This window comes from Balaenoptera musculus, chromosome 14 (genome assembly GCF_009873245.2).
Source record: "Balaenoptera musculus isolate JJ_BM4_2016_0621 chromosome 14, mBalMus1.pri.v3, whole genome shotgun sequence".
In the NCBI taxonomy this organism is placed as follows: domain Eukaryota; kingdom Metazoa; phylum Chordata; class Mammalia; order Artiodactyla; family Balaenopteridae; genus Balaenoptera; species Balaenoptera musculus.
Window position 1 is genome coordinate 80,574,275 of NC_045798.1, and position 72,089 is coordinate 80,646,363.

General features: G+C 34.0%; 1 long non-coding RNA gene across 1 annotated transcript; it reads left to right on the plus strand.

Annotated features, from left to right (window-relative positions):
• Positions 1-27,314: 27,314 nt before the first annotated feature.
• Positions 27,315-49,066, plus strand: LOC118906932. The gene is made up of 3 exons (XR_005022625.1): positions 27,315-27,378; positions 31,504-31,508; positions 49,056-49,066. It is a non-coding gene; the product is annotated as an uncharacterized LOC118906932 (long non-coding RNA).
• Positions 49,067-72,089: the final 23,023 nt, after the last annotated feature.

The window sequence follows — 72,089 nt, forward strand, 5'->3', positions numbered from 1 at the left end:
GAGATTTGTTTGAAGAGACAGGACACTTGAAATCACAGTGGATGAACAGAGGATACATAAAGTTGAAAGACACAAAATAGAGAACATTCTGTTGGTACTCAGAATTTACTTCATCACTCCCTGTCTGCAGATGCAATACTAATTTGAATTAACTTAGCACTCCCAAGTTAAGCTTTATTTATTTTGGATTATTTTGTTTTTTTAATACCGCAAAGATAATCACAACATGTATATTTAGAAGATCTAAGTTGGATAAAGAATCAAACTCTATCACTAACTAAAACAACCTTCCAGGCAACCCAGTGAGAGGAAATAATGTGGCATAGTACACATAGCGTAGTACACATGGTGGTGATTCTGGAATCCCCTTTTCTTTCCCTACATCTGCTCGGCTTATCAATCATTTAATCACAACAGACTCTGTCTCTTATGCTGGGAGCTTAGTTACAGAATCATTCAATGCAATCTGGGAGTTTAGCTACAGAATCATTCAGTGCTATCTGCAAATACTTAACTGAATCCTTGTTATGAGCTAGATACCATGCTAGGCACGCAAGAATCAAAGATGTGAAGCTGAGAACACGCAGCCTCAGAAAAGAGACGAGCTCCTAGAGGGGACAAGTATGCAAGCCGACAAAGCAACACGCTGTGAGAAGTAAAACAACAAAGTACGAACAAAGTGGCCACAGATTTGGGTTGCAGTCATTTCATCTGCTTGGAGGCACTATGGATTAACTACAAGCAGAAATATATTCATTGTTTTTTTTCCAGCTTTATTGAGGATATAACTGATGTATAACACTTTGTAAGTCTAAGGTATACAACATGTTGATTTGATACATGTATATATTGTGAAATGACTATCACAATAAGATTAGTTAACACGTGCATAGTTACATAATCACATAATTATAATTCTTTTTGTGGTGAGAACATTTAAGATTCATCTCTTAGGAACTTTCAAGTATATAATACAGTATTGTTTACTATCATCACCATGCTGAATATTAGATCCCAAGAATTTATTCATTTTATAACTGGAAGTTTATACCCTTTGACTGACATTTCCTCATTTCCCCGACCCTAGCCTCTGGTAACCACCAAGCTACTCTATGTTTCTCTGGGTTTTGGTTTTCTTTAGATTCCACTAAGTGAGATTAGTATTTGTCTTTCTCTGTCTGACTTATTTCACTTAGCATAATGCCCTCAAAGTCTAGCCGCATTATCGAAAATGGCAGAATTTCCTTCTTTTTTTATGGCTAAGTATATATTTATTTTTCATTGTTTATGTATATATATAAACATCTTCATTTATATATATATATATATATAACATCTTCTTTATATATTCATTTGTTAATGAACACTTACATTGTCTTCATATCTTGGCTACTGTAAAAAATGCTGCAATGAACATGGGAGTGTAGATATCTCTTTGAGATAGTGATTTCATCCCCATTGTATATATACCCAAAAGTGGTTTGCTGGATCATATGGTAGTTATAGTCTTAATTCTTTGAGGAATCTCCGTACTATTTCCATACTGGCTGCATCAATTTATATTCCCACCAATAGTGTGCAAGGGTTTCCTTTACTCCACAGGCCTCTCCAATACTTGTCTCTTTGACTTTTTGTGCTAGCCATTCTAACAGGTGTGAGAAGATATCTCATTGTGGTTTTGATTTGCGTTTCCCTGATGATTAGTGACGTTGAGCTTCTTTTAATGTACTAATTGGCTATTTCCCTGTCTTCTTTGGGAAAATGTTTATTTCACGTCCTTTGTCCATTTTTAAATTGGATCGTTTGTAGGTTATTTTGTTTTGCTTTGTTTTGCTTTGTTTTAGCTATTGAGTTGTATGAGTTTCTTACATATTTTGGCGATTAACTTCCAAACTGATATATGGTTTGCAAATGTTTTCTCCCATTCTATAGGTGCCTTTTAGTTCTGTTGATTATTTCTTTTGCTCTGCAGAAGTTTTTAGTTTGATGATGTAGTTCCACTTTTTTTTTTTTTCTTTGCTTTTGTGCTTGTACTTTTGGTGTCGTATCCAAAATATCATTGCCAAGGCCAACGTCAAGTAGTTTTTACCTATATTTTCCTGCAGGAATTTTACCTTTCTACACATTACATTTAAGTCCTTTAATCCATTTCAATTTTTGTGAGTGGTGTAAGATAGGGGTCCAATTTTGTTCTTTTTGTGTGAATATCCAGTTTTCCCAGCATAATTTATTGAAAAACTTTCTTTTACCCATTGAATATTTTTGGGTTCCTTGTCAAATATTAGTTGACCATGGGTTTACTTCCAGATTCTTGATTTTATTCCATTGTTCTTTGTGTCTATTTTTAGGCCAGTGCTATACTGTTTTGATTATTATAGCTTTGTAATATAGTTTGAAATCAGAATGTGCAATGCCTTTAGATTTGTTCTTCTTGCTTTGGCTATTTGGGGTCTTTTGTGGATCTATACAAATTTTAGGTTTCTTCTATTTCTATGAAAAAATATCATAAAAATTTTGATAGGAATTACATTGACCCTATAGATAGTTTTGAGTACTTTGGACATTTTAACAATATTAATCCTTCTGATCCACAGACACAGGATATCTTTCAATTTATTTGTGTCTTCTTCAGTTTATTTCATTTACATGTTATAGTTTTCAGTGTACAAATCTTTCATATTCTCGGTTAAACTTATTCCTAAATATTTTATTGTTTTTTTTATTCTATTGTAAATGTAATTGTTTTCTTTATTTTGCTTTCAGATATGTTGTTGTTAGTTTATAGAAATGCAATTGATTTTTGTATGTTGATTTTTTTTTACGCTGAAACTTTCCTGACTTCATTGATTAGTTCTACCAGTTTTTTTGTTTTGTTTTGTTTTTGTTTTTTTGGTGCAATTTAAGGTTTTCTATATATTAGATAGTGTAATCTGCAAATAGAGACCATTTTACTTCTTTCCATTCCTTCTGGATTTTTTTTTCCTAGCCTAATAGCTGTGGTCAGGACTTCAAGTACTATGTTGAATAAAAGTGGAGAGGAAGCAAACTTGTCTTGTTCCTGACTTTAGAGAAAAAGATTTTAGCTTTTCAACATCGAGTATGATGTTAGCTGTGGGTTTGTTATATATGGCATTTATTATGTTAAAGTGTGTTCCTTCTATCTCTAATTTGTTGAGAGCTTTTATTATGCAACATGGTTTTAGAAAGATAAATCTGAGCTGAGTTGCTGGGTTGAGGAGAAGGGTATTCCAGACATAGAGATGTAACAGTCGTGTTTAGAATATTGTTTTATAATGATAAAGATGAAAGAATCCTAAGAAATAATTTTTTTAAGGTCTGTTATTTTACTGATGAGAAAATCAAGGCCCATTCAAATCTATTGACTTGTCCAAGTCAGTTAGCTAGTTATTGGTAGAAGCAACTTTAGAAGATATACTCTAATCACCAGACAATTCTCTGTGTGATGTCCTATACCCTGTTGTCCTTTACCCTTTTTTTTAATCATTTGGCCTTATGCTACTATACATTTCAAGTCTTGTCTCTTTCCTCAGAATTCTCTTGCTTTTTATGCTTTTGCTATTGTTTCATATTCTGTTATTTTCCTGACTTTACCTCTTCTTTCTCCATCTTCTTGGATCTTGCTTGATACTCCAAGGATATTGAAGGCTAGCACTTTGTCAGTGGTTTCTATATGGACCTTATCATATTTTAGTTAAAATACATTTTGCACTTCCAAAACAGGATACACAATAAACATACAGAAGTAGGTAAAAAAAATTAAGAAAATAACTCATAGCCTCACCATCCAAAGATTATCACTGTTAACACATCTGTGTAGATCCTTCCAAATATTTTCCTGTTCTACATTTTTATCCTATGTATTTGAGTTAGTAATTTTGACCTTTCCATTGCTATACATTTAATTTTTAATACTCATTCCATATTCAAATTCCCCATTGTCCCTAAAATTTTCTTCATGGCTGGTTTGTTCCAGTCTAGATCAACTGACAACCTCTCATTTCAATGGAGTCTTATTGTTACAGCCCCTTTAATCTAGAACAGTTTTATTATTTTTTCCTATCTCTGACTTATGGAAAAGATCAGGCTGTTTATTCCCCAGATTATTCCAACTCCTCAACATTTCTAACTACTTTTTTGAGATATTATCTTCCTCCTCAATATTCAATATTTTCTGTAAAATAGAAATTAATTCTTAAAATGTAGATTCAGGTTTTTGGCTAAAATACATCTTAATGGTTATTTACTTTGTAGTGCTTCACATCCCATAATACTAATCATCCTGTATGTCCAACCATACTGTTGCTAGGATTCATTAATAATTTAGGCATTGATATTAGTTACTTTTCCTCTTCTAAGTAGCAAGTAATATGCATAGTATTTCTTTGGCATCGTACAAATATCTTATTCCCATCAACCATTCCCTTAACAGTCTTGAAAGCAGTTATTGGCACCTGAAATAATATCTCTCTCTCTCACTATCTATCTATCTATCTATCTACCTGTCTATCTAATATAGGGTTATAAAATTATGATTTTCAAAATAGTTCATTCCCTTATTGACTGATGCCCTTTGGTTATCCTGACATAGAGTTTCTACTGAGAATGTTGGATCAATGTTTAATTTTCTCTATTTAATTACCTTATTTTCAAGGAAGAAACAGGTTTAATAACTATCTCTAAGGATAACATATGGGTGTTATCCAGCTTTCCCTATTGTGAGCAAAATGAGGAGTTAATGGATTTTTAATAATTCAATTAATATTTATCCAATAAAATAATTATTATTTTAGCAAACATTAATAGTGGAATTATCTTCAAACAGATGTCTATATCCTGTTTATATAGCTCCCTAAATTACTATGTTTCCTTTTCTTCCACCACAATATATTATAATATCCCAAGTTCATCTTGTGTCCTTCTTGCTTTACTCCTGGAATCAGCTGTTTTTCAAGGAATCCTAATTCTGTTTAATGTAAATTGGCATTAGAAATCTCTACTTTATCTACGTGATGTTAGGGTTACTCATTTTACTGAGATAAAATTGCTTCCAAGAAATTTCAATTGACAGAGCCAAAAAAAAAATAGTACACATACATGCATACATGTATTTAAACATTTTAACTATAAATAAACATATAATATAAACATTAAAATACATGTATTTACTTTATATGTATATATTTATATATTACATATTACATGTATTATAAAATTACATTTCATGAACTAAAAACTTATATATGCATATATCTTAAGTCCATGAATTTGTATTGAAAGTTCTAATTTAATATTTTAGTTCTTTTGTTATGCTTTATAATTGTACATATTTTCTCCGAATCCAAAGATCTTGATTTGTAACACAGTTTACATAGTAATTACTTAATCTGGCAATATATAACAGTAGTTTCAAAACAAAATATCAACTTTGTTAGTAAAAATAACACATAGTGTGAAATTTTAAACGTCCTTGTACTTATTTTTTCATTCATGCATCACATAAAGTACAATCTTACAGTACAGTCAACACCTTTCCCTTCAATTACTTGACATAAGTTATTTCTTCCTGTGTTAATACTATGAAATTGATCCAAGATTAGGTTGATTTGTTTCAGTTTGTATTCATTTATAGAACTTTTTTATAATTTAGATTTTTATACTTATTTTTTGGAATTAGGAGTGTATTTATTTGATCAAAGACAAAGATTATGTAGAAATTTGTCTTACCATCCCTCTTAAGCTTGTGACCATATAACCTCTAACCAACTAAAGGTAACTAATGGTATTGGTTTCTTGGTTATACAGTAGGGTCATTGCGTTTTCCATATGAGTATAAAAAATACATACTCATGTGGATTTAAATATGTATTCTGACTACATCTACCACCTCCTTTTTCTTTCCTTCTTCTTAAAAGTGCAAATGTTCATGTATTAAGTACATTGTTCTGAACTCTGCTTATCAAAATAAACAGGAACCCTCTACTGTTTTTTTTATTTTAACATCTTTATTGGAGTATAATTGCTTTACAATGGTGTGTTAGTTTCTGCTTTATAACAAAGTGAATCAGTTATACATATATATATATCTAAATGTCGCTTCCCTCTTGCATCTCCCTCCCTCCCACCCTCCCTATCCCACCTCTCTAGGTGGTCACAAAGCACTGAGCTGATCTCCGTGTGCTGTGTGGCTGCTTCCCACTAGCTATCTATTTTACATTTGGTAGTGTATATATGTCCATGCCACTCTCTCACTTTGTCCCAGCTTACCCTTGCCCCTCCCCATATCCTCAATTCCATTCTCTAGTAGATCTGCGTCTTTATTCCTGTCTTGCCCCTAGGTTTTTCATGACCTTTTTTTTTTTTTTTTAAGATTCCATATATATGTGTTAGCATACGGTATTTGTTTTTCTCTTTCTGACTTACTTCACTCTGTATGACAGACTCTATGTCCATCCATCTCACTACAAATAACTCAATTTCGTTTCTTTTTATGGCTGAGTAATATTCCGTTGTATATATGTGCCACATCTTCTTTATCCATTCATCTGCTGATGGACACTTAGGTTGCTTCCATGTCCTGGCTATTGTAAATAGAGCTGCAGTGAACATTGTGGTACATGGCTCTTTTTGAATTATGGTTTTCTCGGGGTATATGCCCAGTAGTGGGATTGCTGGGTCATATGGTAGTTCTATTTTTAGTTTTCTAAGGAACCTCCATACTATTCTCCATAGTGGCTGTATCAGTTTACATTCCCACCAACAGTGCAAGAGGGTTCCCTTTTCTCCACATCCTCTCCAGCATTTATTGTTTGTAGATTTTTTGATAATGGCCATTCTGACCGGTGTGAGGTGATATCTCATTGTAGTTTTGATTTGCATTTCTCTAATGATTAATGATGTTGAGCATTCTTTCATGTGTTTGTTGGCAATCTGTATATCTTCTTTGGAGAAAAGTCTAGGTCTTCTGCCCATTTTTTGATTGGGTTGTTTGTTTTTTTGATATTGAGCTGCATGAGCTGCTTGTAAATTTTGGAGATTAATCCTTTGTCAGTTGCTTCATTTGCAAATATTTTCTCCCATTCTGAGGGTTGTCTTTTCGTCTTGTTTATGGTTTCCTTTGCTGTGCAAAAGCTTTGAAGTTTCATTAGGTCCCATTTGTTTATTTTTGTTTTTATTTCCATTTCTCTAAGAGGTGGGTCAAAAAGGATCTTGCTGTGATTTATGTCATAGAGTGTTCTGCCTGTGTTTTCCTCTAAGAGTTTGTTAGAATCTGGCCTTACATTTAGGTCTTTAATCCATTTTGAATTTATTTTTGTGTTTGGTGTTAGGGAGTGTTCTAATTTCATTCTTTTACATGTAGCTGTCCAGTTTTCCCAGCACCACTTATTGAAGAGGCTGTCTTTTCTCCACTGTATATTCTTGCCTTCTTTATTGAAGATAAGGTGACCATAGGTGCGTGTGTTTATCTCTGGGCTTTCTATCCTGTTCCCTTGATCTATATTTCTGTTTTTGTGCCAGTACCATACTGTCTTGATTACTGTAGCTTTGTAGTATAGTCTGAAGTCAGGGAGCCTGATTCCTCCAGCTCCGTTTTCCTTTCTCAAGATTGCTTTGGCTATTTGGGTTCTTTTGTGTTTCCATACAAATTGTGAAATTTTTTGTTCTAGTTCTGTGAAAAATGCCAGTGGTAGTTTGATAGGGATTGCATTGAATCTGTAGATTGCTTTGGGTAGTACAGTCATTTTCACAATGTTGATTCTTCCAATCCAAGAACATGATATATCTCTCCATCTATTTGTATCATCTTTAATTTCTTTCATCCGTGTCTTATAATTTTCTGCATACAGGTCTTTTTTCTCCTTAGGTAGGTTTACTCCTAGATATTTTATTCTTTTTGTTGCAGTGGTAAATGGGAGTGTTTTCTTAATTTCACTTTCAGATTTTTCATCATTAGTATATAGGAATGCAAGAGATTTCTGTGCATTAATTTTGTATCCTGCTACTTTACCAAATTCATTGATTAACTCTAGTAGTTTTCTGGTAGCATCTTTAGGATTCTCTATGTATAGTATCATGTTGTCTGCAAACAGTGACATCTTTACTTCTTCTTTTCCAGTTTGGATTCCTTTTATTTCTTTTTCTTCTCTGATTGCTGTGGCTAAAACTTCCAAAACTATGTTGAATAATAGTGGTGAGAGTGGGCAACCTTGTCTTGTTCCTGATCTTAGTGGAAATGATTTCAATTTTTCACCATTGAGGATGATGTTGGCTGTGGGTTTGTCATATATGGCCTTTATCATGTTTAGGTAAGTTACCTCTATGCCTACTTTCTGGAGAGTTTTTATCATAAATGGGTGTTGAATTTTGTTGAAAGCTTTCTCTGCATCTATTGAGATGATCATATTTTTTTTCTCATCCAATTTGTTAATATGGTATATCACATTGATTGATTTATCAAGTCCAGAAAGCACAGAGTGTCCCATACAGGATAAATCCAAGGAGAAACACGCCAAGACACATATTAATCAAACTATCAAAAATTAAATACAAAGAAAAAATATTAAAAGCAGCAAGGGAAAAACAGCAAATAACATACAAGGGAATCCCCATAAGGTTAATAGCTGATATTTCAGCAGAAACTCTGCAAGCCAGAAGGGAGTGGGAGGACATATTTAAAGTGATGAAGGGGAAAAGACTACAACCAAGATTACTCTACCCAGCAAGGATATCATTCAGATTTGATGGAGAAATTAAAACCTTTACAGACAAGCAAAAGCTAAGAGAATTCAGCACCACCAAACCAGCTTTACAACAAATGCTAAAGGAACTTCTCTAGGCAGGAAACATAAGAGAAGGAAAAGATCTACAATAATAAACCCAAAATAATTAAGAAAGTGGTAATAGGAACATACATATTGATAATTACCTTAAATGTATATGGATTAAATGCTCCAACCAAAAGACATAGACTGGCTGAATGGATACAAAAACAAGACCCATATATATATGCTGTCTACAAGAGACCCACTTCAGCCCTAGGGACACATACAGACTGAAAGTGAGGGGATGGAAAAAGTTTTTCCATGCAAATGGAAATCAAAAGAAAGCTGGAGAAGCAATTCTCATATCAGGCAAAATAGACCCCCTACTGTTTTTAGGCTCTTTCTTTATACTTCTATGATAGTTTAAATAATTTTCCAGTGTTCTTTGAGTTACAGTCATTAATATTTGTTTGTTCCTCCATTGGATTATGAGTCCCTGGATATAGAAATCATGTTCTATCAGAATTTTACAATGTAAAAAAATTTTCATTTATTAATTAATCATTTATCTGTTTCTTTTATTTTTGACCCATAATATGTGCTTACTGATTCCTTCTTAAGCAAGATTGTAAATAAAATTTTTTTCCCAAGAGTCCAAACCATTCTTCAAGGATTCAGTATTGTTGTATTCTTTTTTCCAATTCTACAGAAAGTAAAATTTAATTTCTTCACACCAGACTTGCTCCACAGCACCCATAGCAGCAATGTCCCTCCTGCTCCATCTGCTTGTCTTATCCAACTTCAGCTTGCTCTTTTGGGAAGTGAGTCTTTCACTTTAAAGTGTTAGTCTTTAACTTTGAAGGGTTTCATCAGAAAGGGACAGAGGCGTCTTACAGATGTTCATGACCCATTTAGAGAATTCTTGGGTTCTTGATGAATTCCAGCTTTCCTGTTTACCTTGAACGGCTTATAAATTCCGAAAAGCACAGATCATTTTTCTTCCTCTCCTCAGGAGTCATCTGTATTTTTATAGATCAGAAAAGAATTCTTTTTAACATATCTTACAAATGGTTTGTAGTAACCATGATATCTGTAATCTAGAGATTATTACAATTCTTCCAGCAATTGTTTTATATGTATTATTTCTTTCCCTTAATCTTCCTAATAGCCCTACAAAGACATCAATATCTTTTTCTTTTTATCATGAAACTATATCTTAAATTTTAGGTATTTTCTCAAGAGTTTCCAGTTAACACTAATTTTTAAAAGGGCCACAATTATGAATTAAATCTGTATGACTTCAATATCTGAGCTCTGACCACTGCAATTCATGTCCTAACAGTATAAAAGTATTTAAAAATTGAATTCACCTAGATGTTCCATAGGATTGCTGGTGTCATTCTGTCATTTCAGCTTTGTGTTTACAGTTACCAATAGATTAAAAGAATGATGAAAAGACCCCATATATGTAATTTTTTCTCACCTTATAAATAAGCATTGTCGTACTGAGTGATACTAGGGCCCGAGACATAAGGTAAAATTAGTAATACTGATCCTGTATTTATTTAAAATTATATGTTTTGTTCATTATGAATTTTTGCATTAATTGTAATTTTTAAAATATATTACATTCATTATTTATCTTGCTGCATGAGAGGTTTTTTTGGTGCTCCCCTTAGTTTTGCACTCAAAGTGAGTACCACATTTACTTCCTCCGAGTCCCAGCCCTGTAAATAAGAAAGGTGTTTGTTATTAGGGAACCATGTAAAACTCAGTCATTATCTACAGGACCAAAATAGGATGGGCATCTTGGGGAATAATAAGAATCAGAGTCAGGGTCTTGGGCTTGAGAAGTTTTCGGTGAGGTTGTGTCCATAAACTATTAGTATGCAAATGCACTATAGGGATGAGCATATGGCAAGTTCAAAATAAAAATAATTTGCTTTCTAGTTCTGACAATAGCAGGATCTGAATGTGTCAGAGGAGCTAGAGAAGGTGTTATTGTGTAGATGGACCTTGATTTGGAGCTTTCAGAATTTGTAATAATCAAACTGAGGAGACCAGGAGGACACTGCATTTCAGGGAAATATCATGAGCCATTAAAGGTTAGAATTTGGAGGGTTTGGGAGGAGGGACTAATATAAATGGATCAGAAAGTTCATGCAGTGAATTAGTATAAGTGAATTTGTAAGATTTGATTGTGAAAACTTTGTAAGATTACCAAATCCAGGACAAACCTTAAAAAAAAAGGGGAGGGAATCATATTTCATAGGAAGTTTCTGGACAAGCTTATTTTGGCAAACAGGAAGAGTTGCAAGGATAGAAAATTATCCCTGCATATTGAAATCTGAAATGAAGTAATAGGGACCTAATAACATGAAGTGGAACATTTTAATGTCCATCATTTAATAAAAAATAACTATATTCCATCAAAAATAATAGTTGCAGAGCTAACAATTATTGAACATATACCACGTGGTAGGCTCTGCTTCTAAGGCTGCAAAATAGTTGATAGAAACAGAGAGATTTATTAAAGAACTTAGAAGAAAAATTCTTAATTTATTTGCCATTTGAATGATGTTACTTGTATTTATTTTAGACACTTTATCATATTAAGAAAGTTTGTTTTATAGCAAATGATTTTTTCAGCATCCATTGAATTGTTCATATGTTTTTTCTACTTCTTTCTACTAATGTGAAAAATCACATTGTTAATAAATTTAAGTGCTAAATCACCTTTCAATTCTAAACATAATCATTACATGGTTATGATACAGCATCCTTTGTTATATTTTGGTAGGTTTGATTTGTTGACATTTTTATTGAATTTTACATCTGTAGTTCCCCCACCTTGGTATCTTTTTCAGATTTTAGTACAGTCGTTATACTGAATCCATAAAATGATTTGAGAACTTCTACCTCCTCTTCCTTTTTCTGGAAGTTTAAGATGGAGATCATATTTTCCTTAAGTATATGGAAGAATACACAAGCAAATCTGTTCTGGATCTGGAGTACAGTTGTGGTTCATTACTTTTTTGCTGATCGTGGATATTTTTGAAGAGGTTTAATTACATATTTAATTTTTTTACAATATCTAGGTGCATTTTCCCCAAGTTAGATATTTAAAAGTACTCACAAGAGTCTACAGAGATTTAGAGTGAGGGATATGATGCAGTAAGAGAAAGAGAACACGAGTTCCAAGTCTGAGGGACACCCCTGTGCATGCACTGTCCTTGGACAGCTGTTCGTGTGTATCACGCTGTGTCCCCAGCCTGAACCTCCATATCTGTTTGAGGACCCTTGGCTTGGGAGAGCTCTTAGCATCCCTGTATATAACTAGAAACTTTATTAAACTCCTCATGACTTTTTCTACCTAATCATATTACGTCAGAGAAAAGTTCTGCGTCTGACATTCCCTATTGTATATCCTTTCTTGAATTGTATTATCTTTGACTTAGTCTCATTAACGCTGCTGAAATATTAAGGTCAAACTTTTATTTATAAATGATATTTGAAAAGTCAGCGCAATTGGCAACATCATGAAGTGAATCACAGAGGGAACTTTGCCTGTAATAATTCAACATTAGTGGGAGAAAAATCTTTCATCAAGCAAACTTCCATCTTCGATATTAGGTCATGTGTCTGTATTATTATCTCCTAATCGGTCATCAGTCTGTCTTGTCACTCTGACATAGGATCCTAAATGGTAAAATATGATTCCCTATGACAGGTTATTTTTTCCCTTTCAATTTTTTCCCAACACTTTCCCTATATGTCACTGTTCAGTTGAGGATAAGGAAGTAATTTTCTACTTGGAAGTCAGAACACTCAACTGCCAAAATGGCACAAAATAATCCCATTTGACAATGGCTGGCACTGCATCAATAATGCTTCAAGTCACAAAATACTTTTCCAGAACATTGTTCTTCTCTTCCTTCTTCTTTTTCACTCTCTCCTCTTGCTCTATTATCACTCCAGTTAAGCTGCACTTTTTTTTTTCATTAAATAGAAGGTACAAAGCATGCCAACTTTTAACAGGCCCAACTGTAAGTCACACTGTAAGTGGAGATTTCTTGACTTTTCCTTAGCATAACTGAAGCTGCCCTTTACTCTGAGAAATTTTTAAACTCTAGCTCTACTGTTTGAACTATGTTTCATTAAAAAAGTGTTCTAAATCAAATAATTAATAATATATTAGGCACTATAGTATATGCCCTCTTAAAGGCAGAATAAGAATAAAAATTTCTAAAATAGTGGAGCAAAAGGTAATTGACTGTATGTCTACGGGGGGAGGTTACAGAGGTCGGCAAAGGCCAGAGTATATTGTAATAGGCACGGTGTGAGTCAAGCTACTTCCTACTATAAAGGATTAAATTACCACACACACACACCCCACCCTGTTGAGAAGTCTGACAGAAAAAGAGGGGTGCCCTTTGCTAGGTATAAATATCATTTACCTTAGTCTCTACTGTTCTTCTGCTCTCTACTCTTCCTTTACTTGGGTTTGAAAATGAGCTTTACTGCTCTCTGGCTGCAGGAGAATGTGAAAATTGCTTAATACTTTGTTTGAAAATTGCACAGTGTATGAAAAATTGTAGAGGTTCAGTCTAATGTTATCTTCTTCCTGTAAGAATAAATTTGCTCCTAGAAACTTGTAAATCTAGGGTCAAATCACCTTTATCTAATCAGTGTTTGAGATGATTTGAGCCTGGTTACAGTATTTATGTTTGCCCCTACTATTATGTTTTAGCCTCAAGGGGTCTCCTTTGAAAGTGTGGGCTGTTAACCAGGCCACCTCTCCCTTTGTAGATCCTGGGTTTACACTGCTTCCCTTCTCAGCACTGAGATGGCTGAAAGTCCTGCCTAGCTCTTTGGCCTTTTAAGTTGATGCTGTCTTATTGGCCTCTTGCTCTACACAACTTAGGTGCCCCAGATGCTTTGAGACAACGTGTGAAACAGAATATCAGGCTGACTTCACTGTGGTTCCCAATCTCTACGTTTTTGGCTGCTCAAATTCAGACCATGCTTAGGAACTCTCAGCAGCATTCTTCCATTTTTGTAAGACTGCAGAAAGTGTGACACTGGGCCCCTTATTGCCTGTGGGTTGTCAATCCTCTCAAACGGAGAATTAGTGGAGAGTGATGGACTTGCCTGAATTCATGTCCCTTCTCCAAGGATCTTGGCTATTTCATCCTGGCTAACTCAGTTGCTCTATAGTTCATTCAAAGAACTGTTCTATTTTTTTCCCCTGGTTTGTTTTATTTTATGTCATTAGAGGAGTTTGATTAAAAACTACCCATTGCCTTCAAAAGCAGATATATAGCAATAGAGCAGATGGTGAAATTTAGTTTGTTTATTTTCTGAGAAACATAGGGACCCAGGACCATACAAGCTTTTAGCTGCACAGTCAGAAGTGGGATTCTGTTCCTTGAGAGAGGGGGAGAAAAAAAAAAGAAAGAGAGAAGGAAAGAAGGAAAAGAATGCCTAGTTTCCTGACTTCCTACATTGCTATATCAGTTTCCACTGTGTGAATTCAGTTACTATTATACTGGGAATGAGATGTGATATGATTCATCAGACCATTGAAGGACTCACTATTTCAGTTAGACCAAAAAGGTATCTACCATTTTCACTTGTGGAACACTCTATATAAAACTACTCTTTGTTTTGAGTCAGAGAACAATTGTGTCTTATTAAAAGCCTTTTTGTAGAACTAATTTTGTCTGAATATATTAATTGAACTTCTTATTTTTGATACTAGTATTGAACTTCAAGAAATTAGTTACATTTCTCTGTATCAATATGTTATAAATGTATAATAATAGCTACTAAATATTTTCAAAATTGAATCACACATGTTAACCAACATTTATATTGTCTCCACTGTTCTTCCTCAATTGCAAAGATATTTGTATTTTCTTAGTTCCCATACTCATTCTTAAACCTACATCCAATCCCTATGTTTAACTATACTAAGCTATGTGTTAAGTCACTTTGCGGATAATTAACAGAAATATTTTTATAAATAATAAAAATAGAAACAAAGTTGAAAATTGTAGTGGTCTAAAGTCCTATATTTTATCTAATACTATAATTTATTCAATAATTTCACCATACTATTTAGTTTATACTTGCATGCTTCTAGGTTTGTAACTAATACTATACAAATTTTATGTTACTCAAATTTGTTCTGGTAATGAAAATAAAATGTATTTCTTTTAGAAAATGTAGAAAAGCAAATATATAGATATATCCATATCAATACTAAGATCATCCATAAATAAACTAAAATATAAGAAGTATTTATTTGAAAATTTCAATAATACTTTTAAAGAATGAAAAGATAGTATAATGAACACCTATTTATGTGTGTTTATCCATACAAACATGGTCAGATTTTGTATAATTCTTTTTCTTTAGAGCTGTGTAAGGGTCACAGCAAAAATGAGGGAAAAATACAATGATATCCTGTATCTCTCCTGCCCTACACAAGCATAGCCTCCACCATATTCAACATCCCCTATCAGAGTGGTACATTTGTTACAGTTGACGAACCTAATTAGACACATTGTAATCACCCAAAGACCATAGTTTACACTACATTCCACTCTTGGTGTGCACATTATGTGGATTTGGACAAATGTATATTGACATGTATCCATCATTATGGTATCATACAGAGTATTTTGCCCTAAAAATGCTCTGTTCCCTGCCTATTCATTCCTCCCACACCCTTAATCCCTAGCAAACACTGATCTTTTTACTGTCTTCATAGTTTTGCCTTTTTCAAAATGTCATGCAGTTGAATCATACACTATGTAGCCTTTTCAGATTCTTTCACTTAGTATCAATAATATGCATTTAAGTTTCCTCTATGTCTTTTCTTGGATTGATAACTCATTGCTTCTAGTGCTGAATAATACCATACAGTTTTTTATATGTAATTTAATTTCACTGTAGTCAGAGATCCTACTGTGTATGAACTGACTCCTTTTAGATTTATTTTGACTCAGTGAGTGGGCCAGAATGTGACCCATTTTGATAAATACTCCATATGCTCTTGGAAAGAATGTGCGTTCGTTCTACTGATGTTGTTTAGAGGGTTCTATCCAAATCACCTTGGTCAAGTTGTTTGACAGCACTGCTGAAGTTTTCTATTTTCTCACTGATTTTCTGTCTACCTGCTCTTTCAGTTATTGAGAAAGAGAGGTGTTAAAATTTCTGACTATATATGTATATTTCTCTGTTTAAAAAAATGCTATCAGTCTTTGTTTCATATAAATTGAAGCTTTGTTTTTAGATACATAAAATGCTTATATTCTTTATGTACTCCTCATTAATAAATGCCTTTATCATCAGGAAATATCCACTTTACCCTTGGTAATATTCTTTGTTCTGAAACCTACTTTGTCTGATATTAATAGCCACTCTAGTTTTCTTCTGATTATTATTAGTACATTATACCTTAGTCTGTCCATTATCTTTTAATATTTTGTGTCTTTATATATGAAGTAAGCTTCCAATAGGCAACATATAGTTAAGTCTTATTTGTGTGTGCGTGTGTGTGTGTGCATGTGTGTGTTTGTGCATGCGCATTTTCAATCAACGACCTTCAGTGTGCTAGTCCATATGCTTTATGTTGTAACAAAAATATAAATCAGACTGTGTACTCAGGAGTTCTGCATTCAGTTAAATAAGCTCATATATACCCAGTTAACTATATGTAACAAAAAAGGGCAGAGCAGGTGATCTAAACATAATATTGTGAGTTCTCAGAAGATGCAACAATATTAAGCCAATCTAAATTATAACTTTATTCTGATCATTTAAGTGATTATCCAGGTTGTTAATCAAACCTTCTATTAAAAATATTTGAATTGTGCTAAATAAGTTAAGGTATAATAGTATATCATATAAAACATGGCACAAGTTAATATTTTGCCATTCATCATTTCTTAGTCCAACAGATCAGGGCCAGAAGAACCAAACAACAAACAAAGTGAAAAACACTTTCACCAGAGAAAATAGCTGAACCTGCAAATCAGCAGCAGTCTCTCATGCTGAGACATTCTCGGGTTCGATTGGGGGAAAATGAAAAGCTACAGGGAACAAGATATGAAAAGCTATTGAAAATCCAGGTGAACTGGATAAGGAAAAATAACATCCTACCATATTTCAAATGTGCATCAGTGAAAAGCAGTAGTTACAGGCAAAAAATGTTTCCAAATGTTATCAAAAACACTGAAATAATTGATTTAAAAGGTGTGTCATATTTATCCCATTATGTCTCTGGGGAAAATAATTTTAATTATGATGTGGTTTCAAACTTTAACCAATAGAATTTGTGATATGATTTTAATCATTATTTTCTATGTTATTTTCTGCACTGTAGGTCAATTTCTCAAACAGAAGATGCTTACTCTCTGATTTAGTTCATATTTGTTAGAAATAGCTAACTTTACGATATGTTGGCTATTAGTAATAAGCCCAGATATTTTAAGTAATTACCCCCGTAAGTTCAGTATTCTTAGCAAAATTCTGCCGCTGATCAAAAAAGAGATACACCATGGCAGTTGCCAGAGTCAGGGTGGCCTTGTTTTTTATACCCATGAAAGTTCTATTATGGGATCCCCAAAGCAGGCTAGATTTGTCCTATAACTTCTACCATAATCTAAAGCTGAAATATCTAATCATCTCAGGCATGGAGATTCTTTACACACTTCAGATAACTTTATGGAACCCCACGACATGTATGATAGTTGAATTTTTGGTATCAAAAGCAAATAGCAAAAGAATAATGACAAAGGTTTCCATAAATTCAGTAATGTTTTAAAATAAACTTTTCTATATAATTGTGAGACAACAGGTATTAAGTACATAAACAATGCTCATTTTCCATGGAGATTGTGAATACTTTCTAATAAGCATTACTTTCTAATAAAAAGCTTCCTAATAACAAGACATGTAAAAATGTTGGTATGTATTTTCATCTATTGTTCTTTTCTGAAAGTTCAGAATATGGTAAATAAAAGTTTCTCATCAATAGTGAAATAAGGCAGCACTTAGCTAATTTGAAACTGTTTTTATATATATGGGTCGTAACCATAAAGCATTTAAATCCAATAATGATTCAGTCATTTAGTAACTGCTATTTCAATCTTGGTCAAAAGCATTTTAATAGATTCACTTATAATTAATTTCAATGTCTGATATAGTGCACACAATTATTTGAAAGTCCAGTTAAACAAAATACCTTAATAAAATGCTTTACATGTGTTACAACAGAGTCAAGCTAATAAAATCACACAGATTGTTGATGTACCCCATCTCCTAAGATAATAGGTCAACCTGTGGAATTTTTGTAGCAGCAGCAGTCTTATCTTTTATCAGGAAGACTGATGCTCAAACTAACAAAAGGATAAGAAGAAGAGATGACAGAACCAACAGTTTCTGGACCAAAGTATACTTACGTATTTTATACACTCAAGAATTCTCGATCCATTGACAAAACATATATATGTTTAAAAAAATCATTGACAAAAATATACATACAAAATGACGTTTAATGTGTATTTAAAGCAGGTTTAATTTGCAACAAATTAAATCATTTTATTAGTCTTTTTATGCAACTTCATAACGTTTATATGACAAACTCATTTCTAGGGATAAGAGTAAGAATTACAATGAGTAATCAAAGGCTTTTTATTGTGTCAAGTGCTTTGCATTGACTATCACATATACTCCTTATGATGACTCTGTGAGCTAGGTGCTTTTTCAACATCTATGTAATAAATGAGGAAATTGAAGCTTAGATGGTTAAATAATTTACAGAAGCTGAAAAGGTTTAATAAGTCTCACAGCATTGTAACATATATTCATGCTACTCCTATGGTGTTACTATTTTTTGAAGGTTGTAGACCTAAAAGAAACAAAATATTAAAATAGTCTGTATAACTACACTAATGCAAACAATATATACTTCTTCACATTGATAATACAAACTAATATTTTTTTGGCACTTACTAAGTATCAAATAAAGTTGCACATGCTTTACACATAATAACTAAACAGTAATCTCAGAAAACATTTAGGAAAATATTAACCTTGTCTCTAATTTGTAGACAGAAAATACAGGCACCGAGGTATTAATTAGATTGCTTAAGGCTCAGGCAAAATGGAGCAACAAAGAAGAGCTTTAAATTCTACTTGAAACAACCAAAAATTTTTGACAAAATATTTTTTGAAATAATGAACCTTAAGACATTAGTATCAAGCAGCAATGAATAATGATTCCTGAGAGATGGGAAACAAATGAGGTGAGTCCTATAACTGCTCAAGGCTACTTCCTTAAGAGTATCTTCAGGTAGTAGTTCAGGAGGGGGAACCCAGACTGCAGCTCAGTGGACTCCATGAACAAAATTGGTAGAAGTCACAGGAGGCTATATCACAGAGGAGAAAGAACCCTCAAGATCTGGAGAGGCGAGAAACAAACTTTCATAAAGAATGTAGGGAACAGGGCCAAGGATCCACATAGGGCCAGTAGTAGAGCTTACTTCCACCAGCCAAACAGGAAAATCTCATAATTTATAGGGCAACAGGTAGAGCACTTAGAAAGATATTGCCTCACTAACTAGTCCTGCATAACTAGTCCTATATTAAACATAGTTCTGACCCCCCCTCATAAATCTTTAAAGCCAAGCACTGAAAGCATCAAACTATTTCCAAGTAACTTAACTTCATCCCAGAACTGTGCTCAAGAATATAGGAATACAAAAATATCAGACACCAATAAGTTAAAATTTATAATGACTAGCATCCAGTCAAAGATCACCAGGTATGAAAAGCAGCAGAAAAAGCAACCCATAATGATAAAAAAAAAAATCATAATAGACCCATGATCAACACTGATATGATAATTAGGAGACAAGAAAATTAAAAGTTATTCCTACCACATTCCACATGTTCGAAAGTTAAGTAGAGCCATGGAAGTTAAAAAAAAAAAAGATCCAGAAAATTGGTATGATGACACAACTTTTCAAATTGTACATTTTAAATGTGTATAGTTTATTGTATGCTATTTATGCCTTAGTAAAACTGTAAAAAAGAAAAAAAAAAGATGGTATGGAAATAAATGAAGAAATATTGACTCAGGCACACAACTAAACCTCAAACCAGAATGTAAACCCAAACCTTTTGACTCTAGTTCCCTTACCCACTCTGCTGGAATAGCTCTAATAGAATCTGTTACACAGAGAAGTCAACATAAAGTACCACTGTGAGAGGCACCTGCTGTGTAGTTTCTTAAACATGAAGCAGTTTTTTTTGCTTTTAATATATGACCAAGATATGCCTGATTTCTTTAGCATGGCCAGCCAAGAAAGATTTGGCATTAAGCCTCCTATTTTTCTTCACTAACTTAACTGAAGATTACGGATTGATTGATATTGAAACAATAATAATTAATTATCCCCTTCTCATTTCCCCACTATGATATCAATACTGCATTTCAAATCTTTTAAATGTTCATAATCTTAAAATGATAAATTGAATACAATATCACACTGATGTCTTAAGATAATTTTACAAAAAAATAAACAACAAAAACCAAGAAGCATACATTATTAAGGAAGCATGGTTTCACTGGAAGTTTACACTGTACCTAGAATCAGGACAACTTTTCTCCTTTATCCAGAGAACTTTTTTTTTTTCCTGAAAGTTAAGTCCAAGCTTCATTCAAGCTGAAACTCCTTGTCTCCTGACATAATCCAATGACCAGAATCTTCTCTCCTCTGTTTCTTTTGACTTTCACATGTTCCTCGATATGTCCCCTATGTAAGTTAGAAAACTCAACCAACAAAAACCAATGCCCACAGCCCTGGTCCCATCTGCATCAAGCTTTTGCTGACATGATTATGCATACCATGTCCTTACCATATAGGACAGAGGCCCTCACCCCAAGGTTTCCTGGTCACAAATGTGTTTTTCTTGGAAATGAGCCTCCATGATACCCCAAGCTCGTTAGCTCAATTACACCAACCCTAAAATTCTGCAGCTTCACCCTGCACCCAGTGAATACTATTGCATATAAATCATCAGGGTGGGTATACCTCATAACATCTTCTGAAGTCCTGAGTATTCAACAAGCATCAATCACTTCCTCTTACCTCTGGTGTATCTTCCTTGGAAGCTATTTCCTGGAACTCAGGGTTCAGTCCACCCCAAGTTCTCAAAGTCCCTCCTGAGTTCCCTGTGTTTCCCTTGCATTCACTCTTTTCTTTCAAGCTCGTTTCTTAACTCTGATTTTTTTTTATAAACTAGTGATTGCTTACATAAAACTTCAGTTATTACAGAAATCTTGTGAAAATATCTTATCCCTCATACTGGAACACATGATTGACACAATATTCTGTGAGATTTCTTTCCATTTCCAACAACATGTCCTCATTCCTTTATACTATGTATGTGTTTCCCCACTCTCACAACTTAAAAAAATGATGTTTCAATCACTATTTTTATACAACATGGGTTGGGAAATAATCCTCATAACATATAAACCTATTTCAATTTAATTAATTTAAATAAAAATTTTAAAACTATACTGACTTAAAATTCATTACTTAAGAATATAATTATTTGAAGTAAAAAGCAATTACATCATATATAATGTTGAATATGATTGTATAACAAAATACTGGTTTCTAAAGTTTTGTATAAAATTTTGCATTTCTTCACAACTTAGATAATTCTTGGGAAATGATGGGAGAGGAACAATTAACAACAATACAAAGGAATCCATCTTTTAAGATTAAAATATCCATTAGATGTAAGAATATTCCAGTAATCATTACACAAAACATTTAAAAGTCATGCCATTTTGTACAACAGTGAAGATACACACACACACACACACACACACACACACACCCCACAATTATCCTTAAAGTAACATCTGAATTATAGGAGACTTCGTTTTAAATACATATGACCCCCGTAAATTGCTTTTTAAATTACTATAAATTGCCCAAATCACAATGCAAACATGCAGACCAATAAATCTAAAAAAAAGTGTAGTTATAGTCGAATATAATCACCTATGAAATATCTATCTATAAATATATTTATATATTATTTATGTATACCTATCTGCATTTTCTAGTTTGGTGAATTATTTTAAATGTTTTTAGTCAAATTAAAAATCATTTTGTTGATTGAAACAACTTCTAATCCCAACAGATGATATAATGCAGATCCAAAAATTTCTAAAGTGCTAGGGGTTTATCCTGCTTGAATGGAAGCCTCACTAAACCTCAGTTGCATCCAGACATTGGGTTCTACCTCAATGGTAATGAGTAACAGAAGAAAAAAATCCATTCCTTCAGTTAACTCATGGCAGCATTAAGTTAATATTCTATACTAAGGTGACAGCAAATGATTTATTCACATCCCTATTGCTGGAGTGATGTACAACTGCATAAGATGATAGGCTGGTGAAAACCACTGTCGACGTAATACCGCTGTAGTGCCATGATGCTGATGACTTGAGGGAAGACATTATTAAGGAAATACCATGCTGATTACTTGCCTCTGTAATCTATCATTAATCTGATGACATTACTAAGATGTATAAGTGTAATCTATAATCTGCAAAGTGGAAGGTGAGAGCAAGACTTTCATCTAAGTAATCGATTAAAGGATTTATTTTTGAAAACTTTATTTTAAGTACTTAGGAGAAGGTTTGGTGAGTTAAGATTAATTAAAGATGAAGGTCATATATTGAAGTCATAGAACAGGTATAATGGAAAGATTTGGTTGAATCACTGTCAGTTTTCATTGTGAGGCAGGCCAAGCAATGGCCCTGCCCAGAATTTTTGGTTTAATCAAGAATTCCATCTCAATAATGGCAGGCTAATTTAAGACCTGTGACAAGTGCCCTAGTTTAAAAAGCATTTTGGCATGTTTTAACTTCCATTTTGACGATGTTTCTTAATAAGATCGTTGAGGAAGGAATTCTGAGGCTTTTTAAATAATTAAACAGTCAGATATTAAAATCTACTTATCTCATGTAACTGCAGTAGCACAGTGGAGGAATAGGATGTAAGGTGGGTATTCAAGATTCTCATCTCGCATGCCAATAATAATCCGTGATTATAATCAACTTGGCCTTCTTGACATTAGTTTTCTTCATCTATAAAATAGCTTAATTTAAATAAGGTAATCTTCACGATTATAGTTGAATTTGATTCCAAGTACTTTCTTTAGAGCAAAAAAGCAATTATTCAACACAGTCTTTCAAAAATAATAATAGGAAAAAAAACCCAATGTACTTGATGTTTCACAAGAAATAATTTCCTAACCCTGTGGAAATATGAAGCCACTTTCTGTGTTCTTAAATTTGAGGATACATAAGCAGATTGTTTAATAATACATTTCAAACAATATGTTTAGTTTATCATAGGATTAAAAGTTAACACCAAAACGACCCTTAGAAACACATTTCTTCATGAATATACCTTCCAGTGCATTTGCCCACCAACTGTCCAGAAAAACCTAGACAGCTCTGTGCTCATAGAGGATAAAGAACTCTCCTCATTCTGAGAGCCTCAAATATAAAACATTACTGAACATTTTCACAAATAAAACCATTATGAAAGTCCTAATTCTAAGATCTTTAATTCCCTCTTTAGAAATAGAAATAAAAACTATGTCCAGAATTATTCTAAAATTCAGTCAACGCCATAGCCAAACACCTTTATGTATACGAATCTCCCAATCAGGACATTTTTCATGCAACTCTGTTTTCCAAAAAATTACTCTTTTCCCAGGGTGTTCTGCAATAGGCTCACTTCAGTTGTGAATCTGGCTAAAAGTAACAACTCTTTTATAGAATTCACTAAGGCTTTGCTTATTTAAATAACATTCATAACTGAAGAAAGAGGAGACATAGGGAAAATACAGTGTAATTAGAGTGAGTAGGAAGACAAGGAAGAATGCTCATATGTGGTTTTCTAATATGCAGATTTTTTTGTTTTGCTTTCTGTCCGCAGGTTTAGTGAGGTATAATTGACATACAAATAACTGAACATATCTAATGCACGCAGTTTAGTGAGTTTGGACATATGAACATACCAGTGATGCCATCACCACAAACAAGGAAATAGATATATACAACACCTTCCCACCTCCCAGCAGTGTTTTTGTTTTTGTTTTTGTTTTTTGGAGTTGTTTTCTTTTGTTGTAAAACACTTCTCATGAAATCTGCCCTCTTAACACACTGTGAAGTGCACAATACGATACTGTTATCTATAGGTACTATGCTGCACAGCACAGCTCTATAACTTATTCATCTGTCCTAACAGAAATGGTACACCCAATTGAACAACTCCCCATTTACCCCCAACATCCAGACCCTGGAAACCACACTTGTATTCTCTGTTTCTATGAGTTTGACTATTTCAGATTCTTCATATAAGTGGAATCATGTAGTACTTGTCTTTCTGTAACCGGCTTATTTCACTTAACATAATGTCCTCCAGGTTCATCCACATTGCAGCAAGTGACAGAACTTTCTTCCTTTATGAGGCTGAATAATATTCCATTGTATGTATACACCATTTTCTTTACCCATTAATCTGGATGAATATTTAGGTTGTTTCCATATCTTGGCCATTGTGAATAATGTTGCAATAAACATAGGAGTGCAAATATCTCTTTAAGATCCTGATTTCAGTTCTTTTGTATATATACCCAGAATTGGGATTGTGATTCATATGGGAGTGTACTTTTAATTTTTTGAGGAACTTCCATACTGTTTTTCCATAGTTGCCTCACTATTTTACATTCCCACCAACAGTGTACAATTGTTCCATTTTCTTCACATCCTCACCAACACTTAACTTTGGATTTTTTTTTTTTTTTTTTTTTTGGATAATAGCCATCCTGACAGATATGAAGTGATATCTCATTGTAGTTTTTATTTTCATATCACTGATAATTATTGATGTTGAGCATCTTTTAATATACCTTTTGGCCATTTGTATGTCTTTGCAGAAATGTCTGTTCAAGTTCTTTGCCCATTTTTTTTAAATTGGGCTATTTTGTTTTGTTTTATTTTGCTATTGAGTTGTATGAGTTCCTTATACATTTTGGATATTAACCTCTTGTCAGATGTGTGGCTTACAAATATTTACTCCAACTCTGGAGGTTGCCTTATTATACAGAATGTAAAGGCAAAACTTGTTATTAAGGCATGATACTGACAAAACTTTTTGCCCTTTGGAGATGGTGTGGTGTGTACCGATGTGTGACATAGATAGTGGGTCCTTGCCACAGTTATTTGGCAACACACATACTCCAAATACTCTGTAAATTTGGTTTACCTTAAGATTTAAGTGTTTACCAAGAGTCTTGGAAACACTGAAGAAAATTTCTGCCATTATCAGGTTGCTGAGTGTGTGTCTTAAACAATTCTGTGCATGTTTCCTAAAAAACAAAAATAATTTGGCTCGCTCCAGAGAAAGTAAGTGAACTGCCATAGAGAATCCCTGCTGTGCACCTCACTACAAATAACTCAATTTCGTTTCTTTTTATGGCTGAGTAATATTCCATTGTATATATGTGCCACATCTTCTTTATCCATTCATCTGTCGATGGACACTAAGGTTGCTTCCATGTCCTGGCTATTGTAAATAGTGTTGCAAAGAGGGGTGGGACAGGGAGGGTAGGAGGGAGATGCAAGAGGGAGGGGATATGGGGATATATGTATACGTATAGCTGATTCACTTTGTTATACAGCAGAAACTAACTAACACAACAATGTAAAGCAATTATACTCCAATAAAGATGTTAAAAAAAAAAAAAAAAGAAAGAAAATCCCTGCTGTGGCTAGCTCTAGGGAATGTATTGAATCTTTTGATAAAATGAGCTTTTTGTCTCTTGAAAATGTGTCTGAGTTGGCCATTTTAGGTTTGTGTTTATATTTTAGAATTGACTCAATATGCTGTTGGTATTAAATAATTAGCAGAGAAATGGCTGTTGGGGGGGGATCCTTATACCCAGGTTATATCTGTTAGGAAAGCATAGCATTTTAAATGCAACTTATTAAATTGAATGGAGTGAGCCAATATCAATAGAAAAAACTACAGTAAATCAAAGTATAGTACAAAGTGAAAATAACTCAATTTATCTTCTTTAACTGCTTTTCTAATGGCTACACACTCTTAAGGCTAGTTTAAATCCCTGTACCTAATACCTTCATTCCATGAACCCTAGGACTCTCTGTAGCTTCTGTAATGCTTATTGTCACTTTAAAAATGTAGACTTCAAATTCAGTACTCATGGGTTCGAACTCTAAGCAAACTCTCTATTTCTTTGTATTTTTATCTTGCAAGAAATAGAGAACTGAGGTTCACAAAATCTCAATTCACTCTTATCCTTCATGCCCTCTCTGCCCCTGTAAATTCATGATTCTATGATCATATAATTAATATATATTAAAAGAATTAAATAAAACTTGTTATTTTCCACATGATGTTAATGAAAAGAAATTGCTTTAATAAGGACCCCAAGCTACAAAAATGTCAATTTTAAATGTTTCAGTAAATTAAAAAAAAAAAAATCTTCTATTATTACAATCACTTTTATATTGGAATCTCTAATTCTAATATGCTTCTTACTAAGATGAGAGGAGTTAATAATCTTCACTTGCTTACCTGTGTTGTCACCAGTCCCCTAACTTGTTTTCAAGTAGCTACTACCTAAAAGCATCTAAAAATAATCCTTGTAAAAATATATATAGAAAAAAAATACTTGAAAACATCAAAAAGCCAAAATGTGCCAGAAACTGAGAGAAAATAACCGTCAGTGCAACTGAGTTGGAAATCACAATAGTTATCCAGCAAAAAAGTTAATGCTGAAAGAGACAAATATTCTTTTTCCCTCACCCCAGGTCCTGAGCAGGGCTCTGAGACTGTCAGAAAAATAAGTAGCTTCTCTAGGACTGTGGTTCCTGGTATTTGAAGCAGCCACACAATGAAAATTCCTGCCCCTTAACCTAAAATTTCTTCCACTTAAGTGTTTACTCAGACATTGCCACTCTTGACAATTTTACATCTTCCTTTCTAATTTGGATGCCTTTTATTCCTTTTATTGATTCATTATTTTGAGCAAAGCTGCCAGTATAATATTGAATAGCAGTGATGAAAGTGAGCTTTCTTGTCTACTTTCTGATCCTAGGGAAAGCTTTCAGTTTTTCACCATTGCGTAAAATGTTTGCTGTGGATTTTTTGTGAATGCCCTTTATCATGTTGAGGAAGCTACTTTATGCTCCTAGTTTCCTGGGCAATTTTATCATGAAGGGGTTTTGGATTTTGAGAAATGTCTTTTCCTGTGTCAGTTGGGATGGTTATGTATTTCATTCCTTCATTCCTCTAATGTAGTGTATTATTTAATTGACTTTCTTATGAAACACCTTGCATTCTTGAGATAAATCCCATGCAATCATGGGGTATTATCCTTTTAATATGCTGTTGTGTTCACTTTGCTAGTATTTTGTTGACATTTTGCATCAGTGTTCATAAGGGGGATAGTCTGTAGTTTTCTTGTGGTGTCTTCATCTGGTTCTGGTAACAGAGTAATACTGGTAACATAGAATTAATTAGGAAATGTTCCCTCCTTTTCTGTTTTTGGAAGTTTGACAAGGCTGTAGTAGAAGTGGAGCTTTCATACAATCCTGGTGGAATGTAAAATGGTGTAGTCACATGAGGAAGGAGTTTGACAGCTTATCAAAAAGTTATATTAGTCAGGGTTCTCCCAAGAAACAAGCAATAGTATCTACGTAGAGAGAAACTATTATAAGGTATTGGCTGATGTGATTGTGGAGGCTGAGAGTCCCAGGACTGGCAGTCTGCACTGGAGATGCAGGAAAGCCCAAGGTGAAGTTTGAAGGCCCGAGAGCCGGAGAGCTGACGGTCTAGGTTCCAGCTTGAGTCCAAAGGCCTGAGCACCAGGAGTGCTGAGGGCAGGAGAAGATCAATGTTCCAGCTCAGCAATTAGGTAGAGAGCAAATCCCATATGATCCGGCCATTCCACTCCCAAGAATTTACCCCAAGAGGAAAGAAGTCATAGGTTCATACAAGTTTTGTACATGTTTATAGCAGTACAAATGGGACACCTTCCAAATAGAACCCCTTCCAAATATCACATGAATTTATTGCGTTGGCAAATCGTAACCTGGAGCACAGAGGGAAGAGGATTCTGAGAAGTGAAGTCCTTAGCTTATTCTCTGAAATGCAGAGAAAAACTTAGAAGGCTTTGGGGATGATTCCAAGTTGGTAATAGATAATCCAGTACAGATAAATAATATCATATTCAAATGTTCAATCGTCCTTTATTATATATGCATATTCTATATATGCATCTCATATTCTCATATTCATCTCAAATTCAAATTAATTATGAAATTTTAAGGGTTTAAATGTCAAGTCTGATTAAGCTTTGCAAGTCAAACTGTTTATTAATAGTGACAAATATAATAATTTAAAGTTTTTCTCTTTCCAAATAAAAAGAGAGGACAGTCTCAGCTATCATTAAAAATCTGTGGGTATTTCTCCATACCAGTATTTGTGTGTAGCATGCTGATTTTACCAGATTAGAAAAATAAAAGACTCACACAAAAGAAGGAGTGGCTGACTTAGATAGCTTGAGACCGGTGTGAAAACAGAGAATCTCTCAGGATTCAGGTCCAAGAATGTGCACATTAAAGAAAAAGAAATATTTCAACTGAAGCTTAAAAGGGAAGAAGAGACGTCTGCCTAGGGAGACAGAAAAATGTGTGTCTTCTGTAATCGTTCTGTTATTTATTACATAATACCGCCTTAGCTGTTATTCGAAAGGGAAATATTTTTCAGCAGAGCCTGAAAGTAGGAGGTTGAGATTTTTCAAGGTTTCTCCTCAATCAGATGAACAGAACAGCAGTTCTGTCACCAGCCAGGTGCAGTGAGTATACATCCAGTTTCACATCCTTTTTTCTGAGAACTTCCTCCAGGAATTCAATAGAAACAGATTGCAGGTGACAAAGCCACTAGATTTTAAAAACACATTCATTGAAGCCAAGTTTGCTGTTTAATAAAAAGTAAAGAAGAAATCAAAATTACTTCACCTAGGACACTTCGTTGTAGGCTACATATTAAAGATACAAAGAGACTGAAAGTAGTTATTTTTCAGGTTTATAAATAACACACATCTTTCTACTTTCTAATAAATTGTATAGCTCATAAGTCAGCTGATGTAACATGGTTAGTGAAGGAAGACATGGTAGATAGTCTAGATGTGTCCAGGGAGATAGCCAAACCTTTTTATGAATCTAAAAAGCAAATGATTCCTTTCCAATATTCTGAAGATATTTGTGGATGAAAGTCATTTAAAAATAATACCATGTTTTTCATAAAAGAAGAGATAAAATTGGCCTCTTTCAGTTGGATAAAAACTATATTTCACTCTATATGATAATTTTTAAAGGTTAATGTAGCACCAGAGGATGATAAACTGATATAATGGTTTCAAGTTAAAAGTTTTGTTCTCTTCAAAAATATAAGAATTCTTGAAGCATCACTGCCCTGATTATTTTTAACTATTTGACATGTTTATACTCTTTACATAATGCTAATTCATCATGGGAAAAATCTTCTTGGATCCCAACTTTTAATTTCTATATAAGTGCTCTCACTGCACTTTGTATATCTTTACTTCTTATAAACTCTATGTCAAAAAGCACAATTAGATCATTTATTTTCATTGTTTATATTCTCTTTCCCTTTACATCACTCCTCACATACTTAGAAATGATAAAAAATAATGGGCAAGGAGAATTTCATCTGTAGTTATCCAGTTATCTAAATACATAACTTGTATGTACCATGTTGCATAAATCAATCCAAGACTGTCTTATAGATTAACTCAAAAATTTTGAAAGAAATACTCAAATTTAGTAGATGTGTAGTTGAAATGAGTATTTTCTTTGAAAATATGTGATTATACTACAGTAATCATATAACTTTATGTTTATATATATGGTTTATATAATAAATCAGATAATTTTAGTTCCTGTCTTTCTTTGATATAAACTTCTATTCTTGCCCCCTAAGAAGTTATTTGGGATAAAAATTCTTGGCAATAAAGACACACTAGGATTTGTGAATTTGGGTCTCCTTTTTGTGCAGTCTTCATCCTCATAATGCTTTTCAAATCCCTTTCCAAACCAAAGAGACACATTTTTTTTCTGTTTGGCTAATACATCAGCATTTATAAATCTACAATGATCTGGGCCCTTGACTAGGCTTTTTCCTGTAAATATATAAAGAAGAGGGAAACACATAGTCATTATTTCTGGATTTCATTTCAAAGCATCAAGCCTGAAAATGCTCCCCAAACTAAGGAGTCAGAATAGAGCCAAAGTGTGAGAGCCAGAAGCAAGTAAATGGATCTACATCAGAGCTGGAAAGGTTAAACGGAAACCAGGTGTGAAAGTGACCAGTAAAGCAGTCATAGCAAAGAGCTGCAGGTTCAGGAGAGATGGATTCTTCACCAGTTAGGGCAGTCACCCTCAAGCTTTCACACAATGACATTTATCATTCAGCCTGGTAAGGGATGGAGGCTGAGATGCATCAGACTGGAGATACTGATTACATGCTGCTCTTTATAGCAGCATTCCTCATCATGAGTCCACTTACAGAAATAGTGAGCTTCTTGAATTGTCAGACACTAAGCGAAGTAACTAAAAAATATGAGCAAAAATTTAGATTAAATTTTTTTTCATAAGGTAGGTGTTACTATATCTTTTTTATAGAGTAAGAATTTTGAGAATTAGCTTTCTGAAGAAAGCAACTAAACAATCAAGCAAATATACCACCTAAAAAAATGGCTAGTGATACATCTTTTAGTGTCCATTGGCTATTTATTAATAAACTAAAAGACTGTTTATTGGCTGTTCACTTGTTTGTTTTTGTTTACACAAACATAATTTTTTATTTTATTTTTCCAGCTTTATTAATACATAATTAACAAATTAAAATTGCATAAATTAGGTTGTACTATGTGATGATTTGTGTATACATTGTGAAATGATCACCGCAATCAAGTTAATTAACACATCCCTCAATTCATATAGTTACTATGATTTTCGTTTTTATGTGTGTATATATGTAGTGAGAACATTTAAGATCTATTTTCTTGACAAATTTCAAGTATGCAATACAGAATTGTACAGTGTAATCACCATGCTGTACATTTGATCCCAGAACTTATTCATCTTATAACTTACAATTTATAATCTCTGGCCTGAAGAACTCTACATTCTATAGTCATATCACATACATACAACACAGCACACATACACACACACAAATACTAACAAAACTTAGCCTCACCAATATATTTTTCAAATGTTATACAAATTCTGTGGATTCTGATACTCATTCATTTTATATATATATATTTTTTTATTGAACTATAGTTGATTCACAATGTTGTGTTAGTTTCAGGTGTACAGCACAGTGATTTGTATATATATATACATATATATATATATATATATATATATATATATACATACACACACACACATATATATATATATATATATATACACATACATATATATATTCTTTTTTAAGATTCTTTTCCTTTACAGATGATTACAAAATATCGAGCATATTTCCCTATGCTATAGTCCTTGTTGGCTATCTATTTTATATACAGTAGTGTGTATGTTAATCCCAAACTCCTAATTTATCCCTCTGCCACCCCTTTCCCCTTTGGTAACCATAAATTTATTTTCTATGTCTGTGGGTCTATTTCTGTTTTGCAAATAAGTTCATTTGTATCATGTTTTTTAGATTCCACATATAAGCAGTATCATATGATAGCAGTCTTTCTCTGTCTGGCTTACGTCACTTAGTATGATAATCTCTAGGTCCATCCATGTTGCTGCAAATGGCATTATTTCATTCTTTTTTATGGCTGAGTAATATTCCATTGTATATATGTACCACATCTTCTTTATCCATTCATCTGTTGATGGACACTTAGGTTGCTTCCATGTCTTGGCTATTATAAATAGTGCTGCAATGAACATTGGGGTGCATGTATCTCTTCTAATTATATTTTTCATATATAGATATATGCCCGGGGGGGGGGATTGCTGGATTATATGGTAACTCAACTCATTCCTTTTTGCCGAAAAAAATATTGAAATATATTAGGCTGCCTGAAAGTAAAGCAGAGAGTTGGAACATATGAAAAGGAGGGAGGGAGAAAAGAAAGGACGGAAAGAAGGAGAAAAGGAAGAGAAAGAGACAGGGACAGAGGGAGGGGGAGGGAGGAGAGAAAGAAACGAGGAGACTGGAGAGTTTGGGAGCAGGAGAACTAGGAGGAAAAGGAGTTTGCTAAATGGTGCTTTGAGGGATTACCATACGCTAAAAACTTTCCACCTTTATTATTTAACCTCAGAACAATCTAGCAAAGTAAATATTGCACTTTGTATATTTTTTTTTCAAAAGTCACTCTTTTTTTTTTTTTAATATATATATTTATTTATTTATTTATTTCTAGCTGTGTTGGATCTTCGTTTCTGCGTGAGGGCTTTCTCCAGTTGCGGTGAGCGGGGGCCACTCTTCGTCGCGGTGCACGGGCCTCTCACTATCGCGGCGTCTCCCGTTGTGGAGCACAGGCTCCAGACGCGCAGGCTCAGTAGTTGTGGCTCACGGGCCCAGTTGCTCCGCAGCATGTGGGATCTTCCCAGACCAGGGCTCGAACCCGTGTCCCCTGCATTGGCAGGCGGATTCCCAACCACTGCACCACCAGGGAAGCCCTGTATATTTTTTAATGAGGGCAACATGGTGAGAGATGAGATTTACACCAGGCTAAACAGAAAGTAGGAAAGTCAGATTCTAGTTTGGCTTATCTGCTTCCAAGACACCTGCCCCCTGTCACACAGCACACTCTGCAGGGACTGTCTCAGTGTCCCTGACCTCATACATTTGATGGTATTGATCACATCACCCTCCCAGTTCTGTGGAAATGTAATCCACACTGATCTCTTTTTGTTTCTCAAAATTTTGGAGAAAACTTTTTTTAAAAAGAGAGAAAAAGTTCATAAGCCTTTACTCTCTGGAGAAACCGATGTATAGAAATGATATAAAAATAAAATAACAATATGATCTTAATGAAATAAATAGGAAAGGGTATTGCAGGAGGAAACTGAGATATAGTTTGAGCATGAGAGACATATATTCTCTGGGATCTGTCAACTAAAATGACTTATAAAACATGGACAATAATCCAGCGACTATTGCCAAATATGCAACTGGAAGAAGTACCATTAATCATCTTTTAAAAAAAAAATCCTCTTGTAAATCAGTGTTATAAATTAAAAGAACTCGGTCTGCAACAACAATTTCTCCCTGGACATTTGCCCACAGTAAGTCACAACTACCAAATTCTGTGCTTTCCCTCAAGTGTCAAGCCCATATTCCTGGGCCTGCTCCCTTCTGGACCTTCTCACTAAGCTGTTCACATCAGGCTTAATACCCACATAACTGTCTTCTTTGGCCAACAGTCAAAAATTGGTCCAATATCCCTTCACAAATATATATGCCTGGGTTCTAAAAACAAACTCAACTTATGACCACTGATAAGTTGACTTCTGGTTGATATGTGTGCACTTTATTATTATTACATTTAAACTAACCAAAATGTTACAATTATTCTTTAGTACTTATAAATCTTATATGTAATTAAAATTTAGAAATATTAATCATAATAATTCTCAATAAATTAATTAATCTTTTAGAACATCTGTCAAATTAGGATTTAAATGTAGCAAAAATCTAATTAGATACTTTGGAAAAGGTAGACATAAGCCATGGATGATTTCATATCATTAAAAATAAAGCAATTTAAAAAAATTATTCAGAAAAATATTAAGCAAAAAATTGAAATAGTTTTTAATACATAGATATATGCATATTTCTACCTGTATGTGTGTGTGTATTTAAAGAGGAATACTACTGCTTTGTGATAAAAGAACAGTCCATTAAAACCCTTAACACTTGTGAAATTACAGTAAAATGAAGTCAGAATTCAATGTGGATTGAGAATCTTTTTTTTATATTTTTTGTGAGCAATTCAAGTTTTTCTTCTATTAATCAACGCTTCATATACAGGAAGCCTCTGTTTCTTACTTGTTCAACGTGTGTTCTAAAACCACACTACAGATTTATCATAAGCCATGATATGTGTTGGGAAACACCTCCCAGTTTATATTTCTTGAGAAATGTTTTGGCTATTCTCAGCCTTTTGCTCATCTATATAATTTAAAATATGTTTGTCAGTATTCATCATAATTTTTATAGATGCTCCATTAAGGGGCTTTCCTGGTGGCACAGTGGTTAAGAATCCGCCTGCCAATGCAGGAGACACGGGTTCTATCCCTGGTCCAGGAGGATCCCACATGCCGCGGAGCAACTAAGCCCATGTGCCACAACTACTGAGCCTGCGCTCTAGAGCCCACGAACCACAACTACTGAAGCTCACGCGCCTGGAGCCCATGCTCCGCAACAAGACAAGCCACCACAATGAGAAGCCCACGCACTGCAACGAAGAGTAGCCCCCGCTCGCCGCAACTAGAGAAAGCCCGCGCACAGCAAAGAAGACCCAACGCAGCCAAAAATAAATAAATAAATTTATATAAAAAAAGAAATTTTATTAAATATACAGATAAATTTGGAAAGATTGATCATGTTTATGATATAATATTTATACTTATGTTTGCATTTACCTTCTCATATATTTAGGTCTTTAATGTATTATAAAACTTTCATACTGTTTCCAAAAATTCTGGCAAACTATCACTGCAATATTTGCAGATACCTTATATTGTACTATCACTTTTTACCTTGCTGTTGCTATTAGATTTGCTATCTTTATTTAAATTGCTTTTCTAAGTCTTTTGCTGATGTATAGAAAGGATATATATATATATATATATATATATTCCTTATTTATAAAATGCCAAACTTAATTTCCTAATACTATGCTGAGAGTTTTTACACCTATATTTATAGATGAACATGTCTGTAATTTAAAAATATTTTTTGGATTTGTGTTCAAAGGGTCAAGAGACTAAACAATCGATTGGGAAATGGTTTCTCTTTCTCCATTATCAGAAAGTTTATGGCAGCATTCACCTTTGTAAACATCTGGGCCTGTGTTTTGTGGGAAGATTTTTTTAAATCCAGTGGTTCACATGTAACTAATCTGTGCTAGACTTATCCAACCTATTTCCTCCTTCAACCAGCTGTCGTGGGCTAATTTTTTGTGTGTAGAAAGTCGTGTGTTTGGCGCAGCTCCCTAATGAAGTGACATGGAGTTGGTTATTCACTGACTACAATTTTTTTCAGTCATTTAAAAAGCTGATTTATGCTGTGATACTCCCTTTTCATTTTCAATATTTTTGTCTAAAATATTTTTTGTTAACTGTTGTAGAGTACCAAGTTTTGGCATTGTCACTCCTCTTTACTGCATTTTTGTTTGTTATTGTATTCAAATGACAAGATGCCCATTTTTTCCCATACACATTTGGAATCAATATGTTTCCCTCCCATTGCTGATCACTTTTAATGTTTTACATGCATACTTACCTTAACAATTTGTAAAAAACTGTACCCACATTGGGTCCTCCCCCAGAATAAGATATGAACTTTAGAGCCTTGGCTCTTGGTACCTCTCTCTGACTTACCTAGTGTTCTTGTCTTCAGTTATATTTTTTTCATTATCTCCAAATCAAACACTCTTTTCGGTGTTGTAGCTATAAGCACTGGAGGTTTTTTTTGTTTGTTTTTTTTTGTTTGTTTTTTTTAGGTTTATCTGCTTATTTACCAAGGTTTTTGCCTATCCTTCCGTCAGCTCAGACATTCCTTCTAAAATCATTGTCTTTTTTCCTTAAATCTTCTCGATTCCTAGTTGCCAGTTAGGTCTTACATTTTCAGCTTGGAGTTGTCTTCTGCTGAAATTGGCGACATCCCAGATCTAGTTACAGAGCTGGTTCACGGATGGGTGGGTTCAGGCCCTACTCCTGGGCAGTGCCTGTGTCTTCTCCCTAGGAAGTAACATACAAGAAACAGAGGGAGAGCAGCAGCTTTCTATTTTTCTGTGAGCAAAAGACCCTCATTGCTTCTTTCACATTTTGAAAAGTGTTCATGTTTTTAATCTTCTCTTTTTACGATTGATTTTTCTATTTCTATTTATCTTTTCTATGTGTTTGGAGTGATGCATATAGAATATGGCCTAAAACGAAAACCTTACATTACTTTTATTTGTAGTTCAGTAAAACCACATTAATAAACTTTGAGCATTTTCAAATATTATAATCAATCAGTACTTATTATTTTTAAACACAGAAATAATAATGTCTTGGTAAATAAATAAATGAACAGTATAAAAGAGAATCTATAGATGCAGAACTATCTACAAAGAGTAGTCTAGAGAAATATGTTTACCTCATTCACATGAGAAAAGATTATCTCCATAGAGAGCTTCTTAACACCTACATTCTGTTGCCTGTATCTTTTTAATTATGTGAGACAAATGAGAAATTGGCATACCCTACAGAATCTTATTATACTGAAACTTATCCACGTTTAGCAGTGATTTTAGCAAAATAATTATTTTCTGGCTTTTGAAAGTTTTGGCTGTTGGTGAATTCTTCTGGCTATTGGTAAAATCTGAAATTGTGAATGAGGTTGCTATAAAAATAAAGTTAGGCTTTTTAAATCCAATTTAAAAATTCATGTTTACAGACACAGTAGTGAATTAGGCCTTCAGATTTCGAATACCATGTTGTAAAGATTTTCTCTTTCAGGGCTATCCACCCTCCAGTATGAGAAATGTTTTCAGCTCAAAACATAAGTGACTAACATGCCTTTTATAACTTTAGGGAAATGTGGGATTCATCTTGTATAATAAACTGATGAACATAAAATAAAATAAATAAAATGATAACCAAATTTCTTGACAACCACATGGCCCTAAAATAAGCTTACATACTATATAAGAAACTTACATTGTGGTAATGTACCTCAGACAAAGTCTTGTTACTCTTTCTAGTATGCATTTGTTCTTTAAAATGAGATTGTCAGTCACTGTTTACAATTGTAGAGCCATTCCATATTTTTTCCTTATTTTTCCAATGAGCAAGCAGCCCTCAGCTGTATTACCAGTGCATTTGGAGGCATTTGGAGTGGGTCAAACAAGCCTTCTAGTGCTCTGTACTCTAAGAAGTACCCTGTTAGCCCTATCCCATGTTTGAAGTAATATGGACACTTCTAAGACCACCAGCTCCTTGTGCTGGTGGAGCTATTTGAGGGTAGTATTGAGTTGATTCTTTTACTGGCCTGGAGGGTCCCTGCCACCTGAATGAGAAAAGCTCTGAATGTGAAGGTGCTGGGGGAGATTTCTCCTGTGCCAGGTGCCTTGCCATGGTCTTATTTTCCTGACTAATTCTTTCTAGATCTGGTCCCCATAATCAGGCCAGTTTCTCCTTTTCCACGCCTTGTCTCCTACCAGAGTGTGTGTGTGTGTCCTTGCGTGTGTTCTCATATTAAGTTGTAAACTGGCACCATCCTCACTGTTCCATGTAGACCTGTTTGATATCCTACGAAAGCCTTTACAACACCCCCTTGATTATCCATGCCGGCCTGGAATCAGGCTGCTCTTCCACATCTGGCTTTAGTTGTACCTCGGTGGTCACTTACCATATCCTTGATTGTCGCAACATGCAGGCACTCTCCTAAGGACTCCTTCCCCAGAGAGCTTGTCCTTCAATCATTGCTGTTGAAGGACAATATTCATGGTGACTGAGGCCTTAGGCACTTTCTACCATAGATATGTTTGTTTGGAGAAAATAAAATCCATATGATTGCATCCCTATTGTCAATTTTCTTAAACTGTTATTCTGAAAAAAAATATTTATTTTGTTTGTACTTATTTTTTGTGCCCTGTCACTATTATTGTCCATTTATTCATTTAACAGTGAGTCTGAGGGAGATTCTTTCCAAAAAGTGTAGTGTGGAGACATCTGGTGGTCTTTCCGCAATATTCCATTTCACCATGTAACTGTTCATATTGGTTTATCAGATTTATAAATGCTGTACCATTCTATATCAACATTAAGTTAGGAAAAAGCTAGATCATTCTTCAAAAAATGCATCCATAGCATCAATAATGAGGATCAGTTTCAAAACATAAAACATATGACAACATATGACAAGTTGCCTTTTGTGAAACACAAAGTTTTCCATGCCTATGAAGTAAATTTCCAAAGCAACATTTAAATAAGTGCTTATCTGACCTAGAACATATCCATGCTAGGGGAGAGAAAATCCTTCAAATAATAAATATTAGATTTAATAGTAACAATTATAATTATTGCAATGCAATTTATTTAATAAATGTTCTATATGTATTTATTGGATGTATTACAGACTTTCATTTAATATTTTGGGTGAGTTAATTTATATCAAATGAAATTTATGTTATAATAGACATTGGAAATTATGAATTCATCAAATAAATATTTTTATGATGCATAATGAAATAAAAGAAAATATTGAAGGTAAATTTGCAAAATAATAAGAAAACAACTTATATGTATTTAAACACAATTTCCATACTAAGTTTTAAGGAATGAGGACATATCTAAGTCTCTGCTGACAGTCATAAAATAACTCATTTTTCCAATTACATAAATTGTTGCTACAATGTGACATTTCATAAAGTGACCTTAGAAATTATTGAGAATAATTTGTGTCTAAAACAGTCTAAAACACTGTTTCAAAAGTAATTAATAACAATGAATAAAACAATTCATGGTTATTAATAATTACAATAATAATTTCCACTAATTTAATACTAATAAGTGGCAGGCTATAAATTTCATGAAACCCTATGAGGTGAGTTCTAATTTTATAAAGGCTTAGTGGAGTTCAGCAAGAGATAAATTACATGCGCAAAGTCACATTAAGTTCCAGAATGAAAATCAAGTATTATTTTTTGCTATATTTTAACAATGCTAATTTAAGTGTGTGTGTATATATATATTTATTTATTTATTCATTTATCAAAATTTGTAATTGATATTTTAAAGGAAAAAATCTATTTTGTTTGTGTAAAGTAATAACATATATGAGCTTTTTATTTAAAAATAGAATTTGGTTAGCATCTTAAATTTAGCAGTGCTCTACTTCTTTTTAAATTTCAAATCAGATGCAGGCAAAGTTGTAGCTCACAAGACTGAAAATGAAGACTGACAAATATTTATCTAGATCTCTGATAGGGTGAAATAACTATGAGGCAGATTGAGAAAAATCCATGCAGACTTCAGAGTACTGCAGTCTTAAGTTTGCATGAAAAAAAAAAAAAAAGAAAAACAAAAATAAAGTATTATGCACCCTCACCATCAAATCCTAAATCATAGATCTGTGTATGAACAGTTAAGGAACCAGAAACTCATGCCCTGCTCTGACTTCTGGGGCACATTGAAAATGATGCAGAAAAGTGTGTATCTCTCCCTATCTTCTTTTTTCTATATTTACCTATTCAGAGGAAGAATAAGAAAACTAAAGGTCAAAAAGTTGAAAGGAACTGAGAAAAATCTAATAGCAGTGATCTGTTTTATGAGAGATTAAAATCTCCGTGGAAATCATTTTATGTAGCAGCATAAATAAGAACAACTTTGGTAGAAATACAATGAGCCTTGTAGTTTTCTCAAGCTTTGCTTGAGTATGTAAGAATGAAAAATACATATTGCTGGATACATGAAATAAAAAGCATGCTTCACTTAATAAAGAAAATTGTTAAATAAAATTATGAGCTGAAAATAAAGATAGCATGGAAGTCAGACAAGGAAGAGTCAACAACTAAATGATTGGTCTTGAATGGTGCTGCAGAAGAAATAAATAAAGATATAATAGAAGAAAATATTCCTCAGCTAAATAAAAATCTACAAATGCAGACAAAAGTGTTGATGCATAGCTTGACACCTTTACATCGTCAAATGCAAATAGTTTCTTGTAATCATGTCTGAAGTGAAATTGTTTTGTGTGTTAATCTCCAACATTCCTCATTATTTATGATAAGAGCAACTCTATCATTAACTATGAACAGATGAAGTTTATTTTTCATTAATATAACTGGCATCTTATCCAAAGGAAAGTCAATCAATCTGAAGTTTGAACAGTTATAAAGCAAAAGTTAATAAATATGTCTGGGTATTTTTTAACATGGGTGTCTGTTTATTGGCATTCATTTGGCTGTCATAATTCTGATGTTCAGAGTGTACAAGCTAAGAATTAATATTTAGAAAATTGTTAAATAAACAAATTCTGTTTCTTCTGAGATCTGATTCATTTCACTTGAATTGCTTTTTAATAATACAGATAGAGAGAAAAATATTTCTACTTTTCAATGAGCTTTTTCAATGAGCGTGTTGTATCAAGTAAATACTTGAAGTTATTTTAGAGTTATTAAATGTGACTACTACTGAAAATTGCCTTACTTTCTCTATTTTTAAACACAAAATATGATGATGATTTACTGCTAAAAATAGTGATATTATTTTGATTTCATATATTATATAATTTAAAGTCACACTATTAAAAGGAGTTTGGAAGGAGTGGGATTGATATATATGATGATATACGGATATAGTATCAGAATAAAAAGAGTCCAATAATAATAATATAACAAGTGGCTGTAAAATTAAATTTCAAATAGAATTATTGAGTAAGTCTAGATAGAAACCATTTTTCAAAAAACTAGAATTATTGGTTTTGAGTGCACATAGAAAGCTACACATTTCTTGACTCTGAAAAAGAAATTACATCTCTTCATTCAACAATATTTATTACATCACTGTTTATTGAGTTTTACCACGTGTCAATCACTGTTGTAGGCACTAGGAATATACCAGTAAACACAATAAATGAAAATTCTTGCTGTCCTGGAGCTGCCATTCTAGTATAAGGATTCATTCTGAAGACTGCACCAGCCCCTAAACAGTGTCTGATACATTGCCTATACTCATCAAAGACTGACTAATTGATTGATTGACACCTGTGTGAATGATAAAATTAATAAATAAAATAATTACTCTTTTAGTTTTTCCCAGACCACTTCATCTGTCATGGTCATATCCACTCCTGTACTCCTGTACAGTACACCCATGAAGTTCTCCTTGGAGTCTAGCCTATGCCTGTTTTTTGCTTTTTGACATCTTTTGTTAATATACCACCTGCTCTAGTAGATACTGGGATCAGAACTGCCACCCCAGTGAGTCCAGAAGGCAGAACATCAAGCCAAAGCTTATTCTCAAAACTTAAGATCTCACTGTTTGTCAAATAAGCTCAAATATGACTGAGGAAATATGTTCAAACTAATTCATATTTTTAATAAAATTTTATCCTTTAATTTTTGTCTTTTCAATATTTCATAATATTTATTTATTCCATTTATAGAATAATTTGAGGTTATCTTCTTGGGCCAGTCACAGAAAATTATTCATAATGTGATGGTTCTCCTTAGTATATTATCAAATATAATAGGGAACTGAAATGTTGCTTAAATGGAAGCAAGACATTTTTCCATCTTACCAAATCAGCTTGATGTTTAAATACATTTTATGTAAATTGATTCATCTTATTTTTAGGTACATGTAACATTCCTTAAAAAATATTTCATTACTGCAACCATTCAAAAGAGAAGAAGAATTTACTTTTATGGTGTATAGTAGAAGATCAATAATATCATAAATAACAAGTTGTGTCATATATAAATGATGAGAATGAGCAAGTTGGATAATGATTTCATTAACTCATTTTAATTGTGACTTGGGGAGATGAAGATGCAGACAACTTGGTGTATGTGTTGAAATATGTTGTGTTAAAATATAATGAGCTGTGAATTATATTTCTGAGTATTACTTTTGGATTCCTAGTGAGATGGTGAATTATGCGAGGAAAGTGTGACACCAAACCAATGCTATTAATCTGTAGACCAGTAAATGACGAGGCTCAGAGTGTGGCAATTTAAAATATTTTATAAAGAGTTACCATAAATGTGAATGCTTTGGTAAAATGAAATGTCATGTCTTCACAAGTTTGAGTCATATTTAACTGATAATCATTTGAATAGTGCATTAGAAGTATTGTGAGTTTCCATTTTGCTGTTTTCGGCTGTTTAACACTAACTTTATTTAACAAAGTTAGTCTCTAGATTGTTGTTAATATAAATATTATTTTCCTGGGCTTATCATTTGTTTATATGTTTGTGTTATGACTATAGAACATGTGAAAACTAAATCAAGACTATAAACTTGGATAAAGCTGTGTATTGCATCTTATCAAACATATGGATTTTCATTTTTAAAGTTAGTTTTAAGGACTATTAACTTTTAATTCTAGAGTCAGGTATTGGTCTTATATAGTTGTAGGTAAAGTATTCTATTAACAAATTAGCAAATAAAAATAAATCATTTTGTCTGCAGATCATATTTTGGTAGGACTAGGAGAGATATTCTGAATACAAGACTATATGTTTGATAAGTATATCATGCAGGTGAGGAAAAGGCTGGAAATTAGAGGCCTGGCCTTGAAAAATAGCACTTAGGTTAAAATATTTTATGGTACAGGCTCTAGGGTCAAAATATTAGGATTCAAATTCTAAATCAGACATCCAGTAGGTATTTAACTGTGAACAAGTTATTTAATCTTTCTGTGCTTCTGTTCCCTTATCTAAACACGTGAATACTATCAGTACCTACCTTATAATTCTGTTGTAAGGATTACTGAGGACTTGTCAAAGGCCTGTGTATGGTAAACGCAGTACATTTAACCATTATTATCATCAACATTATTATTAAAACTATACTATATGCAAGATCCATTTCTAAATGCCTGATGAAATAGAAAGATGAATAAATCATGATCCCTTCTCAAAGGAGCAACTCCATGATTAAAATTATGATAATATGATCAGATCAGTATCAGCATCAGCATTTATCTCTTCTTCAGACAAAAATGTCATGAAAGAATGAAAACGGAATTTAAATCAATCAATCCATAAGAATGCAGTGAAACTAGAAAGGCTTCTAAGAGTACATTTCACAATTTTAAGAATTGCTGAAATAGTTTAAATGCCAACATTATTAGGTTTATTTTTTAAAAAGCAAGTAGAAAGACAAACTAAAACCCAATAGATGCACATGAGCAGACAACTGAGGAGGTAAGACAGTTCCAGAGATCACTAACTTAGAGGTAGCACAGCTATGGAGTATGTAGGATTCCTGAAGTAACCAGAAGCATAATTTATGAGGGAACTCTCTTTTAGGAACTGAGTGTGTGTTCATACTCCATCCACCTCGCTGAATGGCAAAAAAGTGCAGTATTGGCTTCCAAGATATGGCAGTGTAAGTAAACATGACCCAGGGCTGGAGAGTAGTGTTTCATCCAGAAACAACCTACACTTATAAATACAACCTACCCAGCTATCCTCCCCCACAATCAGAAGAAGCTGACTACAGTACTAAGGAGCCAATGTACATTTCTCAAATATGAGTATACAAAAATCAATAAATAGTTTATCCAGTCACTACAATAAACAGAGAAAAGCTAAAACCAGAGGAAACTCATATAATGTAGTCATAATCACTATAGTCAATTTCAATGGATAAGATATTATACCTATAAAATAAGAATAACTTCCTATGAATAATTAATATCAATAATATTGGGAATACAGAGTGATCATAATGTGATCATCTAACTAAAAATTAATAGCGTAGAAGAGCAGAGCAAATATAATTGAAAAGGAAACCTGTTATATTAACTAAAGTAAATCTAGAACACAGAGCAAGTTGTTAGAAGTAAGAAGCAGAAATATGGTATATAATTCCCATAGCACTTCAGGAAAAAATGGAACAAAGACATGACATCCATGATTTAGTAAATTGAAGGGAACAACAAAAATAAGATACCAAGACAGAGGTAGCCCTTCAGCTTTGTTCTTATTTTTCAAATTTTTCAAGAAGAGTAAAAATCTTTAAAATTTTTTTCTTGAATATTCTAGATGACTGAAAACTTCAACTTGTGGTATTATATACACATACAGAGTGATACAGGGAATTAAATATACTTTATTTGGATTGCTCAATCATTGATTTTTATTTATTTAAATTGTACTATGTTTAGAGAGTGATAGGATGACAAACAACTGGGGTATTTTCTTTAACATATTCATCATGTAATTGAAAAATTACTTTGCCATTATATTGTCATAGATAAAGAAAAAATATATTCTCCATCCTGATATTAAATTTAATCTTGATTGTTTTTCTAAAGTATCTTCCAAATAATGATCTAGTATTTTCAGATTTCTTTTTTAAATTAGTTTATTGAAGTGTGATTGACATGTAAAAAATCTGTACATATTTAATATATATAACTCGGTGAGTTTGGGGAGAAGTACACACCCATGAAACCATCACAACCATAAAGGTCACAGACATAACCAATCACCTCACAAAGTTTCTGCCAACTTCCATTATTAGTAGTACTTTTTTGTGGTTAGAATACTTAACATAAGATCTGCTCTCACTCAAAATCCAAGTAGTTTATGGGGGAAATTTAGGAGCTAGAGCCAACTGTAATGCAAGCCCTTATGTCCTATTTCCATTTCCCAATACAGCTCTCATTTGCCGAGTTGGAAAGGATCCAATTCATATAGGAATTTTGGATTCTGGATGGACATAAGGTCCCTTGATGACTCTTTTTATTATTGTTTTTGTATGGTGATAGTGGTAGTGATCGTTAAAATTTGTTTTTCTCCAACTAAGTCACAGTGAGAATCCAGCAACTGACTTTCAAAGGGACTAGTATTTCATATAACAGATTTAGGGAAGTGATAGTTCTTGAATTCCAAATTTGGGCCTTATATTTCCCCTACATGGGCCTTTCAAAGGCTCTATGACATGAAATAGACACCTGAGATATTCAGAGTTGTTTCTAGGTGATGTGTGCTAAAGAAGGCTTGCGGCTTTCTCTCGGGCTTTGCAGCTATTGTTCACTATCCCAAACAGCAAAGATGTCATTTTTAGCAATTTAGAGCAAAAGATGAATATATATTCAATCTCTGTAAGATCTTAATCATGTCAATTAAATTGTGTTTACTAATATAACCTCTAGAATCAATCTGTCCTTTGATTATCCAAGTCTGTGGCTTAAATAAGAGTTCATCAATTCAACAAATAGATATTGAAAACCTACTGTTTGTCATGTCTTAGCAGACATCCATAAGTAAAAGGAATATTGATTTCTCAGAGAAGCACAGATGCAATTATCTTCATTTTGTCAAACTCCCTATAGGTAGTTTTGGCTTGAATCACTTCTGCTGGCATTAAGTATGTAAATGTTTACATTGACACTGTCCTTGCTGGGGCACTTTCACAGGCTGTGTTTTTTCAGTGGTTACCAGTTTATGCTATGCTCTATCCATTTAAGTTTGGCTTCTTCCCATGCACATGATTGTAATAAATCAGTTATAAAAGTACAGAGACAGGGAAACCACCCTAAAAATTACTTGATTCCTTTTTTTTTAATATATCATACAATATTAGAGCAAGTCATCAAACTTTCATGACTCTTTTCCCATAATTTCTAAAGTTTAAAGTAGTTGCACTTCTAGTTTTTTAATAGACAGATTACCTCTAATACTGTATCTAAATATTTCTGAATGTTTGAACCTTATATTTGGTCTAGACCATGTGAGTTCAGGCATAATTAATGTGGTAATGGAAGGAAAGATAATTGGTGTTTTTTGTCTTCTTCCAACAAGACCCCTTCTGAACTGTACTCTTTTAGGAAACTCTCCTTACACTTAGAAAAATTAGGATAAATTAAAATAGTATGATATATATACTCCCTTGCTGTTTAAATGCAGAGAGAAACAATTATAGTTATGATTGGAATGCTTCTTATTTGATACTGTTCTTGTATTGGATTTGTTCCCAAAACTTTTGAACTGGTAAAATGAGAGTTTGCCAAGGTTTTTGTTATGGCTGCAACAAAAATCGGAAATTTAATTTGCGTAGTACTACATTAACTTCTTTTACAATTTATAAATTAAATTTGTAAATGCACCAGTAAGCTTATTGTTCTTTTAAATGTTATTATTCCCAAAGCTGTGACCAAACCCATTACTTAATCTGGGCAATATTGCCAGGACCAGACACTGGGGCTTCAGATTGTCTTTCTTTAGCCAATAGTCAAAATTTCTTTCTCAGTAGGCCAGTCTACCTTAAAACATTTTCAGCAAAAAGGAGATAAGTTTTCAAAAACAGATTTAAGAAAACGTTTTCCTTCTTTTAGAAGGAAATGTGTCTGACTGGTTAGATTATAGAGTCAAAAAGGGCTTTCCTGAAGCAGCAAGGGTCTTGATACTTAATTCAAAGATTTTTAACAAAGAAATAATGGCCATGCACTTAAATTGATTCAGGCCAAAAGGTATGTCTTAATGGTCAGGCTTATAATTTGAATTTTTTGCCCCGTCAATATATCAAGTTAAAAATCTTTTACCACCTACAAATGATAAAAATGTGAAACAGTTCATTTTTCTATCCTAAATCTCTATACTTCCTCTAATTCTGCTTGGATACTTCCTTACTATACTTTATCACTTATAGGTATAGGAACCAGCTTAACTTCCTAGCATTCTATCTGAAAAATATCTTGTCCAAGTCCACAAGTTCAGTGAGTATGCTTACAAGTTACCATAGACAAGTGTCCTACCAATTGTTTTACCACTGCTTAACTCATTTTTTAAAAAGCTGAAATTGATAAAATAGAAACAAACAGAATGAAGGAAATAGTTAAAAACAAAGTTATTTATTTGAAAAGACTAATTAATGAATCCCTGGCAAGCCTGATAAAAATAGATAAAATATTCAAATACATACCTGAATAATCCTGTTACTAAAGAAATTGAATCCATATATAAAACTCTTTCAACAAATAAGGCATCAAGCCCAAGTAGATTTGATGTTTTATTTTCCCCCATATTTTACTGAGGAAGAATATCAAATCTACTGTATCCTCCAGAATGTGGAAATCTTCCAAGCCTTTTATCACTTTCCTTTTTTTAAAAAAATTTATTCCTCCTTCTCCCACTTTTTCCTCCATCTTTTCTTCCTTCCTTCTTTCCCTATTTTCTTTACTACATAGTTTTCAAGATTTCCTAATTTGGTTGAAATGCTTTAGTTTAAAGAAAATTGGAATAGTCTAATCATAAACTTTTGGTATGGAAGTCATTTATAATGATGTCACCAGTATTTTCTTATTCAGGGCAGTATCCTATAGCTCAGCAATGATGTTTTAATAGTATTTTTTGTAGTCTATATTATATCATACAAAATAATATGATATATTTTTCTTTCCTTTTAAATCCATTCATTTATTCTGATATAATTTTGTTAGAATTTTCAGTAAATTTCCATTACATATATAAAGATATAATACTGGAAATATTTAAAAATTAAAAGAAATTAAGGCCAAGGTACTGATGGGAGACCAATGTAAAATCTGACTGTTTCTTCAGTTGTTTTAAGATTTTGGAAATATGCTATGAATGGTGAATTAAAGTAAATCATAAATATTCATAAGGCTATAAGTTGATCTTCTTTGTGATTTACTTTGACTTCCTTTTTAGTGGTTGATGTAAAATTTGGCAGGGAGTATGGGTTAGAAGCAAGAATAATGAAGCACAATTACAGCCAAAATCAACAATAAGTTAACCCTCATTTAGATACTACTCATGTTTAGTTACCTTTATGGATAATTATATTGAATAAATTATTTAGTGTTACTTTTAATAAACTATTTTTATAATGGATCTCTTGATTAAATTTAATGACTGGAGGTAATTAGCTACAATACAGATATCACAGTTAATTAAAATATTTGGCTACGTGCATGGATGAGTGTATCTTTATGACCCAGAATGATCTTAATTGTTGTCTAAGTACTTAATTTTAATATTGAGTTTAAGTGATTAAACTATACATTTGGCTAATATCATGAGAAATGATTCATGAGAAAAAGTTAAATGGAGCATAGATGTCAAAATTTTATAAATCAAAAATATATTACTAAATTGAATATGACAGGTTAACTTCTAATATTTTGCTTATCCTTCAAGCTATAGCTCTGGAAGCAGAAGAGAAGAAAGATCTCAAAATTTCTAAAAAGTCTTATATCTAAAAATTTGGTAGCAATACAAAAATAGTTAATTCTTTCTATTTACCAGCATGTGAAAACGAACTGTCAGAATTAACTCTTTTTTTTTTTTTTTCAAAAGAAAGTTTTAACTCCCGTGGAAAATTAGCATTTTTGTTTCCCTAAGAGTTATTATGCTTTATTTTTGAATAATAATGGTGATTTTTATATATGTGGATATTAGAAAAAAATTTGTAAAATTCATAATACCCAATTTTGTGGTCAAGCAAGAACTCATAATATAAATCACCACTAACTGAAAAACATTGTAAGGTTGAACAGGAGATTTATTTTTTAGATTCAACAAAAGTTTTTTAAGCACTTACTATATGCAGGGTCTGTTCTGAATATGGGAGATATATCATCTAACTAAGCATTCATGTAATTTATATTCTAGCTTGTGGAAATAGCCAACAAACAAAATAAAAATGGAAATATATAGTATGATAGAAAGTAACATGTGAGTTGGAGAAAAATAAAATATAGAAGGCGAATATGTGTTGAGAGAAGTTGTAAGTTTCAAAGGATGGGTTAGGGAAGGTGTGAAAATGACATTTAAGGAAAGATCTGAAGAATGTGAGGGAGTGAGATGAGGTCTTCAGAGGAGAGAACGATGCAGAGGGAACAGCAAGTGCATGTGCCTTCAGGGGGAGGGGGTGTTTTCTGATGACACACCAAGAAGAGCAGTATGATGAAGCGAGTATGGAAGGGGGTGTTATTGGGAGAAAAATACCGGGAGTGGATGATAGGTTCTTTGGCTTTTCATCTGAGTAATATGGGAAGCCACTGAAGGTTTTTAGAAAAAGAAATAAATAAGTACATTTGACAGGACGTGGTTGTGTTGAATACAGACTAAAAGAGGGCACAGATAAGGACAGGAATTGAATTATTCAGCTAAGAGAAGATGGTGTCTTGACACAAGATGTATCGTTTAGATCATTAACAGTGCATGGACACTGGATATACCCTGAGGATTATCTGATTGAGAAAGTAAGCTTTGAGAAAAACAATGTCAAGAATGATTCTAAGTTTGCCCTGAGGAACTGAAATGCCAATACATGAGACAGAGAGACAGCACAATTAGGCTTCCAAAGCAAGGTCAGGATTTAAGCTTGTAACATGCAAATATGTGCTACCTATTAAACATCCAGGTACAGAGATCAAGTAGACAGTTGCCTATATGAATTAGTAAATTAGGGGAAAGGTTTAGGGTATAGATACAAATTTGGGAGTTGCAGGCATGTATATGGCATAAAACACATGAGACTGAATAAAAATCACCAAAGGAGTGAATGAAGATAGGGAAGAAAAAAAGTCAGAGTCCTCAAGCTCAACTTTAAGTTGTTGGAGACTGAGAAAAAGCAGCCAAAAAAAATGGAGGAAAACAAGGAGTGAAGACTTTCTGAAACCAGGTGAAGAAAATTATTCAAGAAGTAGTGACCCTACCAATAGAACTTTCTGTGATGATGGAAATGTTCTATCTCTCTACTGTCCAATATACAGTAGCCATTAACAATGTGGGGCTATTGAGCACTTGAAACGTGGCTAGTGTGACTGAGGAACTGAATTTTTCATTTCATTTAATTTTAATTAATTAAAATTTAAATCTATATAACCACATGTGGCTAGTGGCTGCTGTATTGGACAGTGTGGTTCTATAATGAGTACATATTACTTTGTTGCTTTATTTCCAAGGTTTATTTTTCCACTTTTAAAAATTGAGGTATAACATATAATAAAGTGTACAAATTTTAAGTTTGTAGCTTGATGAATTTTGAAAAAAAACAAAAGAAGTAGTGACCATCTTTAACAAATACCTCTGTTGGGTCAATTAAGATACATACTGAGAAATGACCATTGGCTTTTCAACATGGAGGCCATTGGTAGACTTGACAAAAGAAAATTTGAAGGGCTTGATTTCAAGTGTGAGTGGGAGGAAACATGTAGAGACAAGTATAACCAATGCCTTTGAGGAGTTTGCTGAATGGAGATGGGAATGGTACAAAAAAATATTGGATACTGGTTGGGAAGAAGGAACATTTTTCTTTTTTAGATGAGGAAAATAATAGAAAGAATTGCCAATTTGAAATATCTGGTAGAGAGTGAAAAAGATCATGATAAAGAAGGAAAATTGCATTTCATTTAACGTGATGTAGATGTAGAGAATAAGGAACTGGAATGGGACGTTTTTAATTATCTTTTTGTGAATAATATAGTGAGTGTAACAGAATAAACCTATAGGGTTGTTAGACATCTTCTTCTCACTTCCTTCCTCCCTGGATATTTAAAATGATTTGGTGCACATGTCATGAATTGATATATTTCAAATATATTCATGTCTCTCTCTTTTTTTTTTTTTCCAGTATTTTTGTTGATACAGTTAGCAAAAACCAGTTAAACACGTATTAGCGGTTAAGGGAAAAGAAAAAAATGAGAAATTAATAAAGGCAAAGAAGACCACAATTAACCCTAGTTACTCTATAAAAAGATTAGCAAGAAATTCCCTTCATATCAAGGCATTTAGCAGTCATTTTGTAGTAAAAAATATAGCTGGTATCAGCTGTCTTTTTGTCATGATGCCTCTCTCTCCACCTTCTCCACTCTGTTTGCTGTAGTTTCTCATGCATGTAGCTTTCAGTTGGCTTAGGTCAATGGGCTGCCCCAGAGAGACTAAGAGGGAAAAGTGTGGTCAGCGTATTTATCCCCATCCCCTCTCAGCAGCCTGGTGCTGTGCTGTCCATGGCGAAGGTTACTACTCCTCCCGAGGGGCAAACTATATGGCATTGCTGCTCAAATTGTGCTTTGCTGACCAGCATGGCTCTGCCAGTTATTGTTACAAGCCTGCAATGAACTATGCACAAAAATGGTGAGCAGAGTTTAGAAAATGTTATAGCAGTTTCACAGGGTAAATTTATATCTGTCCAATCTAATAATACCAAAACTAGACTTGTATTTAAAGTATCTTTTTGCTGCATTTTTCTAGCGATTGATTTTCATTTTCCAAAATTTAATTTCACAAATTTCTAGTCATTTATTTTCTTTTTAATTGACCTTAATTTTCAAGTATTGATCTTCAACAGACTGGAAATGTGGAAAACAAACAAGCAAAGAACTAAACCTGATTCTTTAGCACGGTTTGAGAAGCCCAGCTCTATGGGACTTTCTCCATGAAAGTCCCCTCCTATTTATCCTTCAGGTTTATGAGCATTAACCACTAGGTGCTTCTAAGCTAGAAGTTAGACACCATCTCTGGTGTTCCCACACCGTCATCTTTGTCCACGGTATCTTTCAAAAAGAGAATCAAATGGGTCATCAATTTCCAGCTGGGACCTAACCTAATAATAAAATTTTCATTTTAATATGAAACTTGCTTTTAGCTGAATGAAGACAATTCTTGGTAGAAGTAGAGAGAATCTCACATGGATTTCATTTTCAAGTGAAATAAGTCAATATCTGTCCTGGCTCACAGTGCTTGTTAGATAAGAGGAAGCTTTTCATGTGTAAGAAGTTGAACACTGCAGCAAAACATTTATTGTTTTCACTGAAACCCAAAGTGTGTCTAGGGGCAGATCAATATTTCGCATCTGGACTCCACAACCAGCCTTTACCTCACAGAATTCTTCCTCTTCTCACAAAGTCAATTTCTGAGGCTGAACATAAGTTCCCCTGAACAGGTCTGTCATCTGGTCCCTCATTTGTGTTGAAAGGGAGGGAAACTTTTTCAATTTTGGTTCTGCAGTTCATCCAGGCGGTTTTCAATAAGACTCGAGATTTTCTGATAGCTTTCTCGCTCTGAATCTCCTGTGAGAATGGAAACATTTCAGAATTTCCTTTTGCAACACAGTCTTTCCAAAGATCTGTTTCCTTCTCAATCACTTGTAGACAAAACATGTGCCCTCTGGTCGTGTAGATTCTTGTCCGTCTGGTTCATGCGGTGAGGCTCTTCTTCTTAGTAGGCTATGCTCGTCAGCTGTCCTTCCTCTCCACAGCAGACAGAATATATGGCCTCCTATTTTCTTAGGAGTGTTCCTGCAATTCACCTTTCACTTCAAATATCCTGGTGAGAAGTCTTTCTCTGCTAAGCCACTAGATTACTCACTGTCGCAGGAGAATTAGGCGTCTGTTTTTCTGGTTTCCATATACATTTGAACATCCTCAGTTGAACTAGCCTTACAGCACCAGCCATTATGTAACATCTTCCAGAACTATTTTTCATTTCCTATCCAAGTGTTTTTACCAAAACTTTCTCTCTGTGAAGAAGGCAGTGTGTTATGAAACATCAGGATTTTCGTTGTTTGTTTGCAATGAGAGGAGTGAAACATCTAAAACCCAAACATTGATTAATGGGCATCATCAGTACAGACACCAACGAAGTACCGCCGAGATAAACTTTTTGTTTCCAGATGAAGACAAAACACTAAATATATTTAAACTTCTCCTAGTTTGGGGCAGCTTACTGCAAGAATAATATAATGTTGTGGAATTTCACCATTATTTGCAAATCTTATGTTGAGGAGGAGAACGATTTCCCACTTAGCCCACTTGGTTCTTTTGGCTGGTCTAATAATTAAACTGACACAACAGATTAATAGGAGAAAAAAAGAAAAAGCAAATTTAATTTATATGTACTGAGGGCTCATAGAAATAAGACCTAAGAAGTGGCCAAAGCAGGCAGGTTTTACACCATTTTACACTTTTTTTTAAAATACTTTTTAGACAAAGAAATTTAAAATTTGTGAGGAATTGGCAGGACAAAGAAACTTGGGTTTGGGTGCTTAATTATTGAAGAATCTAAACAGAATTTGGGCTTGGGGTAGTAAATTAGTAAAGAAGTACAGTTGGCCCTCAGTATCACAAGGAATTGGTTCCAGGACCCGCCGCGGATACCAAACTTTGCAGATGCTCAAATCCCATAGTCCACCCTCCATATCCCTGGATTCAACCAGCCACAGATCATGTAGTATTTCTTGGAAAAAAAAATCTGCATATAATTGGACCCACACAATTCAAACCCACGTTGTTGAAGGGTCAGTCATATCAAGGTTTGTCTGCACAGCTTTCTCAGCCCTGGATTCCCTATCTCTGATGATAAGGATGTCTCTCTACCTCCTGATATAAGGAGGGTGCCTTTCACATGAGAGATTTATTTCCTGTTTTCAGGGAGATGGAGGGGATGGAGATGCTCGGACAGAGAGTCGATATCAGCTGTTTCTCAGTTAACTTTAATCCAAAATAATCAATATTTCACTTTGACATATTTTGGAATGACCTGTCTTGAGCCCCAACACTTACAATGCTACATGTCGCATATCTTGATACAATCAATCTGGAGAGAAAAAAGTTGTTTTCCAGCTTCTCACACTCAGCTTCCTTGGCATCACGTATGTGTCTTCAGCACTTACACTCGTGGTCCTGTTGGAGAAAGGGATCTTTTCAAGTTCTCATTCTGCATTCTGTCCTTGCATGTTACTTCACTCTCAATTTACAGGCAAATGCTATTAGGTCTTTACCAGTTGTGGACCTTTTCTTCTTCTGGGCAAAAAGTTCTGCTAATAAAGATCTTGTTTCCTGAGACTTTTTAAAGAATGTGACTTTTTTGTTTAACAAAATCTTAACTGTGTTTGAGATTCCCAATAGCCACTTAAAATAATCAGCACCTTTACTCCTTCAAAAGCTCTGATTTGTAGTTAAGTCCTTCTTGGATTTGCAGAAGGCATTGTTGTCTTTGTACACTGTTTTTCACAGATATTTTATAATGGAAAAGGGCAACATGGGGCACTAGCCCCTGTAAACCTCATTGGTAAGTAGCTCTTTTTGTGCATCTGGCCTTCTCTGTGTCTTCTCACACTCATGAGCTCAAGTGCCTCAGATGATCATAACTCCGCATCAGTAACCTCATTTGAACTGTCCATTGGCCAACAACTGTAGCCATCCTTTTACATGTCACGTCTTGTCTCAAAAATCACCTAGATGGGTGGGATGGCGGGGGGAGTGGGAGGGAGGTCCAAGAGGGAGGGGATATATGTATACGTGTGGCTGAATCACTTCGTTGTACAGTAGAAACTAACACAACATTGTAAAGCAGCTATACCCCAATTAAAACAAAATCACCATATCAGGAATTCACACGTCTGCAAAACACAACTCCTAAGAAAATACAAACAGAAGGAAATAATAAATAAATGAGGAAGCTCCAAAACAAATGAAAAGTTAAACATTTTACAATACAGTTCACCTTTGACCCATACCATCTGTGTTTCTAAGTCCTACAATACCAACAAAATGACAAAGCGGAAGCAGCTGAATGGCAGCATATAAAAATGCCGTTTTTCAAGACCAAAAGACAACCCTCAGAATGGGAGAAAATATTTGCAAATGAAGCAACTGACAAAGGATTAATCTCCAAAATTTACAAGCAGCTCATGCAGCTCAATAACAAAAAAACAAACAACTCAATCCAAAAATGGGCAGAGGACCTAAATAGACATTTCTCCAAAGAAGATATACAGATTGCCAACAAACACATGAAAGAATGCTCAACATCATTAATCATTAGAGAAATGCAAATCAAAACTACAATGAGATATCATCTCACACCAGTCAGAATGGCCATCATCAAAAAATCTAGAAACAATAATGCTGGACAGGGTGTGGAGAAAAGGGAACCCTCTTGCACTGTTGGTGGGAATGTAAATTGATACAGCCACTATGGAGAACAGTATGGAGGTTCCTTAAAAAACTAAAAATAGAATTACCATATGACCCAGCAATCCCACTACTGGGCATATACCCTGAGAAAACCATAATTCAAAAAGAGTCATGTACCAAAATGTTCATTGCAGCTCTATTTACAATAGCCAGGACATGGAAGCAACCTAAGTGTCCATCAGCAGATGAATGGATAAAGAAGATGTGGCACATATATACAATGGAATATTAGCCATAAAAAGAAACGAAATTGAGTTATTTGTAGGGAGGTGGATGGACCTAGAGTCTGTCATACAGAGTGAAGTAAGTCAGAAAGAGAAAAACAAATACCGTATGCTAACACATATATATGCAATCTATGGGAAAAAAAAAAAAAAGGTCATGAAGAACCTCGGGGTAAGACAGGAATAAAGACACAGACCTACTAGAGAATGGACTTGAGGATATGGGGAGGGGGAAGGGTATGCTGTGACAAAGTGAGAGAGTGGCATGGACATATATACACTATCAAATATAAAATAGATAGCTAGTGGGAAGCAGCTGCATAGCACAGGGAGATCAGCTCAGTGGTTTGTGACCGCCTAGCGGGGTGGGATAGGGAGGGTGGGAGGAGGGAGATGCAAGAGGGAAGAGATATGGAGACATATGTATATGTATAACTGATTCACTTTGTTATAAAGCAGAAACTAACACACCATTGTAAAGCAATTATACTCCAATAAAGATGTTAAAAAAAAATGCCGTTTTTAGTTTGTAAATCCCCCTCTATTATTTTACACTTAAAGACCTTATTTGTCTCATAAAAATTAGTCAGAGGTGCGTAAGAAGAGTTTGGAAGAGTTAATGCAGGAAGAGACCGACGTTGCCAGGCTACAAACATCTCTGTACAGTGCAGTACTCACCATCTGTCAACGGGCATCTCTGTTTCTCTCCAAAAGCTGAGATTGGATTTAGGCAAGCAACACAGTCCTACTGTGCCTTGTTATGTGGTGCTGAGAGACCTCTAACGAAACAGTGAATGCTCTATCACCCCATGGCCATGTGGCATGCAAAGTAAAAAAGAAAAAGAGCATTTTTTTAATCATAATTTCTTGCAGAACCCCTTAGAGAAAGTATGTGGAATCTTAAGTTTCTACAGAATCTCCACTGACACACTGTAGTCTAGAGGACAAAACAGAACTCACTCTACTTACTTTTATGGCTAACATGTGTATGTGAGTTTGGCAAGGGTGCGGGTTGGGGTGTGAATATAACATTTAGATGAATTATTCAGGAGTTAGAAAGGGAGGGTGCACCCAAAAAATATGAGATATACATGACACATTTATTGATATTTGCAAATGGCTGTGAATTCGTGTTCTTTGAATTACTTCAAATGAAGCGTCTAAGTAGATGTGATGAGATAATAGATCTCAAGAAATATCACATCTTGTTGGGCAAAAATTAATCTAAATCCTCCTCACTATAGTACTTCATATTATTCGTTGAAAACAAAATGAAACTCATTAGAACTGCTGGGTGCGTATATGTGTGTAAATGTGTATGTGTGTATGTGAACAGTAATTCGGACGATTCAGCTATGATATATAAATATGTGGAAAGCAAGTGCTTAAGCTAAAAGGGATTTACAAGGATTTACTAGTTTTTCTAATCGGAGAATGTGCCGCAGTCTTTAGATTGTCCACCAGATGGCAAGCTTTCACTAGTAATCAGCCAACCATGCCCTGACACTAACATTTACTCCGGATGAAAATCATCCCATCAATAGAAGTCTTCTTTGGAAGAAAATACTGTAACATCAATCATATATTGAAACAAGTAAAATTATTTCTAAATACTTTTGATTTTTTTACAAACATGGTTTTCTTTCTAATTTGACTTTGAATTGACTTTAGCCAATATTAATTAATCATAATTGAAAAGAAAATAGCTCCAAAACATAACCTTAATCTCACCATAATTCTCCATACTTCAGATCACCAATCTACATCATTTAATTTAAATAATTCTGGCCAATTGTTTCTATGCGTCCATGAATACTTTAGTTTTGAATAAGACTTTCAAAGTGTCAAAACACTTTCCTCCACATTTTCCCCTCATAAGACTCCTTAGAGGCAGATATTGTTGTATTAATAAGAAAAAGGAACCGCAGGGAGGTTGCATGCCTTGTTTAAGTAATATATTTACTTTCAGCATTATAATCTGCAGAATTCAATCCTAGAACAATGTGCCTTCTTAAAATATTTAAAAGTGCAGAAAATAAAATGTAGAAAATAAAGCAATAATGATTAGCACCTAGCTTTATCAAATCTTAACAACGGCCCTATTTGCTTCAGATTTTTTTTTTTTCTAAGTGAATATTACGGAAAGAATTGAAGCCCAATTAAACCTTCCCAAACTGGTTCCCTTTCCTCCCATTCTAGAGGTGATACTTTGAAAGTAATCAATATTCTATGTGGGGCATTTATTTGTTGTGCAAGTTTTATAATACAATTTCATATTCCACATTAATAAATTGTATGGATTTTGTTATAGTATCATGCTACTGTATCATGTATGGTTCTGCACCTTTCATTTATTTACATAACATAGTCGGTGAATTTTATTCAAGTCGATACGTGTAACTCTATTTTCCTATTTTAGGAAGTTATAAAATTTTCTTTTACAACTATAAAACAATTATAGATGTTCTTGTTAATGATTATTTGACCTAATTTCCATTTTACAGAAATGATAAAACATATTGCTGTGCTTATTTACTTGTAAACATATGTAAGAGTTTGGTGGGGTGTTTTTTTTTTTGTTTTGGGTTTTTTTTTTGAGTAAGTACTTAGAAATGGAATTTCCAGTTCAAAGCTTAAGTATATGATATACATTACAATATTTTTTCTTCTAAAATAAATATTATTGTATTAAACTTGCTATCACTTGGTATTAAATTTTAAGACAAAATTTTAAAATGTTGTCAATGAAGTTGTTATATTTTCAGCATGGATTCTTTGCTTCAAACCAAATGCAGTCAAAAGGCCAACACACAAACTAGATGATGTGGGGTAAAGTGTGTCCACCGAAAAAAGATATGCTGAAGTCCTATCTCCTAGTAACTCAGAATATGGCCTCATTTGGAAATAAGGTCTTTACAAAAGTAATCGATTTAAAATGAGGTCCTTAGTGTGGGTCTTAATCAAATATGACTGGTATCATTATAAGAAGGGGAAATTTGGACATGGAGGCAGACACCCCTAGAGGAAAAAAGATAGAAAGAGACACGGAGAGAAAGCCACGTGTAGATGGACAATTGGAGTGATACTTCTATAAACCAATGAGTGCCAAAGATTGCTGGCCAGCCACCAAAAACCTGAAAGAGGCAAGGAAGGATTCCCCTACAGGTTTCAGAGGGAGCACGGCCCTACCAAAACCTTGATTTTGGACTTCTAGGCCCCAGAACTCTGAGACAATAAATCTCTGGTGTTCTAGGCCAGTAAGTTTGTGGTACTTTGTTACTTCAGCCCTAGGAAGCTAATAGAGTTCCCAAAGTTTCCAGCTTCTTATATACACATACCTTCTCCCAATTATGATGTTAAAGAACTAATCTAGGTGCTGCTGTGAAGGGATTTGGCAGATGTAGTTAATGTCCTAAATCAATTGAGCTTAAAATAAGGAGATTTTCTGGATCTATCTTATCACATGAACCCATCCTGTGGAGTAGAGGATGGGAGTGATGCATCTACAAGCCATGGAATGGCAAAGATTGCAGACAAAGCACCAGAAGCTGGGACACAGGAGGGAACAGCTTCTGTCTAGTAGCCCTGCAAAAGAGTCATCTCTGCCCACATCTTGATTTCGGACTTACAGCCTCCAGAATGATGAGAGAATAAATTTGTGTTCTCCTAAAGCACCAAGTTTGTGCTACTTTGTCACAGCATCCTTAGGAAACCAATATGCCACATACAAGTGAATCTGTTTTGCCAAAGCCAGTCCGGGCTCAGCAGCCTGGTCACTCTTTCTCTGACCTCACTTCTGACCTCTGTGTTCCCTGAGCTTTTCAGAAGATACATTTGAGAAAGATAGTACTAAATTATATATCCTGAGAGACTTGAAAAAAAAATGCAAATTACCTTTGATGAAATATCTTTAAAGAGATTCTTTGTAAAGTTTAACTCAATAACAACATGAAACAGTGTAGCACAGAAGCAGTCTATAAATCTATGGGACAGCTTTGTGGTCTTATTTAAACTAGATTAGACAAAATACTATGCAAGAAATGTATGTATATTTACAGAAAATATGTCTACATTTGCAAATGGTACTATGGTCTCTGATGGTGAGAAAGAGTAAAAATCAGATTATTCTTTCTCAATCATTTTAAACCTATCTATCCCTGGCAAATTACTTTCCTGGAATCGTTAGTCACAGCCTCCTATATTTCCCTACCCCAAAATGAACCAGTTGTTTGATCCAGATTGTCCTCTGTCCTGTTCTCAATAGTATTCATCATTAAAATTGGTATATAGGCGATATATTTCAGTATGAAGAGTGTGGACTCAGGAATCATATTCTGTGTGCTCTTGGACAAATTACAACTATATTTATATACTATATATATACTACTACATAATTTTCCCCGTCTGAAAAATGAGGATGATATGTTTACCTCTTAAACTAAATCGCTTCACATATGTTTACACCCAAAGAAAAATACATGACACATATTGTTTGGTGAATATTAGGTATTTTTATGCTGTGCCATGTAATTGTTAAATTTATATGTTCAGTACTTTTAAATGTATATATAGGTAATACTATATATATTTAACGATAGTATTAATAATATATGTATATGTTACTTTATGCATCACTGTAAGGAACTAAAATATAGCATGACTCACTAATTCTATAAAATTCATTTAATATTTTTAAATCCTGTAAAATGTTTTCTTACTGTCAGTTTATTACTGAAATGAAAATTGGATGACACATACCATTAGGTATTAAAGATTATATCACGATCCTTTTAAAAAACATACATTGGGGGGGGCTTCCCTGGTGGCGCAGTGGTTGAGAATCTGCCTGCCAATGCAGGGGACACGGGTTCGAGCCCTGGTCTGGGAAGATCCCACGTGCCGCGGAGCAACTAGGCCCGTGAGCCACAACTACTGAGCCTGTGTGTCTGGAGCCTGTGCTCCACAACAAGAGAGGCCGCGATAATGAGAGGCCCGCGCACCGCCATGAAGAGTGGCCCCCACTTGCCGCAACTAGAGGAAGCCCTCGCACAGAAACGAAGACCCAACACAGCCATAAAATAATTAATTAATTAATTTAAAAACAACAACAACAACAACAAAAAATCATACATTGGCAAATTGGTAAGAAGCTTAGGAAGATAAGACTTATAAACTACACCAAGTATATATTTCCAAATGAGACAAACAGTTCTTGAAAAAGAAAACAGAACTGAGATGGGAAATCACCTAAAAGCTCAGTGTTTGAATTTTCTTATCCATACAAAATGTAGAGCAAGAGATTTTTATGCTCCTTTCCAGTTCTGAAACACTATTTCTCTATTTCAGTGCCTAACTGAAGTTAAAATAATTATATTCACAACATTTCCAAGTCTTTTTCATAGAAGAAGTATGTTTTACTTAAAATATATGCACTTTCTAATATTTGCCCTGTCTTACCTAGGCAAAAATATACGACTATTTGAGCATTTGTGCTAGATTGTTGAATAATAAACATGAAAAGAAAAAAACTTACATAAGAGTACGTATTTTAGCCCTGAGTCTAAATTTTGACATTTTTCATATGTATAGGAACAGTAATTTTAACCAAGCTTCTTACAGGAAGATGATATTTGCTCAGTTCCTAATATCTTTATCTGTCAAGAACTAAATAAGTCTCTTAAACCAGGGAGTGGAGAGTCCACGTCACAATACAGCTTGTGAGAGATTTCAGTGACAGCAGGAGGAAAGGACTTTTTGGGGCAGAGAGAGATCTTCAGAGGATACAAATGGGTCGATGTCCTTCTCAGGGAACCTACTGCCAAGCCCACCTGGCCCACAGCCTCAGGGTTGGAAAGGGACAGTGCAGCAGGATAGGGCAGGGAAGCTCTGTGGAAACCAGGGTAGCTTGAGAAAGAAACTGAGAACACCCGTCAGCCTTCTGCCTCCCTGCCATCTGTGGTCCCAGGCAAGCGCAGCTTAAACGAAGGAGGATTTCTAGGTGGGTGCTGGATCACGAAATAGTGTGAAAAAGAGAATTTTCTACGTGCCTTCATGCCCCTCCTAGAGGGAAAGGGTGGGGAAGATTTTCGCTTGTTGAGAGGACTGTAGATTGGGAGAGCCCAGTGTCTGGAGGAAGCAGCAGAGTATGGGAAACTAGAGATATAATAAGGTTTAATGTCTCCATAGGAAAGTATGGTAGCACCCCCTACCCCAAAAAACAGACACCCGGGAACCAGATTGTATCAGCCTCACTTCCAGAGAATTGAGAGAGGACCAAAGGATTTGTTATGTATTTAGTCTACATACTAAATACTATTCTGTAGCTAATGTCATAATATAACTGGGGAAAATAAAATTGTGTAAATCTAAGATGTGGCTAAATTACTGTAGAGTTGTTAGAACAGAATTAGTTTTTGCTTCTGGATAAGATAGAGCCATTTCTTTCAGCTCGTTGCTCCCAGAGAGAACAAATAGAATAGGTGAATAAAGTACAAACATCGTATTTTTTCAATATATCAAATTGCTGAGGAAGTACAAGGACTAAGGAGACGAAGATTTCTATGGATGGGACAATGTATGAGCTGGGAATGTGCAGATCCCTTTTTCCCCCCGAGAGCAACTTATCAATTCTTGGCATGGCCTGTAGGCTGGGAATCCAGGCTTGCACCAGAAAAGGGTCGCTGCTGGGGGACAAACTACCCAGCAATCCTTCAGGGAGCTTTATGGGACTGCAGTGAAATATTAGAAACTTCAGTGGTCACAAACACATGTTCAGTTTCTACCAAAATCCCTTGGTGAAACCTGCATTTGGAGGAGGTCAGAGACTGAAGAGTTAGGCTGAAAAACTCTGAAAAGCATAGTAGATTTTCCCTCATTCCCATTTAATGCTGTACGAACAAATATCTGCCCGAGAGAAACACCAGAGGAGAGTTGAAGACCCTAGTAGGAAACGTGAACCTAGAAGAATCTCCGTAGCCATTGTTCCCTGGACGTGCACTGAGAGCAAAGGTACCTCGGAGGCCAGGTCCCGTCCCTGGATGAGTCTGGCATCAGCAGCGCGGTTGCTTGTTGCAGAGCTGGAAGGTCCTTCAGCAAGCTATGCAGAACAAAGAGCGTGAGAATTTGAGAAATAAATCTCTGAAAATCAGAGTGGAATTTCCTCCAGCCTATCAGTGTGGAGGTCCGAATAATTAATCAGATTCTGAATTGAAAGCTCTGGTGAGCCGGACGTGCCTCAGGAATAGGGACAGACCGGAAGTACGCTGGGGAGGCAGCACGGACCCTGCCCTCACTGCCCCCGGGCTGTGGCGGAAGGTTATCACCGTCGGCACCACTGCGGTGTAAACGGACTACGGAGCATGTCATAAAAATGCACTATGAATGCTGACAGGTAGCATCGTACGCACAAGAATCAAAAGAAAACTCTAGAATAGGAGCGAGACAAGAGGTGGTGTTCATAGTGATGCTGGTAGATGAGGACGTTAATGAGTTAAAATAAATATGAGTAATATATTCCAGAAAAGAGAAAATGCAAACTAGATAAAAGGATGGGGGAAATGTAGCCAGATAATTGAAATTTTAAGAAATATAAAGTTATTATAAACAAATTTGGAAATTGCAAAACACAGGATCTAAAATTGAGAAATCAATGGATGGGCTTAACCACTGATTGTGTACTACAGAATTCAGGATTAATAAAATGAAAAAGTTGTCCACAGAAAATATCCAAATTGAATACAGATAGAAAAATATAGATAATATATAATACAGATAGAAAATATGCATACACAATAGACAAAAATCATGAGACATGTGAGTCACTCTCAAAAGTTATACAGTTTAAATCTCAGAAGAAGAAAGAATGGACCAGAAAATTAGTTGAAAAATGAATTGGTAAGACTTATTTGTAACAAATTAATGACATCAACTCACAGAGTCAAAACAAGCAAACAAAAAAAAACCTATGAGTATTCCAGTCAGAAATATTCTAACAGCACTTCTTTAAACATAGGAACAAAAAAAAAAATGGGGGGGGAGGGGAAGAAAGGGAGGAAGGAAGGGATAAAATCTTAAAGGTAAATAGATGTTTTAAAAAATAGAACTACTGTATGATCCAGCAACCCCACTTCTGGGTATATACCCAAAGCAATTGAAATGAGAATCTGCAAGATATATCTGCACATCAATGTTTATTTCAGCATTATCACAATATTTTAGGAAACAATCTAAATATCCATTGATGGATGAATGGATATAGAAAATGTGGTAGATACACACAATGTAATATTTTCCAGCCTTAAAAAAGAAATTCTGTCATTTATGACAACATGGATAGACCTGGAGAACATTATGCTAAGAGAAGTAAGCAGACACAGAAAGACAACTACTGTATTATCTTACTTATACATAGAATCTAAAATAGTCAAGCTCATTGAAACGGAAACTAGAATGATGGTTGCCAGGGCCTGGGGTGAGGGGAAATGGGAATGTGATGGTCAAAATGTACAGTTTCAGATATATGACATAAGTTCTGGTGATCTACTATACAGCACAGTGCCTATAGCTAACAGTACCACATTGTACACTTAAAATTTGTTAAGATGGTAGACCTTATGTTAAGTGTTCTTAGTACTACTACTACTAAAAATAATGATAATAATAATAAAAGGGGCTGAAGGAAATTTTGGGTGGTGATGGATATGTTTATGGCTTTGATGGTGGTCTTGGTGTCATGGGTGTATACTTATCCCCAAATCATCAAGTTGCATGTATTAAGTATAAACACCTTTTTATATGACAATCATACCTCAATAACATGGTTTAAAAATAACTAATACCTGTACATTCTATGATTCAACAGTATCAGACTGCTTACATCATAAAAGAAATGATAGAAGCCAGAACGCAATAATATGGTAACTGTATGGTGCTGAAAGAAAACTTCCCACCTAGAATTCTATATATAATGCCGTCTTTAAAAATTAAGAGAAATATGGATATATTCTAACAGACAAAACTGAGACAATTCATCTTCAACAGTATAAGTTAAGAAATGTACAAATAGGAATCCTGAAGGCAAAAAAAAAAAGAACCCCAATGGAAGCATAAAAATCAGAGAGGAGTAAATAGTACTATAAAGGTAACGATGTGGTAAAATTAAAAAAAAATATATATATATATTCACATACACACACATATATCATTTATTAATTATGAAGTTTAAAATATGTTATAATACAATACAAAATTTAAATGCATATTTAAATTAAATTTATAAATACAAAAATTATATTTAAAGTTAAATGCATAAAATAGGAATAAGGTAAAACAAGTTAAATAGGAATAAGGTAAAACAAGTTACAATGCCTAGGGTTTCTATCCTTATCAGGATAATGGTAAAGTAAGAAGTCAAGCATGCGTGCTGTAATTTCTAGTGTGATCACAAAATAATAGAGAATGTATGTATATAGAACAAGTAAATAGAGGGCATTATAATCATTGTTAAACATTTGTTTAATCAAAATTAAGCAAGAAAGAAGCAATAAAGCAATATAAAAGAATCATGGAATAAAAAAATAGTAAAATAGCTAATAAAAATTCAAATAAATCAGTAATCACATTAGATTTAAATGGACTAAATGAAGGGAATAAGATTTTGAGATTAGATAAAAATATACCCTACTAAATTCTACTGAAAAGAGATGCTTTTTAAATATAAGCACAAAAAGTTGTTGAAAGTAACAGAATGAAATAACATACATCATGCAACATTAACCAAAAACAAGCTGATGTAGCTATATTAACAGCAGAAAATGCAGACTTTACAACAAGAAATGTAATTTGAGATTAAAAATGTGTATGTCATAGTGATTAAGGAATAATTTACCAGAAAGTTTTCAGAAGACTAATATTATACCTTCAAAGTATATAAAGCAAAAAATTTAAGAAGACAAAAGGAGAAAAATTACATCTTAATATCTATTGGAAAAAGAAAACAGAAAAAGATCATTGACCTAAAAACTCATTTCAAAAATTTGACCTGATATTAATAATTGCAAAGTATATAATCTTTAAAAGATATATGGAATATATACCCTTACCTAATATATTGATGTGTTGATGCATATAAGAAGTATCAGTATACTTGGAATTACTGATTCCAAGGGCTGGAATTACTCAGAATATATATCTAACCACTGAGTAATTAAGCTGGATATCATAATAAAAATCTAAATAGAAAATACCCAGCTGTCTGAACATTCAGCAATATAGTTTTAAATAATTCACTAATCAAAGAAAAAAATAAGAAATTATAAAATATTTTCAACTGAATGAAAATTAAGATATAGTATATCAAAACTGATGAAATGAAGATAAAATAGTGTTTAAAAGCTACTTTACAGTGTCCAATGCATACGTGAAAAGAGTTCTCAATTGTCATGAAGAATAGACTCTAATTTTTGTGTTTTTCATTAGAAGATGCTCTCCTCATTTAGTAAGCACAATGTTTTTCTATGGAAATAAAGCACGTATTCAAAGATTTCACCACTTCCTGCAACTGTGTCCTTTGCCATGTGACCTTGAATTTCTTCCCATTAGAGGCAGAGGATTCCCACCCCTTGAGTATAAGCTGGCTCATGTGACTTGCTTTAACCAGTGGGATTTTAACAGTTGTGATAAGAGCAGAAGCCCAGAGTGTGCCTGTGTGATTGAGCTTGCTGTCATGAGCCTTAGCCATTGCCAGGAGAAGAACTTTCCCCCATGACCACTGCTTCTTCACTCTGAGCTCCTACTAAGCAGACACCAGCAGACCTGAGCCCAAACTATAGCAAGAACCAAGCTCTGGACAAGCAGCTTGAAGCAGAGGAGCTGACTTGAGCCCCAGCTGACCTATGTCTTGTTCAGACACATGAACAAGAATAAATAACTGTTCCTGTTCCTTTCAGCCTTAGATTTTTGGGATAATTTGTTATAAAGGAAATTTGACAGGTACACTCGCTAAAAAATATCTTGGAACAATAAACAACTGTGAATAATATTAGTTGATTACAAATACATGGAAGGATCACCAGGCAATGACCTGTTTTTTGGTTCATCAACGTATATACCAATTTAAATTTCTCTCAATTCTAGAGCAAGTATGAATATTTAGATTGATATTACATGAATAATGTATGTGTATGCGTTTATTCAATCTTATTTTAAAATATTAAATATCTAAATTCATCTGTTTCTTGTCAGAACTAAGCGGTTTTTTTAGTGAGAGGTTAATAAAACATTGAACTCCCACATTTAAAATAATCTTAAAAAATAAAATTCATGTGCTAAAATTTTCCATGTCAAAGAACTTACACTTAAATTGAAATAACTAGTGGAATGTTTATTAAGCCTCATAATCCCTTTTAGTTCCAGTGGTAGCAGTTTTATCATGCGAACGTGGGACCACTATTTTCCCTGTTATGGTCCTCAACTGAAAAGTAATTTATTTCTTTAGATTTCTTGTAGTAAATTCGATCATTTATTCTGCAGGGTGACCTAAGCCAGGCTTTCAGTTTGTTTTACTAATAGAACATATTTCTGGCACATTCTCAGATTTTGTCTGACAAACGAGCTTAGTGAGAACAGGAGCAGAACAAAGAGTCAATACTATTTTTCTTGCTTATTAGCTTCCAAACATCTCAGGATACAAACACGAAGTGAACTGTAAACTGTTCAGCATATCTCTAATTGCTTTTGTGATGCTATTCAAGTGATGTCAGCAGGAACAACAGCAACTGGCTTTCTTTGGCCACTCAGATTGCAGTTGTCTAAGGCTGGAAACCAAAGAATCAATAACTGTTAGAATTTTTTTTTTTTTTTAAGTGGAGCACAAGAGGGAGATAGAGTACCTCCCTTCAAAATGTTCCTCCCCCGCCCACCCTCCATTGTTACTATTTTCCATTAGAAATCAGCGTCTTGGACCAGCAGAAGGTCAAGACCTGCCCAACATGATGAAAATTCTGAGCTTTTCATTCAGCCTTCTAAAGGAAAAGGAAAAGGGTTGCCTCATTTCTAGTTAAGGCTTAAACATGAAAACTCAGAAGGGTGTACATAATCTATGAAATCATGTCCTTTACAGAGAACAGGTTGGAAATATATGGTCTGAATAATTTTGATATTGATTCTTTAGAATTATCTGAATTAGCAGTTGAGTACAGGTATCCAAAGTGATTTTATATAAATTTAAAAAATCAGTTTTAACAGTAAAAAAATCTAAATTTAGTCTAACACCATATTGTGAAAGATGCCTTTTAATTTCATTGAAAAGTAAATATTACTATTTAAAGCATTTAAAAAAATAGATCCATTAAACTGTTGGTTGTGTTGCATGGAATGAAATATTTGAATCAGTTTCATATTTGAGGCATATTTGACCTTTAAACTATTTGCCTTTTTAGTTGAAAGAAAATCATAAGACATATTAATCTAAAATTAATTTTATGTAATTAAAAGTCATCTTAAAACTAACAAATATATTTAATTAAAAGTGGCACTCAGAAGAAACCTAAATTACTCTGTATTAGTCTTATATGGCTTTCCACCAAAATGTTTATCTACATTAGCTTGAAATTTTATTTATTTAATACTCAAATTCTTTACCAATTCATCATATATATATTTTGTTAAACTTTGACGGTACGGTTTTATGTGTTTAAAATCATTTAAGTAAAGAATCATTTTATTGTTTTAAAATAATTTTCAGATTTAGAATGTCCTTAATTCTTTTAAATATATGAACCTACATTTTAAGGTATTATATTGTCTTGTCACATTACATGTTCTATACCTACAGATTCCTTTTTTTTTTTTTTTTTAACTCTTGACCATATTAGTATCACAGCCCATTATCTGAATACCATCTAAAGATGTTTAGGGGATGTTAACTATTTGTGCCTATATATCTTGAGAGCATAGGTAACAAGTGTGACTGCTGAGTCACAACTCTTTTCTTTCTTAAACAACCCTTGGCATCATGGATCATTTTGATTTGTTTTAAAAGCTTGTGTGTTTGTTTTAGGAATTTTATTGTTCTTACCAATGATGAACATTCACAGCATAGCTTCAGTACTCTATTTTAAACACAAATTTGTTTATTTTTTTAAAGTATAGATAAAAATAGATCATTAAGGGTATCAAACAATTAAACAATTTGCCATTCAAATTGCCTCTTTTGTATGCTTAACAAAGAATTTACTTTATCTAAATATTCAATTTGACTCATTTCCCTTGTCCAATCAAGAGGCCCAGTTTTCCAATATCACTTGCTTATACACAGTTAGGAAATAAGATTCCTATTTAAATAAAATTATGTGTCTCAAAATCCAAGTAACCAATACAAATGATAAAATTAGTCATTTCAAATTATTATGAATCAGTCCTATTTAACATACCCATTATGAGCTTTAAGAGCAGCTCAAGGGTGCTGAAATTTCTTTTATTTGTTTATGATCAGTTAGTGGTTGTCATTCTTTGGGGGTATGACCTTTTGCAAGTTCAAGATGGTTAGAATATGAAGGAGAGATATTTCTCCCTTCTTGCCACTGCTGGCCAAGGAGATGATACCTGCACGCACAAGAGCTTCCTTTTCAAAGGAGACTTAAGTCAGACTGGAGGTGCCTGCACAGATGATGGCTTTCCAGCTGTTTTTCTTAATTTTTCCCTTTCTTTTTTTGTTTTCTCTTTTCTACGGAAAATGGAGATTGAATTGGAAACTTCAACCTCACTTGAGCAAATATCTGGATCTGTGACCAGAAAAGCTTCCCCTACGCAGTCAGGCAATACCTCCCTTTTCTGTCTTGTTTCTGTCTTCTGATATTGGTGTGTCTGTGTGCCTCTTGTCCCTTTTTAGTTACAAAATTGAACACACTGTTTTTGATATATCATTGAAGATAAAAATCATCACCTTTTGATTTGTCTTAATTTTATGCTCCTTGAACTTATATGACAGTAAAAAGAGCCCACTTTTTGGTATGGTATAGCCCATTCCACTGTAGTTCTGCACATTAGAGTAGAAAGCCACTTACAGTTTTCCCTTTGAACTCTAAACCAATTGAAAAAAAAATGGAAGAGTCATACAGAGTTTAAAATACCATCTTGGTTGCTGTTAAAAATGGATCAGACAGCTGCACTTGCACCCAAGGTCAAAATAGACTTCTCACCCCCTGCAATCAGTGAAAGACCCACCTAGCATTAAAATGTTTCTTAGCTTTTTCTTTTGTGTTTAAATTTTCTTTGGAGAGTTGATTGAGAAGAGTGTTTTGTCAAGGAGAGTTTTGATGTATTAATGGGACCGTTACCTAAATATTATCTTTTATTACTGTTATCTCCATAATAGCACAAGTCATTAATAACCATTTTCTTTGCTTCTAAACAGTATTAGCACATAATTAGTACAAAAATAATTCATAATTATTTTTACAGAAATTATTATAGGTAATTGATTTCATGGAAATTACTGGGTCAGCCTATCTTATCCCTGCATTTCCCTAGGCACCTGGAACTATTCTAAATAACAAACAAGAATACTTACTAAATATAAAGACTTAGACACTGAATTAACAAAGCATATAATGCATCACATATATCCAAAACTATGTGAGAGATTGTAAACAGGCACTAAAATTTCCCAGATAATCATAGTCTTTAGGAAACGTTCATTTTACTATTCCATTTTACTGATATGTTTGAGTCTTAATGCAGAATGGATGGTGACAGCAGTATTTTTTAATTGATGTATAAAGCAAAAACCTTTTCTAGACAAAATTACCCTAGGAAGTCTATTAAATCACCCAAAATGCATGTCATGAAATACATCATCTAGCAATAATTCCAAGTACTGTACAGCCAAATTTTTCTCCAAAACAGATTGTTATTTCTTTCATTATGTCCTGAGTGATGTACTTGACCCGGGTTTGAAGGACACAATGTACACGTAGAGTTACATTTTGAGCAATATTCATAGACAGAGAGCAACATGTGCATTGTAAAAGACCAAAGGGAAATTAAATGTTCTGAGGTACAAAGTATTCAAATACCCATTTCTCTCTCACTTTGGATTATGATGAATTTGGATAACCCAAAGTATTTAAATCTTCCACTCACACACATACAGTGTTTTACTGGTAAGCAGAGGTGTGTGTGTGTGTGTGTGTGTGTGTGTGTGTTTGTGTAGGTAATGTACCTGCATTGTTGGTCCTCTCCAGATTTTTGCTTTTGTACATTCTTCAAATGTACAAACTCTCAGCTTCCCAGAACTCAACTATATGTATCTGCTTTCATCAGGTTTATGCTATAGATGGCAGGGAAGAGAAGGAGGTACCCCATTGTTACTGCTAGTTCAAAGCGCAGCTCACATAGAAATTTATAAATGTGTAAGAAATTTCTTTCAGATATGTTCTAACTAAACTGCTACCTTTCCTTTACCTTTCTGAGGGCTGGAGAGATAATTCTTTTTTCAGAAATATTTTGGGACCCACAGATTGTAGAAATCTTGTTATACTTATTATGTTCAGTTTTCTTTTGACTTGACATTCTCTTGTCACTGGAAGTTTTGGTATATTTCCAGTGGAGAAGATAACTTGATTTATGATGACAACCATCTCTTTTCTCTGTTCAAAAATCATTGTTGTGACATCTTTGATTTCCTTCCCATCTTCTCATGTCATTCGTCCAAGAAACTCTCATAAATAAATTCTTCTCTGATATTGCCTTTCTATATGATGTGTTATTAAAGCACATTCTTGAAAACAGACACGTTTTATGAAGTGTCTTTAGGAAAATCACTCATGGTGCATGGAAGTGTGTGTGTGCATGTGTGCACCTTTTTGTGTTGAAGAGGAGTTTAGTTTTTCGACTAACACGATTAAAAGAGTCAGAAAAAAAATGACCTTTGAAATTGATGTGGCATAAGTGATTGACTTTATGTTCTTAGAAGAGGACTAGATCCTTTGTCACAAAATAAAAGCTTTCTCATAATTTATCATTGATATTTTTGCATAGGATTTACATACGAGAAGCTTACTGCAAATACTTGCTTTTTACCTTTAATATAACTATTAATAGAATTCTAAATCCCTCCATTAATCTTTTTTCTTCCTAATTCAAGCAAATTGACACTGAAATGCAGATCTATTCCACAAATTCCTCACTCTCCTGGGTCTCTGCAACTATATCCACTTCTATCATCAAACAATTTAAATGGCTATTAAATGGAAAAATAGCTGGGGCTTTCCATACACCAAGTAATTCATAGTAAAACTAGGTGTCATTTCTGTTTTACAAATTCATCTTTCAAATTTCATAATACATTTTGGGTACAATCTTAACATAAAAGTATTGAAAGCTCAGCCCAGTGCATTAATTAAAATTAAATTATTAGTTTGGAAGAGCAGTGCATAATGGAATGATTACTTCTGATAATAAAGTAAATTATGTTCCCCCAATATTATGATTAACTTTAGAATGTCTACTATTTATTAAATCCTTGTGTCAAAAATTGTACAAATTACCTTAATTTTCTTTTTTTATTAATTAATTAATTTTATTTTTTGGCTGCATTGGGTCTTCGTTGCTGCGCGCAGGCTTTCTCTAGTTGTCGCGAGCGGGGGCTACTCTTAGTTGCGGTGCGCAGGCTTCTCACTGCGGTGGCTTCTCTTGTTGCAGAGCACGGGCTCTAGGCACCCGGGCTCAGTAGTTGTGGCACACAGGCTCAGTAGTTGTGGCACGCGGGCTCTAGAGCGCAGGCTCAGTAGTTGTGACGCACGGGCTTAGTTGCTCCGTGGCATGTGGGATCTTCCTGGACCACGGCTCAAACCCATGTCCCCTGCATTGGCAGGCGGATTCTTAACCACTCTGCCACCAGGGAAGTCCCCCTTAATTTTCTAATTTAGCCTCTTAGCAATCCTTTAAGAATGTATTATTTACTCTATCTTAAAGATGCGGAAACCAAGGTTTAGAGGTCTTACTAC